The 72,089-nt window shown below is 38.2% G+C and overlaps 1 protein-coding gene and 2 pseudogenes across 3 annotated transcripts; all 3 read right to left on the reverse strand.

The window, feature by feature from the left end:
* Positions 1-6,426: 6,426 nt before the first annotated feature.
* On the reverse strand, positions 6,427-41,636 carry ASIC5 (acid sensing ion channel subunit family member 5). The gene is made up of 10 exons (XM_010358036.2): positions 41,546-41,636; positions 38,807-39,113; positions 29,482-29,719; positions 27,320-27,445; positions 18,833-18,982; positions 17,358-17,505; positions 16,215-16,271; positions 14,133-14,301; positions 8,548-8,639; positions 6,427-6,749 (listed from the first exon to the last, which is right to left on the reverse strand). The coding sequence occupies exons 1-10, from the start codon at positions 41,583-41,585 to the stop codon at positions 6,559-6,561; spliced, it is 1,518 nt and encodes a 505-aa protein (XP_010356338.1). The 5' UTR covers positions 41,586-41,636; the 3' UTR covers positions 6,427-6,558.
* On the reverse strand, positions 9,220-9,906 carry LOC104658103 (annotated as a pseudogene). Its single transcript, XR_747381.2, has one exon. The product of XR_747381.2 is annotated as a 39S ribosomal protein L20, mitochondrial pseudogene (transcript).
* A 4,877-nt stretch (positions 41,637-46,513) lies between the features above and the next one.
* LOC104658105 lies at positions 46,514-47,371 on the reverse strand (annotated as a pseudogene). The gene has a single exon (XR_747382.2). The product of XR_747382.2 is annotated as a 40S ribosomal protein S4, X isoform-like (transcript).
* Between the last annotated feature and the right edge of the window lie 24,718 nt (positions 47,372-72,089).

A 72,089-nucleotide genomic window follows, 5' to 3' on the forward strand; every position in this document is an offset into this window, starting at 1 on the left:
TTTGATGTCACAGTTTCTGTAGGAGGTTTGCTATCTTCTGAATCCAGTCAAAATTACACAGATACCTAGTCATCTTTCAGCTGCAGCTTCTTCCTACTTGTCCATAATTTCTTGTTCTCTAGGACATCTCAAATTCCATCTGCCCTTCAATGCCTACTGAGCTCTTATAGCAAAAAATCAATGCTCACAAATTAGTTTGGAGAAATCTTTATCACAAGATAATGGTGGATTTCTGAATTTTTATGTGCTACTGTTGGTTGTATAAATCGGTACAGTTATGTCAGGGAGCAAGTTGACAACATGTAGTCAAGGTAAAGATGCATATACCAAAAAGTTTTATCAATTTCACTTCCAGGTACATACCAAAAGGAAATGTATACAGAATTTCATTGCAGTATCTTTGTTATAAGTGGAAATTTGGAACTATGTAAATATGCATTCATAGGGGAAAATAAATCAATCAACCATAACATATGTATGGATGTAATTTTGTGCAATAGTTTAATAAATCAGATCTTTACTTGTTAACATGAACATACTTTAAACAGGTAAAATTGAAAAGTATGTTTCAGGCTAATGTACATAGCATGATTTCATACACATAAAATAGGATGGAAATATGCCAAAATATAATGTTGGTTAAATCTGAATAGTGCTAACTATGTCCAAAAATTTCACAGGTTTTTTCTGGTAATTCTTTACCACTTAAACTACATACTTCCTTCCTTTATCCATTATTTGCCTGCCTTTGAGTAGGTTTTGCTAGGGATATTTAACTGCAGATACAGCTTTTCCAAACTTAAATTTATTTTTTCCTTGGCATTCAATCTCCATGGATATGACATCAACACGATTTTCAGGTATTTCCTTCCACAAACACATCTCCATTCTAGGATTATTGTCTACTCCTTTCATTTATATTTAGGTCTATAAGTGAAACCATAAATCTTTTATTATAACATATAACTTCAGTGGAGAGATTAAATTTTTGCTTTATATACCACACCTCAGTTGATGTTATCATGTTATTTCCCAAACCTTCTGGCACAGATTTTCTATATAAGATGCATTTCCTGCTACTATGGTAGTTACCAGAGGCTCATGAAACTTCAGATTCCATCTGCAATAAGGGGAGCTTAACCATAACTCAGCCTTCAAGAATCAAATTTTTTCAACAACATAAGATTCCAGGTGTATTAGTCCATTTTCACGCTGCTGATAAAGACATAGCCAAGACTGGGAAGAAAAAAAGATTTAATTGGACTTACAGTTTCACGTGGCTGCAGAGGGCTCAGAATCATGGCAGGAGGCAAAAGACACTTCTTACATGCTGTCGGCAAGAGAAAAAATGAGGGAGATGCAAAAGCAAAAAGCCCTGATAAAACCATCACATCTCGTGAGACTTATTCACTACCACGAGAACAGTATGGGGAAAATGGCCCCCATGATTCAAATTATCTCCCACTGGACCCCTCCCACAACACATGGGAATTATTGGAGTACAATTCAAGATGAGATATGAGTGGGGACACAGAGTCAAATCATATTACCAGGTATCATTATGAAGGACTGACCATCTACCTCCCAACCAATTAAATGTACAATGGGAAAATTCCTTGTTCATTTGCAGCACTCTGGCCAGGAAATAGTAATGTTACATGAGTGTTCTTACCAGAGAATTATTGACATTGGCTTAGTCTGTACATAATATTCCTACAAATGTACTCCTGTAGCCTCAATCTTTATCATCTTGAGCCACTGCCTCCCCACTTTTAAATACACTTTTTTTTTTTTAATGGAGTCTCACTCTATTGCCCAGGCTGGAAGGCAGCGGTGCAATCTTAGCTCACAGCAACCTCCACCTCCCAGGTTCAAGCAATTCTCCTGCTTCAGCCTACCAAGTAGCTGGGATTACAGGCGCCCACCACCACACCCGACTAATTTTTTCTATTTTTAGTAGAGATGGGGTTTCACAATGTTGGTGAGGCTGGTCTAGAACTCCTGACCTCAGGTGATCCACCCACCTTGGCCTCCCAAACTGCTGGGATTACAGGCATGAGCCACTGCTCCCAGCCTAAATACACTTTTAAAAGCAGTTTTAGGTTTATACACACACACACACACACACACACAAACTGAGTGAAAAATACAGAGCTCCCATATACCCCCTCAACCCACCACCCCCAGTTTCCCCTATTATTAACATCTTGTATGATTGTGGTACTTTTGTTTCAATCGATGAGCCAATATTGATGCCTTATTACTAACTGAAGTCCATAGTTTACGTTGGGATTCACTCTTTGTGTTGTACATTCTGTGGATTTTGACAAATGCATAATGACACATATCTAACATTACAGTATCATACAGACTAGTTTCACTGCCCTAAAAATCCTGTGTGCTCCATCTATTCACTTTTCCCTCCTTCCCTCAAGCTCCTGTCAATCACTGGTATTTCAAAAATTCTTCATGGTTTCCTTAGTTTTATCTTCCCCGGCATGTTGTATCAGTGGGATCCTATGGTATGTAGCCTTTTCAGATTGGTATCTTTCACTTAGCAATATGCCTTTAATGTTCTTTCATGTCTTTTCATGGATTGATAGCTCATTTATTTTTATGTTGCTGCCCTATTATTGCAATCAAGATCTTATCAAATCCTTCCTGACTAAGGATATGTGCTCTTTCCCAGGATGTTTGGGAAGTGGATGCTCCATTAGCGTAGAAATATCTATTGTCCCTTGTATCTCTACATTATCTTTTCAGGCAGCTTCCAGTAATGCCAGCTCCCCTACGTGCTTTATGGATATTCTGTGAGTGAATCACCAGTGATAAATGAATATACAGAAGTATGAACATGATCAACATAACTTGAGGAAAGAAAATCCCAAATTATGATTCCAACTTGCTCTTCTTTTAGGCAGGTCATCAAGGGATACTGATTGATATACTTTTTCAAATAACTCAAACAGAGTTGTTGGGTAAACATCAGAGTTTGCCTTCAGGTCACTTCTCCACTTCCGGGGAAAAGCAAATCCGGGGGTTGTCTCAGCATGGATCCTGACCCATACCCCACCTTGAGAGAACTAAGAGTCTTAATTATCTTGCTCTGAGTCTCTCTGTCAGGAAAAGAATAATAGCATCCTTTCCCATTTGTCATTGACGTGCTCTCTTCCCATCTCTCACAGTTTCTCCCTTTCCATTTTCACCTGTCTCATCTCAGACTTGTCCTCTTCAGGTGAGATTTTTCTCATTCAGTCATTCTACCATCTACAGACAAGTAGCAGAAACTGCCTTCCTTGAACATCCCCTTTTGTCCATTTTCAAGAAGAAGCGCTGCTAGAAAGGTAAGGATTATAGGACTATCCCTACCAGAGGCAGTGGGTCAGCATTTCCAGTCAGCCCTCCATTAGTCACATGATGTGGAGTCCTCACTCGGTCTATCTGTTCCCTTAGGAATATTTATACTTTCTGAAGAATCAGCATAAAGTTTGCATGGTCATTCTTCCCAGGATGCAGGGCACACAAGTGTAATCCCAGATCTGGTACAACTCGATGCAGTAAAATAAGAAAAATGTTTTTGAGGTGAGAAAGTCAGAGAATATCCTTGAACCTTCATCCTCATCCCCATATCCCAGAAACCATTTCAAAGGTGTTCCTCCTCCACTATCCCTCATATTCAGATAACGTAGGAGTCAGCTCAGCTCTTCATGTCTCTAGCACATCCTTCCCACATTTTAGTAAGGTGTTTTGATTCCAGTTTGAGGGTGGTAGGGGATATAATAAGATACAATGTTAAGCTTCTTACCTCATGTAGGTACATACTAATAGCAGTGGCATGTCACCTTGTAAATAAAATGTAGTTGGTAGAAACCAACTGATCAACAATCTGTTTTTCCAAACCTTTAAGGAGGCTTAAATTTTAATAATCTTCGTTCTCAGCTAGTTAGCTCTTCCATGACATCAACCCCATTTTATCTCTTTCAAGCAAAATACAGTTGCCCCTTGAACAACGTGGGTTTGAACTCCACTGGTCCACTTATACATGGATTTTCTTCCACCTCTGCCACCCCTGAGATGACAAGACCAACCCTTGTCCTGTCTCCTCCTCCTCAGCCTACTCAACATGAAGAAGACAGGATGGAGAGCTTCATCATGATCCACTTCCACTTAATGAATAGTAAATGTGTTTTCTCTTCTTCATGATTTTCTTAATAACATTTTCTTTTTTCTAGTTCACTTTATTTTAAGAATACAGTGTATAGGCTGGGTGCAGTGGCTCACGCTTATAATCCCAGCACTTTGGGAGGCCGAGGCTGGAGGATCACCAGGTCAGGAGATTGAGACCATCCTGGCTAACACGGTGAAATCCTGTCTGTACTAAATTAGCCGGATGTTGTGGCGGGCGCCTGTAATCCCAACTACTCGGAAGGCCGAGGCAGGAGAATGGAGTGAACTTGGGAAGCGGAGCTTGCAGTGAGCCAAGATCCCACCACTGCACTCCAGCCTGGGTGACAGAGCGAGACACTGTCTCAAAAAAAAAAAAAAAAAAAAAAAAGAATACAGTGTATAATACATATAGCAAATGAAATATGTATTAATTGGCTGTTGGTGTTATTGGTAAGGCTTCCAGTCAACAGGAGGCTATTAGTAGTTAACTTTTGGATGAGTCCATAATGATATGTGGACTTTTCACTGCACAGGGACTTGGTGCTCCCAACCCTTGTATTGTTCAAGGGTCAACTGCATATGTATTTGTCGTTTTCTTACCACATAGACTTCCTCAAGTTCAAAAAATAGGAGCATTTTCTCAATTGTATTCTGCTACTTGACCCATTTTATGTTAGACACAACAAAATTTGTGGAGTCCTTCTATGAATCACTCAAAATACAAATTGTTTCAATATTTTTCAATATATTGAAAAAAAGGGGAAAGAATAGTCTCTTCTAGCTTAATTTATTAAGAGGTCTCCAACCTCTTGGCTTCCCTGGGCATCACTATGTTCAAGAAAATAGAATTTTCTTGGGCCACACATAAAATACACTAACACTAATAATAGCTGATGAGCCGGAAAAAAAAGATCCATGCATAATTTTCATGATATCCACCACTACAGATAAAGCAAAAAAGTTATTGCATTCAAAGAGTTGCACATGGCTATAATTGAAATCAATATTTGGATAAGTAGGCTGGGTCTGGAGGTTCATGCCTATAATCCCAACATGTTGGGAGGCTGAGATGGGTGAATCACTTGAGGTCAGGAGTTCAGGAACAGCCTAGCCAACATGGTGAAACCCCATCTCTACTAAAAATACAAAAATTAACCAGGTATGGTGGCAGGTACCTGTAATCCCAGCTACTTGGGAGGCTGAGGTAGGAGAATCGCTTGAACCCTGGAGGCAGAGGTTGCAGCGTAGGTTGCAGTGGCTGGGATCACACCACTACACTCTACCCCGGGTGAAAGAGCAAGACTCCATCTCAAAAAAAACAGCGGGTAAGTAGGAGAATTGCAATAAAGTCAGAAGCTGCATGCCACATCGCTGGGAGAATTTCTCCAGAGTATTTACCCAAGATTGGGATTTCTGAGTTATGAGATATTCATATTCCTAATGTTAGTACCATCAAATTGCACTGGCCTCATTCTCACGGAACTAGTGCTTGCTTATCATTAAGCTGGAAAACAATATCAAGACTTTCAGGAGTTATTCTCTTACATCTGGAAGAAATTGCAATACCACCGAGAATAAATTAGGGGATAGATTCTTTGACTTGATTATTATTTCTTAAATATGTTTGAGAATTCATCTAAAAGTCACCTTTAATTGAATATTCTGAGAGACTGAAAGTAGATCTATACCCGAGGGGGAGAGAGAACACTGAAACTCCTGAATTTCCTCTCTGGACTAAATATGTAAATAGAAGTACTTGGGAAAAAAATGAGAAAATGCCGTGTACTTTCAAGATAGTATACATATAACTTTAGTTTCAATTAGATTGATGTTAAGTACCACCTGTATGGGAAACATAGATTTCTGTCCCTCCAAAAGTCACTTACAGTAGAACACTTCACATAAAATGGAAAAAAAAAAGTATGTTGAATCTTAATGAAAATAAAAATTCTTTAAAACTTTATAAAGCATAAATTATACATACCATTTCTTGAATAAAGAAATATTTGTTTCCTCATGTATAGTTTATTGGGTCTAGTTTGCATATTTAGTCATAAAGAATGTCTTTTTTTTCACTACACCAATATTCTTTCATTGAAAAACATTTATGAGATGTCTTTTACATAATCTTTACTGTTCTAGGTGCAGGGAACACAAAGGTGAAAAAGATAGTTCCTATTTCTTTATGTCATATATATATACACACATATATATACACACACACACACATATATGCAAAGACAAATAGAAATATTTATGAAGAGATATATATCTTTAATGGCTTTTATTGAACTCTCGAAACTATAGCAAAGTGACATAACAATGAATTAGTCATGATAAATCTGAAGGTATCATGAAGAGAAAAGCAAATTATTTTATTCTAAATGACCATTAACACTCCTCTATCCTATTTTTATTTCCCAGATGATTCTGAGGTGGAGGAGTCCACTGGGTCATTTCAGGTATCTTCAGCAAAAAGAAAATGCATATCCAGTAGAAATTGGTGAATAGATATTCAATAATTTCTATGATCGTGATCAGACTGGCCCCACAAAATAGACCCAACTGACCACCAAGATCTGCTGTAATAAAACCAGTAAAGATTGAATGTCATTATTTTTCATAAAAAAACAAATATTATCAGAAGTTAAATTAGTTGAAGCAAAATATCATCATAACTGAGACGAAGATTGGTTAATTTTATTTTAACATTTGATATGAATAAGGTAATAGAAATTGGTAATATCGAAGCAATATTCATACAAATCATCATAAAAAGCAGAGAAGAAAAGCAAACATAAAATCTGATTCCAAACATATAACTCTAAGACTTTGGAGGATATAAAATCTAGGTAAATTCATTACAGATTCTAGATAATTACAAACTCATTTTTAGGTGCTAAATGAAGAGCGGAAAAGTGCCATCCAGATGGCACTACTGGATGATGATGTTTTCCAGAAAATTAATTTCCAAGCTAGTTGTGACATCAAGTGTCAAAACTGTATTTCTTTTTATGCATTCATAATATTGGCTTTAAACAAAATATATTAACACAACATTGCCTTTTTTGATATTTTTAAATTGATACTTATATTTACTGTTTGTGCTTTTTTATTGTGGTGAAATATATATAACATTAAAACTACCATGCTAACCACAGTATACAGTACTGTGGCATTAAGTACGTTCACATTGTTATGCAGCCATTCCATTATCTTTATCTATTTCCAGGATGTTTTCATCTTCCCTAACTGAAACTCTGTATGCATTAAACTTTAACTCCTCATTGCTCCTCTTCTCGGCCCACGACAACCACTCTTTTCCTTTTCTGTCTCTGAATCTGACTACTCCAGCACCGCTTTCATAAATAGATTACATTATCAACCATTATCTCATTGCCCTAAGCCATTCTTAGGACCATTCTGTTTTTGTAAAGTGCGATAATGAAGTATAGGCTTCTCCAAGAGCTTTGGCGAATTGACATATTTCCTCCATATTCAGGGTCTCAGCTGCAATGTCTGACTGCTGTCACTTTTGCCTGAGTCTAAGCCCTTCTTCTGTCTCCGACACGGCTTCCTCTAAGATGCAGTGAGATCTAGGAAATCAGCCACTATGTTTATTAGGGACTGTGTGGAGAAGGCAAGTGAGCAGGCAGTGATTGTAAAGAAAATGCCTAATTTTGCTTTCTCAGGTTCTTCTTTTTAAGCCACTCTGGGATAGAGCCCTATGTGGAGGTATGCGGTGGCTGACATTTACCTAGGTGTAGGATAGATGAAACATTCTACAAGAGTCACTTGATGAGGGATCTAACGGTAAAGTTTGATGTGAGTGTGAGTGGAGATGAAACACCACCAGCCTTTTCTTTATAAAAGTCCATGTGAGGTTGTACAGTGTTTTCTAGGGAGCGGAAATATGACAGATTTAAATAGCAGCTGAATGACAAGTTTAATTGAATTCTTGTCCTCCATTGATAAGCTAAACCTTAAATATGAAAGAAAAAAACTGATAAAAATTTTTTAAAAATAAGGAGCAATTAGGTCAGGCGTGGTGGCTCACGCTTGTAATCGCAGCACTTTGGGAAGCCGAGGTGGGTGGACCACGAGGTGGGCAGATCACGAGGTCAGGAGATCGAGACCATCCTGGCTAACATGGTGACACCCCGTCTCCACTAAAAATACAAAAAATTAGCTGGTCGTGGTGGCAGGCGCCTGTAGCCCCAGCTACTCGGGAGGCTGAGGCAGGAGAATGGCGTGAACCCGGGAGGCGGAGCTTGCAGTGAGCCGAGATCGCACCACTACACTCCAGCCTGGGCGACAGAGCGAGACTCCGTATCAATAAATAATAATAATAATGATAAGGAGCAATTAAATAACACTTACCAAGTAACTCAGGCACACTCACTGCCTTTTGCTGCTGGGTTATCTTATAGTTTAGGTCACTATAGTTAATTTCAATTTTTACAAGATTCTCTCTAGGGATAAAAAATAGAGTTAATATAGCTTAAGATTGTCAGCATTACTTTTAATTCCCATCTAATAAAAGTAATATTCATTTTTGTTTTATATGTTATTTAATGTTAAACTGGACACAAGATTGTTTTTATATTAATCACCATTAGCAGGATGTAGAAGGCATTTTGTCATGTTGGTTTTTAAGAAAAAATAATTTTCCCCAATAATTTTTCTGTACCTCATTCCTGAGAAACTAGAAAAAGACATTATATGTAAATATCTACTGAATAAAGTATTTACAAACATTTAAATGTGTGTTTGATTTTCATTCAAATCTTGGTTCTGTCTTTTATTACTTGCATGACCTTCAAGAAATCACATTGTATTTTTTGAGTCATGGTTTCCTCATGAGTAGTCAGGATTTTAGAGTTGCGCTCACAGAGTTGTAGTGAGGTGAAATTAAATTATGTATATGCAAAATTGACATAGAGCCTGACGTATATTGAGTGTTCGATGAATACTAATTATTAACTATTTGTCATTAGTATACTTAGGCAAAGACTCTGTTTTCTTTTATTTATTTATTTATTTTTTTTTTGAAGTGTTTGAGTTTCATTCACACAAAACACGGACGTCATCTGTGACGCTCTGTCCCAGAGAGACAGGGCCTTCCCTCATGCCTGTTACTGGGATGTGGATAAACAAAAGAACAAATCAAACAAACTGCAAATTACTCTGTGTCTTTTCCTAATCAACACAGTAACAGTCCTCAGTGGTACTGCACCACTCTGGAAAAAATGCCTTCAGGTTCCTTCCCATCCCCCAAGGCAGCAGCAAATCCTTCGTGTCGCCTTCTATTGGCCAAGGCAGCCAAAGATTTAGAAGTCTTTGGTTCGTAGATGGCCAGATCCGCTAGGACTTTCCTGTTGAGCTCCACCTGGCACTTAACTAAATTGCCAATGAACGCTGGATACTTCAGGCCGTGTTCCTGGCTAGCAGCTGTAATTCGATTAATCCAGAGGGTCCTCATGTTCTTTTTCTTCAGGTATCGGGCTTTGGTGCATTTCACAAAGGCTCGAATCACGGCTCTGACCGCCAACCTGTAGCAGCGATTTTTCCTCCCCCGGAAGTGCCTGGCGTGCTTCAGCACCTCCTGGATCCAAAAGTAGCGGTCCGTGACGCGATTCCGCAGCCAGAGCTGCGCTGTGAGAAAGACCATGGTGCCTGCAGGCCGGCGTCCTGGATACTCAACAACTCACGCGCCGCACCGCCGCCATCTTGTCCGGGTCGGAAGGACTCTGTTTTCTTAATGCCTGTTTGAAATCTTTACACGTGACCAGAGTGGCTAAACATCTTTTAAAATGATACTTACAGCTCGTTACATGGTCTTGGAAGCCCTCACTTTCTCTCTCCAGCCCAGACCCCTATCTTGAACTTCAATAATATATTCAGTTCACTCTTATATTGCTACTTGGATGTCCAATAGATGTTCCAACTTTAGCATGTTCCAAGTCAAATCCTTCACATTTCCCTTATTTATGGTGTAAATTTTCACACTCCATAGCCAGTTCATCAGGAAATCCCATTTTTTGTGTTACCTTCAAAATATATCTGGACTCCTACGACCTCTCACCCCATTCAAAGCTACCACCTTTGCCCAAGCCTTCATGACCTCTCACCTGGATTTTTGCAATAGCTTGCTAACTGGTCTTTCTGTTTCCAATTTTAATGCACCCCCACTTCAACAGGAAGGAAAGTCCTTCCTGACAATAATCCACAGAACTGAGAACAACCCTCCCTGACCCTGGCTTCCCCAGACTGCTTTTCTGCTGCCACTCCCTCACACTGCTTTATGCCACCTGACAAGACTATATACAGTGATCACCTATTTCCATCCCAGTGGACAGAAGCGCAGCAAGGCAGGATTTTTGTCTTTTGTACACTGAGGTATCCCTAATGCCTAGACTACTCCTGAATCTTAACAAATAATAGGTTGTTCCTTACCGATATGTAAAATGGACAAATAAGGGAGCAAATTAAAGATGAAAATCAATAAATGAATGGATCAATATTACCCTCTCAGTGTTATAAGCTGAATCTGAAACCAAGCACCTTCTGATTTTAAAATGGCAATAACAATAATAGTATCCATTAAGAATGGATATTATTAGCAGAGTTTCCTAAATTATGTGGTGATCTTTAACACACCTAAGGAACATGGCTGTAAATCACTCTCCTTAATGTTTACAATTTTTGAAATCAATAATTACAAATACACTTAATTCAAAATATATCATTAATATGTTTACTTAATTTCCATTGGTTTAGCCCTGAGTAACAGGAGAATGTACTATGTTTAAGTAGATAATCAGGGACTGCAGTAATATTTACAAATGATAAACCAGTTCCCAAAGTAATGGAAATAATAAAGTTGTCATGGAAGTCCAGAAATTTTAGTAATATTCTAATCTCTTTGGCCTCCATTGTGCTCCTAATTTGCATGTGCACTGATAATGTTGTTTAATTTCCAAAGCACAACATTCATAATCATTTCCAAGCATTATCCACCTGCGATTTTGAGAGAAGATAAATTATTCCCCTGCAAAAATATTGTGATATTTGCTCAACTTCTCTCAGGCAGTTGTTTTGTCCAATCATTTGTGTCTCACTGAATCTGTGCCTCATGGCAATAGTGAAATTGTTCAGGATTTAGCAGGATTTAAGTCCAAAAATATTTATTTGTGTCAGGAGAGGCACAATTATAAAATAAAAACTAAATTTTTTGTTCTATCACAAGATAGTTTTTAAAGAGCTTCCAGATGCTTGAGCAGGAGTGCTGCATTAGAGGAATTAATTAATTTGGCACAAAGGAAATAATTTTGTACAATTTTTATTTCAAAATTTGTTAAGTTAAAAAAGATCAATTTTAAAAATTCACTTGTTTTACTGATGAGGTTGGCCTAACTTCAGACACAATTTACCCTTATTTTCAAGGGTAAACTCCACACTGCCTGCTACGGTCAAGCTAAGCCTCTCAACACGTTGAGGTCCAGCAGCAGCCTCATGAGGCCCTGGATTGACCATGAAGTAGCATTTATTTCTGTCCCAGGAAGACACACATGCAACTTCATGATTAAGTTAGGGGCTGCTTCTTTTAAAATGACTGCTGTTAACATTTCACATTTGCCGTCCTGACAAACTGCATTTCTGTTTTCTGATTTACCATTCTCTGATTTCCAGTACCTTTGCACCAACCAGTTATTTAATTATATGTGTGACTTCTAACTGTCTCTGTGTAGGAGCTGAACAATCCCTGAATCCAGCCACCTTTGTTCAGCTGCTCACCTTAGTCTTCCTGGTAATGACCTCCACTATTTAAAACCATGTAAGGTCCCTACATGTACATTATGTGATAAGATTAATTGGAGAACTATTCGTAATTATATGGACAGGAAACAGAAAAATATTGGGTAGAAGAGGGCGGTTCCCTAGCAAAGGCCCACCCTCAGGCCTGGATACCATAGCTCTAAATGAGAACAGGCATTTCTGGTTTTGCACCCAAAAAGTTGCCTTTTGGCCTACTACACCCCTTATCCTGCCTCCATATGAAACCCAAACCCCAAGCTCCAGAAGATACCAGCAGACCAGAAGATCAACCAACCAGTGATGGCAAAATGATGCAGGCAGAGAAAGAGAGAAGAGGAGGCACATCTGAACACCAAGGGGAGTTCAGCCCGGGGTGTTCAGAGAAGAGTCTAACCATAGGCTGCCCGCTTCCACGCGAAGATCGCAATCCCACTCCATCACTCCTTCTGGCTCCCGATCCATGTCAATGAGAGCCACCTCCACCACACAATTAAATCTCGCACTCATCCTTCGAGCCCGTGTGTAATCCGATTCTTCTGGGTCACTGGGCAAGAGCTTGGGATACAGAAGCTGTCACACTGGCCCTCTGCCCTTGCGATAAGGCAGAGGGTCCATTGAGCTGATTAACCCTCCAGCCATCTATAGACAGCAAAGCTGAAAGAGCTTTGCAACCCTAGGGTTGCAGACACCCACCCCTAGACACTACCATGGGGCAGGAGCCCAAAGTGCTCCCCCGGCCTCTGCACCTGCCCCTCTGCATGCTCTCCATAGGAGTTTGAGCTGCTGGGACACCGAACAGGCAAGCCACACCCCTTTTGCACATTCTGCAAGGGGAAATCAGAGAACTCTCCCGTTTCAAGAATAACCTGAGTTTTGCGAGAAAAAAAAGAAAAAAACAGCATTCCCTAAGATCCTTTTGTTTCATACATGGCTTTCTTTTCTGATTCACCAGTATGTCTCCAAAATCATGCCTACTTTCTCTGCTTATTAAATAATTATGAAACTCAGGAGATTTCTATCAACCAAAAGACACAGGAAATGCTCTTCTAAGTCATATTTAAATATATCAGGAACAATATTAAAAGCAAATCAGTTTCCCACATTAAAACAAAATATATAAATAGATGTCTGTGCTGGAGTTGGAAGTGTAAACAAATATAATTGTACATTTTACAGCTGTTTATCATTTTATCTGCTGTTTGGAATCACTCCATTAGCCCTGTTTTGATGAAAATACTTTTTCTTTCTGATCTGTAAAGACCCCTTTATTATCTCGGTGTTTACATGGGAATATCTTTTTTTATTTTATTAAAGTAAGTACAGGGCTAACATTGGAATCAAAGCATGCTTTCCAAATTATGTACGCATCTGTGAAAATGTACATCAACCTTAAGTTAGTTAACATATTTTTATTTTAATAGATATAACTACAAACACCAGTATACTATATATATTACTGCTTCATGCCCTAGTACTAAAAATACAAAGAAACACAGAGAAATGCTAAAGTTGTTTCCCTGTTAAAAAATAGTTATTTATAAAGCTTGATTTGTAATTTTTAAGAGGCAGTATGGTATAGCAGAAAGAGGACTAATTTAATTTTCAGTTAATCAGGAAACATGGAATCATGTATCTGGGTTGCAAAGATATGGGGACCAGCGTCAAAGTTCTTGGGCATAACTTCTTTCTGGGCCCCTGACTACCTTCACAGAACCATTTCTTAAAATACGATGGCCTTCAGTTTCCTCTTCCATAAAAATAGAATATTAATTTCTGTTTCATCTACCTTATACAGTTATTAGAAGACTCAAAGTGTATAATGTACAGGTAGGAAATTTTCATATTTTAAGGCGTCCGTTGTTATCAGTCAACATTATTATTTTCCCCAGTTTGGGCAATAAAGGTTTGATCATGAGAAAATTACTCACACAAGCATCATTTTCCTCTTCACACAATTAAAGTAAGGAGTTGAACGATATGATCTTATCTACTTTTAAAATTCTATGGTTTCATTGTTAGTTCAGTGAAAAAAGCTATTGCCTCCCTTGATTGATCAGAATTTCACTTCCTAAGTCTTTGAGGGTTTTCAATAAAGAAAAAAAAAATCTATGTTAATTATCAGTAGTTTAAAAAGCTAGTAAGATTACCTGATGTATTTCCGGCTTTGATTCAACTTCTTGGAAAGATATTTCAAAGCTTTTTGACTTGGAAAAGAGGAATAAGAAATAGTGGCAGGGTATTCTGTTTCTTCACAAGAAACAGGGCAGCTAGAGTTATGTGTGCCCACTGTACATAACTCCTTAAGTTCAATGTGGTCTGAAATGAAAATCAGGACAGGGAATTCAGAGAAGAGAAATATTTCATCACGGGTAGGATAGTTTTATAAAGTTTATCATTTCACTTTCAATGTTAAAAAAAAGTGGTTACCAACAACAAATGGTGTTTATATGTTACTCTGAATGTAGCAGAGGAGATACAATATAAGGCCTGGAAGTTTTTATCTTTGAATTCATTGAGTCACTGGATTGGGATCTTTATTGGATTTAAGAAGTTATTTTCAGGAAGTATCTGGGTCTATTTCTGTAAAATATCAGATATTTGGACAGAAGAAAGATGGAAAGTGTGTGATTTCATGTCACTTTGAGAGGGACAGTCAAACAATCCTGCAAACCAATGTCTCAGGTTTACACTAAACATCTTCAGATTTCTCTCAACATACAGTGGTATGAAATGTGCTCCTGGGTATTTGCAGTCTCTTATTTCTGTTGGCCCGGTCACTTCCAAATCAACCCCTGAAGTTCTCTGTTCAATGTTCCCTCTTGGCTCCTACAGAGCAACCAGGCTATCCATGCAAATGCATACTGGAAAAAAGTCTCTGCAGCAGGCAGTGTTTGTCTCCAGCTTCCCTTTGGACCACCTCCCAGTGCCCATTCTCACTGCTCCTCACCCATGCTAGATACTCAGGTTCTTGTTTTTCCTTTGGTTTTGATACCGAAACCCTTTGTTCTCATGAAACAGTTGTTTACCAAGACCTCCTGGTTACCAACAAACTTTGGGTTTGTTTTTCAGACTCTAACTTTGACTTCTCTGGGAGATAACTTTTGCATGCATCTGCTAGTTCTTTAGCACTGCTGGTAAAGACCACCACTCTTCCTCTACACTCATATGCACTCACACACTCCCATATACACATAAGCTCACACACACACACACAGTTACATACATATACTCTCATGTACATAATACTCTCTCACACACACAAACACACACACTCTTCTGACCCCCTTATCCCACAACAGTCCCTGCTGAACTGCATCCATGGTTTTTTTCTCCAAGCTCTCCCTCCAGCCTCCAACAGGGATAAGGAATCAGAGAAATATGGCAACATCATTTCAAGTCTATCGGTTAGTAATATGACTTTCGCATGTTCAGTCTGTGATCTACATAAAAAAAAGATTCCTTCTACCTATAGCCAAACCTTGAAATATTTTATAACCATTGAAAAGAACCTTTTCAATCTATTCCTGCTATCCTGGAGATATTTCCACAATGGGTTAGAAAAGCAAGTTGTATAGAAGAGTATATACTGGGATTCTGTTTTAATAAAACAACCAATGACTTCAAGTGATAAATATGGAGATGTGTATGTGGAGAAAGTGATGGTAGGATATACTAAAGTGTTAGCGATTGTTCCAGGTTAAGGTAAAAGGTGTGAAAGCAAAAAAAAAGAGTGGGCTCTTTAATAACAACTTGTCCCCAATAAATATGGCATGTACAGTTATAATTACATTTATGAAAAAATTTTATATGCCATGTACATACAATGAAATGAATGAATGAAAGATTACTCCCAAATAGTGAGAGGAATTCTCAGTAATAAAACTTCCACTTATTTTTACATGATTTCCTTTCTATTCTGTAGTATTTTAACTATTCACAATAAACATGTTTTATTTGTGGAACAGTAAAAAAACAACTAGGATATTTTGATTATAAAAAAGAACAAAATTTGAAAATTCAGATGTGGCTTAGTATCAGAGGGTTTTTGTTTGTTTGTGTGTACTGCCTGTGTTTGTTAGCTACTATTTAAGAACACTTACAAAAAGATCTTCTCGTATATACTGTATTCTGTTTAATTTCTGGGCTATCCATAGTTTGACTTAATGTCTTGTATTACTTTGAGCAACTTTAATATAAATCCTGAAAATAAAAGTAAATTAGGCACTTACCAAGTATAGGAGAAACACAGCTGAGGTACTTTTGTAGGTCACATTCTATCCCATTTCCTTAAAAATAATAAGTGTAACATATAGAGACTTTACATTTTGTAAAATAAGTGATCTAATGACAAAAATACCTTTCTTACCTACATCTGTCCATCCATTCATCCACCCACCCATTCATCTATATGAGCATTACAATATATCTTTCTAGATATGCTGTGGGAGGGGGATGTAAAAGACCTGAATAAAAATATCTGACATTTATATAGACTGTATTCTGTGCCAGGCACTATTTGAACCACTTACATACCCCTTTCATTCTTACAGCAACCCTATAAGATGGAATTATTATCCTCTCCTCCATTTGACAGCAGAGTAGAGAGGCTAGGTCACTTGTTCAAGATCACCTAGGGGAGACATTGTGGAGCTGGCATGAGCGGCCTGGTTGAGATCTGGCTCTTATTCACCCTGCTCGATTGCTTCCTTGAATGTTTGGTTCTCACCCATGGTTCGGGAAAAGTTGCAAATTGTATGAAAAGGAGGCCCCGGAAGGTAAGTTTACAGTCACAAAGAAAACAACTTTGCAACAGTGAAATCTTCAGGCTTGGTAAGACATATATCCATGATCTAATTTTTCTTTCAAAATTAAGAAAAACTTGGTGTGCTGTTTTAGACATTTGAGACCATCAAATTTTAGCCTTTGGGAGTAAGTATTGGGGCCCCACCCTGATAACACAATTTTCTTTTCCAGAAATCTCTGCTATGATTTTATAATGTAAAACTTGTCAGTCGAAGTTGTACTTGGCAAGTGGATAATTTTCCAGTGTAGAATTTCATAAGAGTGGAAAACAATTTAGTGACACGTTGATTTGCTATGTTTCAAATTAAGTAAATATAAACATAAAATTCAAAGAAATTTAGGACTGAACTTCTGGTGACTTTGTCATTAGTTGTCATTTTAGGCTGCAAAGAGAAGGAACAGGTTTAAGAATATAATAATTTTCTGTGAATGGGTTAGCAGCGTCTGTAATTAATAATACTTAATATTTCATTTGTATTTCAATACTCTATTCCTCCCAGACCTTTTGTAATCCTGTAAGAAACACTTAACTGTCTAGTTAAGTAAGGGGGCATTTAGTCTTTACTTACCAGGAAGAAGAAAAGGCACACATCCACATTGCTTTTTTATTTGCTGGGCTTTGCATTCCTTCAAGCAACCGGAAGTGCTGTAGTTGCTAAAATTCTGCAGCTTGATGTTAGGATTGCATTCTCCCCAAGGGTATTCTTGATGAACTGTCTTAAGATAAGATAAATACTTGGTTCAGGAGATTTATTTACATCAATTTTTCATCAAGAAGCTGATACACATTTTTATTTTACTCTCAGAGCTCTTTGATTTCCTAAACCAAAATTGGTTACATTTGTCTATTTTGCCTACTCTATTGACCTGAAATTCCCTGAAGCTAAGTATAACAGTGATCCTTAAACATATATTCCAAATGTGAATGAATAAAGTCAGACACACTGAGTATTCTAAAAATCAACTCATATAAGGAAAAAATGATCACTTACATAAATGTTATATTAGTGTAGTAATCAGCTCACCTACAAAACAGCAACCAAAATCACATTTTAAAAAGATCCTTTAACAAGCATCTATTATGTGCCCGGCAACATGGTGTTGCAGAACTTTCTCCTTAGTTCAGCTAAAACTGAGCTGTCACATGACCAGGAAAGATGAGGCTCGTGGACACATAGAAGGGTAAGGAAATGGAATTTATTGAGTAAAAAGGAAAAAAAAATGACTCTCAGCTAAGTGAGAGAGAGTCTTGCTGGTAGGTTTCCCACCTCACAGATTGAATCTCAGGCCACCACACAGATACGGGAGAGGCCAGGCTCCTCCCCACTGCAAACAGTGTAAACTTTCCAAGGCTCCACCCCTTCTTCCCAATGTGCAGGTGGGCATTTTTCAGAAAGAATCAGGTGGGAAAGGGCACACTTCATCTGAGACAAGCAGTCTAGTTTTTCAGCCTTCAGGCTGTTTTAGACTTGAAGGTGGAGTTTCACCAGGGGCTGTTGGCTGTCTCTTGTGTCTATCAATGGTAAGTGCTTTCTTTGTAGTACTTCACTTAAACTTCCTTACCATGAAAGGAAAATATTACCCCTGTCCCATTTGTGCAGAGAGGAGATGCAAATTCAGGAAGCTAATTACAGAAAGTTACTGAGCAAGTAAGTAGCTGGCAAACAGAAACCTACCAGACAAGCCTGACTCCAAGGTTCCTGCTTTTCCCACTAATTTTCTCCTTCCCGGATAGTCTCATTGAAGAATCATGGCTCAGCAACTTAGGTACCTTTTTATACTTAATGACCCTTTCCATTTCTAATGAAAGGTAAAGTTACTTTGGATTTGATAAGCTTCCCAGCTTTCACTTATATAGTTTCTGTTTCCACTAATCATGTACCTTCAGATAAAGGAAAAGAATCTGAAATGAAATTTTGGAATTTCTAATGGTGTTTTATAGGCATGGGAGAAAGGAATTTCTAGTGAAAAGCATTACTTATGTGTTTGATGCATTCACTACCCCACCTAATTTCCTCAGACTCGACTTCTCTGCAGTATTTACCTTCACTTGGCGGATGGTTACCCTTGCGTGCATTCCCACAGGTGACAACAAGCCTAATCCATCAAACTGTGGCACCATCTTTGGTGAATGGATAGCAAAGATGATCCCAGCATCAACGAAACCAAGGGCTGGGTTATCAGTGAATGCCTCCTGAAATAAAAATATGTTTTTGCCTAAATTGCAAATTGACTATATCAGTTCTATACAAGTTTAGGATTTCGTTTTATCATCTCATGATAGCATTTGACTAATCCTAAATATTTTATGTCATATTTCAATCTCTTTTTGCCTAAAGTGTGTGAAAATTAAACATCTAAGATATACTTTAGTGGTTGAATCTGTGAAAGGAAAATATCTTGGGTCCCTTCAAGCCGGGGTCTACTCAGGGCAGTCCTGAAATAATTGAGGCTTGTCTCATTATTTTTCTTGATTGACGTCTGGTAACCACAAAAGGATCCTGAGTGAAGGCGACCTGGCCTGCAGCAGCTAGCCTATTGGTGCTTGGTACCAGCTTGGGCACCTTATAGCCCAAACCAATAAGATGATTGCTGAAGTCCAGGAATTCTTTCCTCCAGGGATCCCTGATCAACCACTGTTTTTCATTTGGGGGTCTGAGGCTCATTTGCTGTTCAAAAAAAAAAAAAAAATTCCTTTTGTTGTGGAAGTTTCCACTCGCTTCCATCAAGGAAGGTGAACCTGCCTGCTTCTGCATTGGCAGAGAGCAGTTTTCAGCTTGGTCCCCATCACTAGGTGAGAAAACTGGTTTGGGATTCTTTCTTACAAATTCTTTTTAAAGAACTAAAGTTAGCATTAACAACCAGCTGGTATTAATTTCTGCTTAAACTTAGAGCTCTCAGAAATCATATAATTTGTGTGATCATTGTTAGTTTTGCTTAACTGTTTTGTTGTTTGTTTCTGTCTTGTTGGGTTTGTGTGTGTGTTTTGGCTCTTTCTCTCATTGAATTTGACCAACTCAGAATCCTCTAGCTCATGAGTATGGAATTTTACACTCCAAAGAAATAGAGCACCTTGCTCCCCTAAGCTTTTTGGGGCATTCTGAGGTGACTGAGAATCACATGGGGGTGTCTGGGAGGAATGCTCCCTAAAATGTGTAGTGGCTCTAAATAAGTATCCCCCTTAGAAGAATATACTTAGGGTTTAATCTCAGCTGGCAGGTGCTTAGTAGGAGCCGACCCCTCTTGCATCTTGAGCCCCTGACACACTGTGCCAGGGAGCTGCAACACAAGAGGACCAATCTGGTTCAGGGAGTAACAACCCTGAAAAGCTAGGTCTGTTAGCAGCACATTTTGGTCAAACACACGTCCAAACTTGGTTAAATCCAAAGGGGAACTCTAAATTATGGGGAACAAAGCCTCTGAAGTGGAAAGAAAATAGCAATCAAAAGGGAAAAAAAAAGGAAAGATTTTTTATTTTGACTACTAAAGGGGCTTTATTTACATAACAAAACCACCTTTTTATCAGCCAGACCAAACTGAAAGAGCAATGGCTGTACTTGTGAAATAGCAGAATTTTGTCCTAGCTGAAATATGGTAATGAGATCTAAAAAGAATTTTTTTAAAGGAGCTCAATGGTTCAAAGTCAACTTAATTAAAAGGTTAACATCCAAGATGTGTGTGCGTGTGTGTGTGTGTGTGTGTGTGTGTGTGTGCGCGCGCATGGGTGCATGTTTGTATTTAAAAGGCCTTCAGGTTTTTGGGTTTTTTTGTTTTTCTCTCCTAAGACTTGTCTTTTTTTCTGAGCAAAAGTTTTTTTTTTTTTTTTTCCTTCAGTTGACTGAATTCTGTTTTCATCTGACCTTTTGACTAAAATAGTTATTGCAACAGAGGCTACTCTTGGGTTTTTAAGGAAGAGTGTAATTTAGACACTCAGAAATGTCTTTGTTAAAAAAAAATAAGTGCACTGTAAAAGCATCACATGGTCTAACCTCAAAATAATTCTACTTTTTTTTGGAGACCCAGGATTCAATGTGAGCTCTGCTCAGAGCTTAGAGATCCAGTTAAAATATAGGTAGTCTCTATCTAAATAAAACTGGTCTCCTTATATAATACTGTGGTAGAGTTCTATAATTTTAGGTTAGATTTGGCTTAAAGAAAATTAAAAGTATCTCCCTCTAGCACCAACAGACTTTTTCTCTCTGTACCTTATGATATAAAGTTTTCTATTTTATTTTCACCTGAGTTGTTTCATTTAATAAGCAAATTTAAGGCTATTTAGCTAACAACTGCCTAGGGTTGCAAAACAGGTTATCAAGAATCTGAAAGTCTAAGATAGGAAAAAAGATAATAAAAGGGTCTTTATGAATCTGTAAAATGTACCTTTATTGGCATACCTAACATGTCTATGTATTTATATGTCATGTACACGGTGTTTCACTACAGAAAATATATAAAAGAGCTCTAATTAATTGGCTTAAAGAAAAATAAAAGTGTTTAAATCAAATATTTTATCAGGAAAAAAGAAAAGACTAGTCAAATTCTTTTTCAAGTTTATGTAACTTAAGTAAAATCTTTAATAAAAAAAAAAACCTAGCTTTAAAATTACTGGTAAAGTAATATCAGAAATGTCTTAAGAATTGCCAGCATACTTTTTTTGTTTATATTTATTAATCAGGCAATTTCAACTTATCCCTGCCAAACACTATAAAATGTCAAAATTTGGCAGAGAGGTTACAAAACTATAAACCTAGCCCCAAACAGAATGATTGTTGCTTATGCAGTTTTTAATAAATAAGATATTGATATTGGTTTAATGAAAATAGCTGCAGCTTAAATTTTCTAAGATTACCATAACTTCCAATCTTGTGACATTAGGCAGCCTATTCCACAGGCAGGAAGGAAGTTTGTTTTGGAAAGGACTGCTATTGTCTTTGTTCAAAGCTAAACAATAAATTAAGCAAGATGGAGTCAGTTAGGTCATATCCTTTTTACTGCCTCAGTTATATTTTCGCAATGGCAGTTTCATAACTTTAAATCATGAGCATTGCAGTTTTCATAACTAATCTAGGTGAACAATTAAAATAGTTAGGTAAGGGATAAATACTTGTATAAAAGTTATCATAATTTAGAATAGAAAGTTATGTTAATTTAATAATAGATATTTCATTATGTGGGTATTTTCCAATAAATATATATTAGAGAAAAACAGTCTTGCTAAAAAAAAGTGTGTCCTTTTTAAATAAAGATAAACAAATCTTGTCTAATTCAAAGCTTATCTAAAGGTTATGTATAACACAATTTAAAAAGAACAAGGAAACAAAAAAAGGATGTAAAGAAAGTTATAAAAATAAAGAGGTTTTTTTTGTGGTAAGACAGCTTAAAGAGAAATAATATGGTAAATTTCGTCCTAAAATAAAATGACTGGTTGTTTAAGAAAGGAGAGGTGTTCAGGACAAGCCAGAAAGTCCAAGCATGTCATTAATAGTCAGTGGAAGTCACAATAAAGATTTAATTTTTAAAAACCAAAAACTTTAATATGATCAAGTTGTCACATTATTATTAAGTTTTGGTTTGCTTAGGAAAAACACTGAGAGAAATTTTTTAAAATAAAGTCATTATATCCATGGATCTTCCTGTATGTGCTTTTAGAGTCCTTGTGACGTTAAATTACAGGGCTTTGACTCCAGGGTCTAAAAAGGACACCAAGTCCTACTAAATCGTAAACACTAACAGCAATTAAAGCCTCATCTTCAGGCCCCACAGCAGACTCCAATCAAAATGAAATGCATTCCTGGCCAGCACAGGAACTCACACCTGTAATCCTAGTACCTTGGGAGGCTGAGCAGGTGGTTCACCTGAAGTCAGGAGTTCCAGACCAGCCTGACCAACATGGTGAAGCCCCATCTCTACTAAAAATACAAAAAATTAGCTGGGCATGGTGGCACATGCCTGTAGTCCCAGCTACTTGGGAGGCTGAGGCATGAGAATCACTTGAACCCATTCAGCAGAAGCTGCAGTGAGCCAAGATCATGTCACTGCACTCCAGCACCCCAGTTTGGGTGACAGAGTGAAACTCTGTCTCAATAAAAAATAAATAAATAAATAAATAAATAAAATGCATTTTTGAGACATAGGGCCAGAAATTAAAGTCATTCAACTCCTCAAGGCCACGTGACTATTGAGGAAGAGGTGGGCATGTGAGATTGCAAGTGACATTAAGAGACAAAATAAGTTCAGTTTCTCTATAAATTAATCATGAACATCAAAGGCACAATGATTCAAGACCAGCATATGGACTCCTGTGTCAGATTAACAAGGTTTTCTTGAAGCATTAACTAACTCCTTAATAAAGATCATAAAGGTTATAAAAGGCTTATGGAAGTTATATTTTATGGTCAAGATTAAATTTTATAGATTGTTTACAAAATTTTGAAAACAAATTTAATTGGCTTCATGCTGTTTTTATTAAGGCTTCTTATTTGGAAAATTAAGTCTCCTCTCTTAAAGAATGAAACATTTTTCTTTTTTTAAAAAAAATTCTTGAGTTATCACTTTGGTTAAATGAATGCTTTTACAATGACCTGTAATCCTATTTCATAATATCAGATGTTTTAAACTTTTGATATTTGATGATCTTTCTAAAATCAAATAATAAATTATGTCTTTTTCTGACCTAATTAATCCTTTAAGATATTAGTTTCCCTAAAGTCCAAAAATGACATAATTTGGCTTACTTGGTATAAAAATTATACAGGAAGCATTGTCAAATATGAAATTGTGTTTAGTTTTCATTGGGCTGTATATAAATGTTATTGGTATGTGTTCCAGAATTAATGGAAAGGCCTGTAATTCTGATATGACTTAGTGTACATTATAAATAATAATCATAATCGTTATGTTAAAATGATTGTGTACCATCAAGGTAACAAATTTCCTTGTCAATTGTGTCTTTGACTATGTCTGCTCTAGAAACTTTTTTCATCCAAGGACAATTGTTCTCATGTATTGGTCCTTGTTAGAAGGTGTTTTTATAATCAGCTATAAAACTCTAACAGGTGCCCTTAAATGCAGGTTTCTGATAACTTTGGAGATTGTAACATCAGAAAAGAGGAAAAACTTTCAGGACTCATGGAGAGCTAAAATGTTCACGAGTATTAAGCAGAACAAGAATTAACTGCATGGACTCAAATAATCTTTTTGACTTTTTACTTAAAATGTTTGCTGATCCTTTGTTTTGTTTTTCAGAGTCTTAAAAGTTTTATTTTGAGCTACTGACAGCTTTTAACAATTTAGTATACTCCTATGAACAAAATGTGGAGCTTACTCAATTCTCTCTGCCTGATTTCTTCAGAATTTGGAAACTATTTGTGAGTATTCTTAACTTGTGGTGATACAGTTATTTGCATAAGTGCAATAATAATCTGTTTTCATTTGTAACAGGACACAATTGGAGAAACTGGTTATTTTACCAAGGCTTTTACTGGAATGGTGTGCTTTCCTTTAAGGACTCAAACTTGGCTTATGAAACCAATAATGTCCTTGGAAAAACTGACCTCATATTTTGTGTACAGAGTCTCTGTAAAGGGTTTCTGACCTGTGGTAAGTAAAGAATGTCACTTTCTGACAGGCCCAGAAGCTCCAGGTTTACCTTGGAACCTCAAGTGGAGAGGAAATTCACCCAACTCATAGATACTTGATGGCACAAATCCATGGCTGGACTCGGCTTTTAAAAAGTCTTATCTGAGATTCCTTCTATGGAACAAAGTTCCACCAAAGGCAATTTAAAAGCCTATGTAAAAAATAACTATTCTTGCTGCACTGTATACAAATAATTTGACAAAATAAAATAAACTAGTCCTAATATGTTTTGTCTTTAGCAAAAATGTGAAGTTTTATGTCCTAATTAATCCTATAATTAGGATTAGAGAAGTGAGAAAAATTATGTTTCCAAAACTATAGTACACCTGTTGTTAGATTCTAGTCTTGTCCAGTGTTTTTCAGTTTTTATTGTTTTCTACAGTTTGGACCAAATTCTGATTTTTCTTGGCTACAAGCCTTCAAAATAGTGTTTTCAATTTTTTCTTTTTTTTCCCCATTTTTCCTAATTTGGAGTCCCTGAAAACTAAGCTGTGCTTTCTCAAAGTCCTGCAAACTGAAGCCTGTCAACTTAAACTTTAGAAGAAAGTAACAGTAACCTATTTGCATACATAGCCACTTTTCATACCTATCTGCTGATGTACAGACTTCAAAGTAATGTGGACAATATGAATTTTTGCCAGGATTATTCTTTTGTTTGTTGTTGTTTTTCTCCCTTCCTCCCCCTATTTTCTCTTCATAGAACATGAGACTTTGCAATCTTCTAAAAATAAACTTTTGGGACTTACCCATCTAGTAACCATGAGAAAATCAGATGAAAACTGAGACCAGAGACTCATGTTCTCCTAAAATGCTTTCTCCTAAAGACTTTTTTAAAAGGGAGTGGGGGAATGGGAAAGGAGATTATCTCCGGCCCCTTAAAACTGGGAGCTGCCTCCCGTTCTATTCAAAGTTATTCCTTTGCTCACTGAGACAGATGCTTATTCTGCTTGCCTCCTTTGGAAAAGCCAATCAGAAATTCAAAAAAAATGCAACCATTTGTCTCTCACCTACCTATGATCTTGAAGCCTCTTCCCTGCTTCGAGTTATCCCCACCTTTCTGGATGGAACCAATGTACATCTTAGGTATAATTGATGTCTCATGTCTTCCTAAAATGTATAAAATCAAGCTGTGCCTTCACTACCTTGGACTACCTCAGGACTTCCTGAGGCTATGTCACTGGTGCCTGTTCTTAGCTTTGGCAAATAAACCTCCTAAAATGGTTGAGACTTGTCTCATCATTTTTCTCGATTGACAATCATTGCTCAAGACCTCTATAGGTTTCCATGGATCACATTTCATTTTAGATAGGTGCAGGTAAGTATTTACAATTACTGTTAATGATCTTGTTTCCTCTGGCCTTAGCTTCACCTAGATGCCTTTTAGTTGCTTCCTTCTTAGCTGCTTTCTTTGACTCATTTGCTTAAAAAATCATTTGGCCCTCTTCATTTTGCAATTAAAATCCCTGCCTTTATGTAAAATTCAAATTCATTTTCCCATAAGAGTGAAGATTTACACTATTTCTTTAACACTAATGTTCTTTTTAATAAATCTTAGGTCAGATGAAGAAATTTAAGACTAAACTTCTGGTGACTTTGTCATTAGTTGTAATTTTAGGCTATAAGGAGAAGGAACAGGCTTAAGAGTATAAAGAATATAGTCTATGAATGAGTCAACTGCATATGTAATTACATATAATAAACATACTAAATATTCTATTTGTAATTCAAAACTCTATTTCTCCTGGCCCTTTTGTAACCCTCTAAGAAACACTTAACTATCTAGTCTGGAGAAATATCTCAATGTTATTTACTTATGGAACATTGCATTGAATTTGTAGATTTTCATTGCATTCTAAAAATATTTGGAAAATTCTAGTTTGTAAAAATTGATAATATAATGTTCGAACTGACCTTATGGCTAATATTTGAATGACTCAAAAGTATTAATCAAATACATTACAAGTATAGGTAGGTACATGCATTAAGGTTTGCAGTGTTATGTTTGGACATAAAGAAAAATATTTTGAATGGGATACAAAAGGAAGTTATGAAGAGAATATTACTGGAAATTCTTTAAAAGTAGCCAATGGCATGATTCACTTGGATTGGGAGGTGAATGCAGGAACACCAAGTTTGTTTTTCATCTTGGTCATTAATTGTATAATTTTTGGATACTTAATCTATCAGCATTTTAGAATCCTCTTTTATAAAACCATAATAATGAAGTACAATGCCTTTAAATGTGTAATACTAGAAGTGGTTATGTAAGACAAAAGGTCAGAATTAACTAATCTTGGGTGGGAGCTATACCCCGAAACCTTGAAGAAAACACCACTGCATTTCTTAGGTGTTTGAACATCTGCCTCCCAGAGCTAAACACTTAGAACTTATTAGGTCAATTACAACTTTCCAAAAGCTGGGCTTGTACAAAATCTATTCACATAATATTCCTTATATAACCAGGATGTTTTCCATCACTTTTCCAGATGTACATTCTATAGTTTGTTAAATGTGTATGTAGAGTTTCTTTCTAAAACATGTTGTCATATTTACAATAACATATTTCTAAAATTATTGTTAAATGCAAAGAGTTCTCTTAAAATAGCTACATACATTGCAACTTAGAATCTCTGGGTTTCATTATTTTGTGGCATGAACATTCCCTGGAGTCAATAATTTAAGTCAATAAAAATCTCCAGTTTATGCCTCAAAATTTTGCCTGTTTAATTTCTAAGCCAATAGTTATATAAAATCCATAGGAGTCTAGATTAAATTAACAAAAACTGAAATAATATCCAATGTGTGGGAGCTCTGATATGGACCAATAGTCTGATCAAATTTTTGGAACCCCCACCCATTCTTGTTTGTCTTGAACCTGGAGAAAATTCAGTACCTGATTCACACTGAAGAGCAAGCTCAAGCCTCTTCCAGAGACACTCACTTTTCTCTTTGCTTGGATAGTTTCACCATGATTAAAAGTAAAACAATTTCCATATTCAGTGAAGACATGTCCAAAATCCTCCAATATGTAAATGAACCAAAAAAAAAAACTCATCAATTTGATATTTTTGTCACTTCTGAAGTTTGCTATAACTTTTTTTTAAAAAAAGCACAAATATCTAACAAGACTGCAGAAGTATCAGAGAGAATAGTCTGATTTATATGTGTTTTCAATGATAGTTTTTTTTTGGCAATATACATTTATCAACTTGCATGTGATTATTTAAAGGACACATTTTTATATAAAATTAAGCATGTGTTTAAAACGTTTTTAAAAATTACTTTTTTTATATTTTCCTGAAGATGTATGGAAATGTGTTTTTACCTGTGGAGCACTACTACAGCATCCTTTCTTGGAGGAGCTACGCCTTCTGTAACCTGTATGGTCACAGTGTGGCAGTCAATCACATGACCCTGCTCCTTTGGCCCTCTTTTTCCAGCCACTACAGAGTTGTGCATGGGACACAAGCTGGGCCAAGCTTAAACCTCACCTTCTTGCCTCAGTGATTGGTTCAAGAATTGATATGTGGGCCGGGCGCGGTGGCTCAAGCCTGTAATCCTAGCACTTTGGGAGGCCGAGACGGTCGGATCACGAGGTCAGGAGATCAAGACCATCCTGGCTAACACGGTGAAACCCCGTCTCTACTAAAAAAAAAATACAAAAATCTAGCTGGGCGAGGTCGCGGGTGCCTGTAGTCCCAGCTACTCGGGAGGCTGAGGCAGGAGAATGGCGTAAACGCGGGAGGAGGAGCTTGCAGTGAGCTGAGATCCGGCCACTGCACTCCAGCCTGGGCGACAGAGCGAGACTCCATCTCAAAAAAAAAAAAAAAAAAAAGAATTTATATGTGTCCCAAGTAGAGCTAATCAGAGTGTTCGGTGAGATTAAGTGGATACTGGAGTGCTAAACTCTGATAATGAAAGTCTAGGGGCAGTCAGCAGCCATTTTGGTGAGAGGGGAGAACTCATACAGAAAGAAGCCAATCAGAATTATGAGAAGGAAACAAAGGCAGAATCTTAAAGACAGTCTTGGAGACCATTGGTTCAGCATTTTTCTGAAGCCAGACCTACTGTTGGAGTTCCCTCTTAGTTAAGCCAACTCATTACTTTTAGTCTTCAATCTACTAGAATAGAAATGGGTTTCTGTAATATGCAACTGAAAAATTTCTCTAACACGAAATTTCTTGGTGGCGAGTTAAACATGTTGGTGAATAAAAACAGCATAAGAGAGCTTACTTTCCAAGTTAAGAGTTTAGGTCAGAAACTCATCTCTGTGAAATGTCTCTCAGGCATTTTTTCTGCTTACTGTGTGCTAAGGTGGCCTACCAAAAACATAAGAAATTGTATCCAAGAACCAAGAATTTGTGTTTACTTAGACTCCCCTAACAACACAGGCTACGGAATACTGATACAGGAAATATGGCATCAAATTTCCTATGTAGTTGTTTATTAATAGATTGTAGATATATCTAGTACTTTATCTAAAATGTAGATTAACTTTATAAACAATAACAGGATTTTGTATTTGTTATGTATTTGTTTTCTATTTGTTATGAGTGTATATTATATAATATACAATATATGATAGTTATTGTTATATATAATATATAATAATAATGCATAAATTTTTTATAGTTAAACTCTGGGATCCTCTTATTTTCTATAGTCTCTAATGCAATACCATAAGCATATAAGCAGAGTGATGGATATTTGGTGATTATAAAAATGCTATGTTGGAATAGGTTGTTTGCTGGTGAACGGAAAAAATTAAAATATCCTCTTGTGTTAAATTGTTTTTCTTTTGGAAGGACTATACTACAAGAAAGACAATCAAGTTTTCTCTTTTCTATCTTTCCTTATCTAACTGCTTGAAAGAGGAAATTTGTCTCATGTGTATTCCATACCCCCGATATCATAAGGCTGAGCTAATGAAATAGAATCTGTAAGGAAATTTGGATTGATTCACCATGGGAGTAAATGCCGTGGAAGCTCAATGTGAAACAGTGCAGTAAAGGAACTTATCACTTTGATTATATTTAAAGAATAGAAAATCGTTACCTTTGGGCTACATGGCTTTCCAAAAAAATCACAGTCCAACAAAGTGCTGTTGTCGAGATAAAAACCTTTGTTCCTGATAAATTCTGCAATGCTGAAGTTTTGGTGACTTGCAGCAAAATCAGTAGCCTCTGCAGAACCAGTGGAATTGGCAGTAATTTCTCGAAGATGGAGGACTTTGGATACAATGTGCCATAAGAAAAAAATAACACCAAATTTGGCTACAGCATCAGTTTGGAACCTATTAGCAGGAATGAAGGCCATAGTTAGAATAATGAAAACGTATAATTATCTAGAAGAGAGATACCAAAATCTGGATTCTATTAGTTTCTTCTTACCTCCTACACTCTCCCTTATTTGCAAAACATTTAAGCAAAATTTGATTCCTAAGAAGTCTTTGACCCATTGTGCAATTAATCTTTTATTTGCACATGTAGTTTCGTTTACCTAGAATATACCCCAGACCTTGATCTGGATTACACCTAATGGATCTTTAAGATTCAATTTAAAGGAAGAGGTGGGAATGTATAGTTGTTAAAAATGCATTTAGGAGCCAGATTTCCTGTGTGTGGCCTTGTCCTGTGTCAGCTTAGCTAAATTAGAACTGCATTTCCCAGCATTCCCATCCTTGTATATATACGAATTTCACTGTCGTGCAGGAGCTGTGGTAGCTCACCCACACTGCAATCCATCTGCTGACTCAACTTGCTGGTGTTGGGCAGCAGCCGGGACCACAGCTCCTCCAGCTCCTTTGTGACCTCTTCCTTCAGCTTCTTCAAATACTGGGTTAGGTAAGAGTGCAACCTGGTAAAGATGACAGCTATCCTGCAGGTCATTCACACCATCAAGATTGAAGGTAGTGAAAAAGAGACCTACATTTTGAGCTTGTATTTGTTTCCCCAACTTCATATCCATTTTCCCTTCCTGCTGGCCCTGCTTACTTCAGCCCCAGCACTAGTTACAGGCGAAAGACTGTACAAAGACTGCTTAACCAGCTCCTGCAACGAAGTGGGACTTAATCCCTAGAAGAAAGCCCTTTATTCTGTCATTCATGGTGATCTTGTTTCTCCAGTTAGGTTCTAATTGTTACAGTCGTTTAATGGTATGACTTAGCTAATTTTTTTCATTTCCCTGTGACTTAAGTTTACTCTCTTGTAAAATCTGTATATATTAATATAATCTACCTCAAAGTGTTGTTTTAATGATTACATTAATTGTTCTTAAAATTTTTAGATAGCTGCCTGGAATATAGTGAGTGTTAGGTATGCACTTATTAAATAAATGATTCATTCTGGCCACCAAAGCAGAAGTAATCTATTTAACTTAACAACTGTATCACTTTCCAATTCTCTTATCTTGTGGGGCAATTTTGTTTTGCATTCCATATGGTTCTTTATTTGCATGCCTTCCATTCCTTTACACACATGATCAGGACTTTCATATTTTGGATATTATAAATTTTGAAACTGAACAAATGTTCTCTCTTTAAATTGACTGCTAAAAGCATAGAACAGAATGTATATTCCACTCTTGGTAAGTATATGGGGTATGTGGTTTGTATGTTATACCTGAACCTCTCTTGTATCCCAGATTTTATTTCTATTTTCCTTTATATTATATATCTTATTTAATATATAAATATATATATGTGTGTATATAAGTACATATAAAGAGAGAAGAAAATAAAAATATTTACTCTAAAATATATTTTTTGACATATTTTGAAATGGCTGCTACAGGGTCAGCTAACGGAAGTGACCTTGCAAAGCTGTCTTTTATGTGGAAAGTTTGCATCTGTAGAAAACGTCCATTAATGCAGCCAGGCCTCCTCTTGCTAGGCATTTGCTAGGTATAGGAGATATTGAGATTCTGACACCTTTAAAAGTCTAAAAAGAAACATTTGCCATCTTGTCTCTCTGAAGAAGTCATCATCTATACAACAAGGTCACCTTTGCTAGGCAAGCCTCTTCCTTTCTCCCTACTATAACCTGTATAACCTGTCTTGCTGTTAAAACCCGCTTTCAGTAATGTTCTGAGCCCACATCCTTTCTGTAATGTCATGATGATAAATAAGCCTCTGTATCTGGTTGGGATGTTGGGCTTTATTCTGAAGGCTCATGTGTATACACATTAAATATCATTGTAAGCCTTTTCTTCTGTTAATCAATCTGCCTCATGTCACTGATTTTTCAGCATATCTTTAGGGGACCAACACCCATGACCCCCACAATATATACATATAATTTTTCTTTCAAATTCAGGCTATATTGAATCCTTTCTCAGTCAAGGTAGGGCATACACAAAACACAAAAATGGAGAAACAACCTCAAGCCAACATTACATACTCTTTAAGTGATGAAAAACTGTTTCCATAGTCAATATCTAATATTGTAGCTTACTAAACTGGCTCTGATCCTTGCAAAGCTACCCCAGGTCCTAAAACTCTGTAAATATCCTCCTCAGACTTCCTGATTCCAAGGTCGTCTGTCATGGTGGTGGTCTGTCTAACTACAGTACATCTAATAACCTTGCTTTTCTTGGTCAAAAGTATTTCTTGGATCATTAAGGAATTAAGAGTTTACATCAGCAACAGATTTTGGCAGAAGGATGGTGTAAACCCTGTATTGAGAGATAGACCTCCAAGCTACTACATGTTTCCAACTCCCAGTGATGGACAGGTTCCCAGCAATCTGCTCCAAAGCCCTACAACTGTGAAATCCTGCACAGTCAGAGCCAGCACTCCCTGCCACATATTCATTGGATTATATTCAAAATCATTATGCAGAGAAGTAAAGAAATTACTATACGTATAGGAGGAATGAATACAATCAACCAAAAGGTTAAATAGGAGGACATCTTAAAATATTTTTAAGGTTTTTTATTATACTAATATTTGAGACCATGAGAGTAATTTATATAGATTAATTAAATTTAATAAATAAAGCCTAACCATATTAAGCCAAGGAAGAAAATTTTTTTGTGAGAAATATTGTTTTGCATAAAACAAAAATGTTTTGCACTGAGTTTATTTTCAATTTTGTTTTATTTCTTGAGACAAGGTCTCAATTTGTTGCCCAGGCTGTAGTGCAGAGGCATGAACATGGTTCATTGTAGCCTCGACCTTCTGGGCTCAAACAATCCTCCCACTTCAGCCCCCCATGTAGTTGGGACTACAGGTGTGCACCACCATGCCCAGCTAATTTTTGTATTTTTTTTTTAGAGACAGAGTTTTATCATGTTGCCCAGTCTGGTCTCAAACTCCTGAGCTCAAGCAATCCGCCTACCTTGGCCTCCCAAAGTGCTGGGATTATAGGCATTAGTCACTGCATCTGGCTTATTTTCAATTTTAATTTGAACTTTAAAACTCTTCCAAGCTTTCCTTTCAAAAACCTTGCTTAGCTAGAATTTGCTTTACTCTTTAGTTTAACACAACTGGTAAAGAGCCTAGTAGAAGAAAATAACACTAAAAGTATCTTAATTTGTTTGAACAATTTAACATCTGGTAACCAGTTATTAAATCTGTCCTTCTCATGTATATCAATGGTTCTAAATGTACTTCCCCAAATTATGTGACCCAAATGATTAAGTTTCATCTAAAATCCAAGTTGATGCCTGACTCAGGTCTTATTTGAGTCCTGCCAAAACAGACCCATTTCTGTACATTTTACAGTTAATTTTATGGAGAAGGAAAATGAGGAACAATGTCTGCCTTTTGTATTCTTCTTTGAGCAAATTTTAACATCTTACCTTTCTCTGATTAACTAATGAAACCTTTGATATATCTTTATATTTGTATGAGAAGCAATGATTTTACTTTTGGTTAAAAATCCTTGAGCAATTTTTTCACAAAGAATCACAGTGATTATAAACATGAAGACCCAGTACATGAGTTCTCATAAACAATGGATCAAATAGCATCAGTAGTCACTACATCCAATTATTATTTCTGATTTTAGTGGAAGAAAATAAAATTCTGAAGTTTTTACCAAAGGAATAGAAATTTTTGATGAATTTTGTGATAAACATATTTTAGTGAAAATTTCAGACACAAAGACATTTGAAAAGCACTAGAACTGATACCAAAGAACCAAGTCACAAATATTATTAAAATTTCTGGAATTTTTTGTGAAATGTGACTTTTTATTAATTTCTGCCAATTTTGTTCTTAGGAGTTTGCCTTTCTGTATAACCATTGCTTCGTGTGAAAGAAACTTTTCAAAATTAAAATTAATAAGTATTCTTTAATCAACTACAAGTAAAACTAGATTAATATGGCTGTGCTATGGAACATGAATACATGGATAAAATTAATTTTGATGAAATCATTGACAAATATTTATAAAGAAAGGCTAAAAAATGGAAATGCAATGCTATTATTCATTTCTGTGTAAAACTAAAGAAAATATCTGAGGGGAGCCCCAATCATTTTAGAGGTTTATTTTGCCAAGTTTGAGGATGAGCCTGGGGAAAAGAAAAAATCACAGAAATATCTGTGATCCATGATTTTTCCAAACAGGATTTGGGGACACAATATTTAAAGTGGAAAGAGTGGGCAGTAGGGGAAAAAGGTAAGAACAAAAAGGGGAAAGTAGATAATGGAGGCAAGCAGTTGCATTCTTTTGAAGCTTTGATCAATTTCACTGAATTTACATTTTACCTGTGAAAGGAGTGGGTAGTGGAATAGTCAACTATATATTTGTCTGGTGCTCAGTGAATCTTCATTTTTATATAGGATAAAATAAACATAGAGTAGAGGAAGAAGTCAAATATGCATTTGCCTCAGGTGAGTAGAGGGATGACTTCTAGTTCTATCTTTGTCTTGTACCTGTGAAGATAAGCTGTTGATTTATATTCTCAGGGTGAAATTCAGTACAATTTCATTTTATGATAAGGATCTTGGGACCCACAGGATATTTCCTGTGAGAAAATTGTAATAGAGGGCCCCTGAGAAGGTATGGGCCTTCTATCTTTGTGGTTATCTGTTTAGGAATAAAATGGAAAGCGGTTGTGTGTGACGCAGTTCCCAAGCTTAACTTTTCCCTTTGACATAGTGAGTTGGGGGTCCTGAGATTTTATTTTACTTTCATAACTGGAACAGATTTTAAAACCTATTTTTTAAAATATATATATATATATGTCAGTGTCCAAAAAGTATTAATGCATTACTTTTTCTTATTTTTGTATTATTGTATTTTTTAACATTTTTATTGACTTGAATATACATAGGTCACTTTCATTATTTGTTTGATTTCATGACTATTACCAAAAATGATTTTGTCACATAGAGGAGGGAAGTGTATTATAAAGTGATCTCTGACACACACTTGGTACAGGCTCCTGGTACCCATTGTGAAAAGTAAATCCTTTCTGATAATCCAAAGTCATTTGTCAATTTCCTCATCTCAGGTGTCCATTTTCTACTCACAAGGTGGTTTAACAAAAAAAGCATAGAAATTGGGCTCTATCAGCAGACTTTTCCAGTTTCTAACTTGGTAAACTCTAAGTAAATTGCAGTGTTAAGCTTTACTTTTTTTTCAATAGAATTAGAGACTATGCAACTTAGAACAATGGCCTTCAAACTAGAATGTGCATATGTCTGAGTGTTCTCCTGCACAGAGAATTTTAAGGAAATAAAAGTTCCCATCCTCTTTTTACAGTGGTTCTTCTCCCATGTATAAAATGTGTTAACCTGTCACTCATCAGAAATCTTAACATAGAATGCGCATACTGGTGTGTAACAATCTCAGGGTTCCTAATGTGGACATACAAATTGTATTTTTGCTTCAGGGAAAGACTCCTTTAAGAATTAATCGAAGCTCCTAAAATCTGGTCTTGGCCTGTCATACACATATTTGCAGCCAGGGTGAAGCTCTGCATTAGACACAGGGTATTTGACCCTTGCTTAAGACTAAATTGACAGAGTCTTAAGTAGAATAATGAAAGTTGTTATTTTTAATGTAACTAGACTATTTGTTAAGACTTCCAGATTTGGGGTTATTTTAATATAATCCACAGATAAAAATTGTAAATAATTTCTACTGGTGTATTTTAGTCAATAAAGTAGTTAAAATCTTATGAAAATACATGAAATGTTTATTCCTATTACAGTAAATCCTTATCCTATTTTATCTCATAAATATAATGATATATAATACTTATATTTCTGATAATATAATTTGATACAAAATACAATATTTTTCATCTCCTAAAAATAATGAATAAATTATTTAGGGTTATGGCTAAAAATGTAGACATATGCAAGTGCATATGCAAGTTAAATACACAGTTTTTCAAATTTTTTAATATAGCACATTAACTAAAATGTTTGAAGACCATTGCCTCTGAGAACTGAAATTATAGATTTCAGCATTGCTGAGCAATGCTGAGTATAATGTTTAAAGTGGGAATCTGAATTATCTTTCTGTAAAATTGTACTTTGGGAGTTGGAGATATCTTTAATGCCTGTAAACTGATGTTGTTTTAGTTTTTTGTTCCCTAAGGAAGAATAATTTTCCTATAATTAAGAATTTTCCTGTTCTATCATTATAACCTCTAAAATATTAGATCTTTTTTTGTTGGTCTGGATACTTATATCTAACTGAGCTAGGAACAATAATTTTTTCCATTGTCGTCTAACACAAAAGCTATAATCATTGATTTGAGATTTGAGCTATGCAAAATGGATTAGGTTTTCATACTAAAAATTATGAAAGTACTTAGATCATAGGCTATTAAATATTTTTAGACATCTTTTTATTTTAATTTAGCTGTTTTCAGTTACAACTTTCCCTATAAGCACTGTTTTAGCTGCATCCCATTAGTTTGGTATGTTGTGTCTTCATTTTCATTCATCTCAAAGTATTTTCTAATTTTCTTTGTGATTTCTTCTTTGATTTCTTTGTTATTTAGGTGTGTATTCTTTAATATTTACATATTTGTGAATATCCCAAATTTATTTTGATTCTTGACCTCTAATTGTATTATATTGTGATTGATAAACATATTTGAATACTTTAAAATCTTTTCAACCTATTTTACCCTGTACATGGCCTTGTATATGGTCTGGTCTATTCTAAGAGAATGTGCCACGTGCACATGGGAAGAATGCATATTTTGCTATTGTTGAGTAAATTGTTCTAAGGATGTTTGCAAAGTCTAGTAGATTTATAAGGATGTTCAAGTCTTCTATGTCTTCTGTTTCCTTGTTTATTCTCTGTCAAATTGTTCTATTGATTACTAAAAGTGGGGTATTGAAAAATCTAACTATATAGGTTAACTTATGTCTCCTGATAGATTGATCATGTATTCAACATAAAATGACAATTTTTTATATCAAGTAACATATATTACTTTAAAGTCTATTTTGTCTGAGATAAGGATATCTACTCTAGCTTTCTCATGGTTGACATACTTTTTCCATTATTATACTTTTAACCCATTTTCATCTTCAAATCTGAATTGTCTCTCCTGTACACAGCATATAGCGGGATCTTTCTAAAAAAAGTCCATTCTGATAACCTCTGCCTTTCTGTTGGATTGTCTAATCCATTCTAATTTAATTTCATTAGTAATATAGTTAGATTTGCATCTGCCATTTTACTTTTTGTTTTCTCTGTCTTATGCCTTTTTTCCTAAATATACCTTGACTTGTGGCAAAACTATATCAATCTCTGCTTCTATTTCACATGACTTTTCCCTGCTGTATCTCTGTGTGTTCTCTCCTCTGCCTGTAAGAACTTCAGTCATTGGATTTAGAGCTCACCCTAATGCGGTATAACCTCAACTTATCTAATCATATTTGTAATGACCCAATTTTTAAATATGATTATTCTGAGGTTCCAGTAGACTTGAATTTGAGGAGATACTATTGAAATGTTTCTTTTTTAAAAGAAAAGTTTGCCTTTTAAGATAAATATTTTTTCACCAGTTGTGGTTGGTTTTGTAGGGCATAGAATTTATGGACTTCCTTACTTTGTCATTCTGGAAGTAATATCTACATTTTCATTCAGTCAAGAATAACAGCAACCAATCTTTGTTTTTTTTTAGAACACATGCTACTTAAAATAGTATGAGGCAATAGTATTGAAAATCATTTTTGGGGGGAAGAGATTGATTTGTTTTGACTTGTTAGGACCTGGACATGTATCTTGAGTTCTTGAAACATTGACAATCATACAAACAAGCTGTAACATCTACTGTATATTGAGCACCAGTTCTAGAAGTCCCCAGGAATGAAACACAATGGAGTACTTATTGCCTTATCTAATGTAACAACAAATATGTGAAGTAGATGATATTATCTTGTTTTATAAATATAAAAATTGACACTAAGAAGGCTGAGTGACTTCCCTAATAACTAAGTGGTGGGTCTTAAGAAGCCCTCCTTTCTCAGGCAAAAATCCTATGTGTGATATTTCAGGCTTCACCACAGGCAATTACAAAGCATTGCCTGGAAGCCTAGTGGTGGAAAGTTGCCCTCCTCTCAGCAGATTTGGTGTACAGTCAATAGACTGCAGTTTTCTGGAATAGGTTGCAGTCAAGGACTCAAGACAGTGACAGTAGAGCATTGAATCAAGTGTAACCCTCTTCTAAGCTCAGGGCTCTTTGCAGCTGCACTGATCACAGACCCATGGAGTTGGCCTTGCTTCTACTACATTAAATAGCTCATCATATGTACATCAGAACATCTTATATCTTTATGTGTTTGCAAAGTAGTTCCCTCTTCCAGTTCTTCTTCATCTCCACTTAGAAAGCTCTAGTCACCTTTTAAAACCCAGATTTCCATAACACCCACGATGGAGACTATTAATCTGTTCTGTGGGATTTCAGAGCCCTTGCACATTGTTTTATTTTATTGCGCAGTTACCATATTGCACTGTGATTGTTGATATTTCTCTTTTCTGCCAATGAATTAACTTCTAACATGCAGAGATCAAGACTTTTACATTGGGCTGGACGCAGTGGCTCACATCTATAAGTTCAGCACTTTGGGAGGCTGAGGCAGGTGGATCACTTCAGCCTAGGAGTTTGAGAATAGTCTGGGCAATATAGTGAAACTCCCATCTCTTTTACATCTATTTAATGATAGGATTTGGGATGTTACCTAGAATATGATTGTGGAGGGAAGGAAGAAAATAAGGAAAATAAGTGAAAGAAGAAATTAGTGAATTCTTTGCTCCCTTGAATTTGTGCTTTTAAGTGCAATTTAAGAACTTCAGTGGTTTTACATATGATAATTTCCACATGAGAAAACTCTTTGTCAGTCATCCAAGAAAGATTACACTAGCAAGTTTATAGGAACTAATTATTTTTTAAAAACTAAGTTTACCTGTTCAAATTACAAAATGTCACAGCTGGGAACTCCATCTTTTCCACATACTGAACCTCAATGGACGTTGTGGTTGGCCATGTGAAGTAGTTGAGCAAGCGACTGTAGATCTGCCATGTCACGAGTGAGACTGAGCCCAGAACCACCACCAACCAGAGCACCTTGCGAATTTTGCTCTGGTTCTGAACAATATTGTGTATCCCATGAAAGGAAGTGGAGATGGCAAAGTCATGGTGAAACTTCTTTCGTTCAGTGGGAGATAGCAGTGGTTTCTTTGAAAGGCAAAGCTTTATCTTTTCTAAGAGTCCTTAAGGTTTTGCCCATAAAATGATTAAACAAAAAAAAAAGTAATTAGTTAGGAAACCTTAATGCTATCTGTAAAAAAAACACAACTCACATAAATTAAAGAGGTGACTCTTTTATGTGTAATTCATAGAAACTAAAAATTCATCTTTTGTCGTATGATTTATTCAGGAATCAAGAAGTATAAGTGTTGACTACATGAGTTTATTGAGAAGATGCTAATGCTATTCATAGAATGGCTATTATTAATGCAAATGTATTAGTGGTATGGTATTAATAGGTGACTTCTAGCTTTAAAACCAATCCATCTTCAAGGGGTTGGTTACAACAACTCATAAACTTTAAATATTAATTCTTATTTTTTAAATGTTCTTTCTCTTTGAAAGTCCTTTGGAAGTCATGAACAAAATCAGGCTTATTCCTCTGAGAGTCATAAGTATGGCTAAAAGTAGTCTGTTCTTAACTAATGTTTGTCCTATGATGGTATAATTTATGGTAAATGTAGCTTTCATTCTTGTATTCTTTAATGTACAACTATTTTATTTTTTGTTGGTTGTTTAGTCAGAATGTTCAGTGTTCAGTTGTAGTGTTAGTTTAGTAATCTATTTTCTACCTCTTCAGGGAATGAATTCATCCTTTCAAGTCTATCAGGAATCAATCAATAATATTTATTGATATTCATTGGTAAGAACCAGGGAAGGTAACACTACATTTTTTTGGCAATATATGATATGTTGAAAATTTTCTTTTGGTTAAATTTCTTTCCATTTTTTCATAGGAGAAGAGGCAAAGAATCCCTCTGTTGAGGGAAAGGTGCAATACAGGTAAGAGCATGAGATGGGCTTCGCAGTGGAAGATCAGGCTTCCAGCCCATTCCTCGCCTCTTATAACCTGCACAACTTTGGCCAAGTTTCTTAGTCTTATACCTTTTCTGTCAAATGGCAGCAATGGTATCTGCCTTATGAGTTTGTTGTATTAAATATGATAATACCTGGAGAGAGCTAAGCACATTATCTAGATCATAATAAGTACTCAAGGGTATTAGCTATTTTTATCATTCTGCTAATTTAGTGGTGATGTAGTAAATAGCAAAATATTCAAGTATTTTAAAAAACTTTAAAAGTGTCTTAAAAAATTAGTTCTTAATGGCTTTATATATGTTCATAGTTAGGTGAATTAACTTTTATATGCTTTGCCCAAAATAATACTTTTGGAATATAGGTATTCAACCATCCAGCATTAATTTACTTACAAGAAGTTTAAAGCTCCATTTATTATTAAATCATTATTTAATACAACATAAATAACCAATCAAGTAGCTAAACTTTTTATTCAGTTATAGGACATATGCTATAAAAAGGTGTCTATTAACATTTTCTAAGGGAGCTCATTTCATTCACTTACAAATTATATCATTATTTTACAAATTATGATTATTAGTCACTAAGCAGGAGAGCTTGTATTAATATAATTAGCTTGAAGTTGGACTAAAATCTTAGAATAGCACCCTCATTAATGTTGTTTTTAGTATAAAATTAATGAACATGTATCAACTAGCCGGCATAATCCCAGAGAAAAATCAGAAACAAGAAAAAAGTTATTGTTACTAATTAGCAAAATATATTTAAATATGCTCTTTTGTGTATTCTTTAGTCATGACTTGCAAACATATGTGAAGTATTTACTCTGATAAAAGAACAACAGTCTCTGGATAACTTGTACCCTTCCTACAATAGGGATCAAAGCTACTAGAAGGGGAAGACTAATCTAGTAACTAGCTACTGACAAAGTATGACTAGTTGCAAGCATTACTCAAAAACATTTAACTTTCAAGTCCTATCAAAAATCAGCCCATTTAATATAGATCTAATCCTTGACAATTGGTTTGGCCTTTCTAGAGAAATACCAGCTATTTTCTAGTGTTTTAATAGAGTTTTATTATTAGTATTGTTTTAGGTGAATGTATGACTGTCAGGAAGATTAAAATTGGTTTAATAAATGGTCCACTAGTTTGCAAAGCAGAAACTTCTTACTTTCCTGACTGAAGTATATACAGTGTAATTATGACAAGTAGAGCTTGCATTGAGTGCTGATCAACATAGGAGCATTCTGAGGAATATCAAATAAGTTTTGTTACATTTTAAAAATAAAACCTGCAGGCCCACGATAAATAGAAACCAAAAGAAACAAAACAAAACAAATAAAATCAGATTCTAGCATATAGTAATATTTTAAAACTATTTTTGAGTCCCTCATACAAATAACTTTTTTTCTAAGTAACAAACTATTCATTTTTTTTATTTATATTAGTTGTATTGTGTTCAAGTAACATTGGAAATAAAATTTCCCAATGGAGAAAAAAAATCCCTCTTTTCTTACTTCTGGCCTCTGGAAATGAAAATTATTACTGCTCTGAGGAGTTCACTCCTTACTCACCGTTCTCAGCATACACTTTTGATTTTTCTGTCTGCTCCATTTGTGATTTCAGTTAAGCAAGAGTCCTCAGGGTAACCCAATTTTCATCAATAGCAGTATTCATTTTGTGGCCTTTATATAAAATACAGCAGTTGAGGTTGTAAAACATGGAAGCAATTTAAATGTTTGTGTTGCTATGTTTGGCCTCATAAAGCACATAATATGAACCAAAAATGTTGACAGAACCAGGTATGGGCATTTACGAACTGATGAGAAGCTAACCCAGAGTAAAAGGCAAAAAGTATCATTAGGAAACCATTTTCTCACAGTTAAAGGGACAATTCCTATCAAATATCTGTAGTTTAACAGTGGCCCCTGACCAGACTAGTTGAAACTCCAATGCCTCACCTGGGAACGTCTTCTTAGCTTTTCTTTTTACCTTTGTCTATATTCAACTTCAAATCAAAATACAGCTGGAACAAATTTTTTTATGGGAAAGATGTCTTCTCTTGTTGATGTTTCTTTCTTAGTATCAGAGGCTCTTTCTAACAGGAATAATAGCCAATAAATATGACAAAATAAAACACCAAAAAATACCTCTCAGGAAGCAATGATGACTGAAAACAACAACTTACTAAAACATAAAGGCTAATTATTTTTTATATGAGCACTTCTGGAAAATTGTTAGAATTTATTATATTGAATAATAAACTGAAAAATGTGCCTTATTGTGCATAAATGACACCATCTCTTGACAGAAGTCAGTGATTGCATGTATCTCTACCTAATAGAGCTTGTTAGAGTCACCATTTTATAAGCATGTCACAATTAATCATTAATATGGTTATGTATATTTTGCATATATTTGAAAACTTGTAAACTCAGCACTATCAGTTCAAACTAGTCTTATATGGAGGCCAACTAATTCCAAGTGATGTAAGTAAGGAATCTGGCTAGAGGTCCTCAGTCATCACAGTAAAGATTTCAGGAATAGGATCAATTTCACGATATATGAATTTCTCCATTAAAGAACTCTTCTTTGGGGTTAAATTATGTATTAGTCTGTTCTCACACTGCTGATAAAGACATACTCAAAACTGGGTAATTTAGAAAGAGGTTTAATTGACTCACAGTTTCACATAGCCGGGAAGACTGCACAGTCATGGTGGAAGGTGAAAGAGGAGCCAAGTTAGGTCTAACATGGTGGCAGGCAAGAGAGCTTGTGTAGGGGAACCTCCCCTCATAAAACTATCAGATCTCGTGAGACTTTTTCACTATCATGAGAACAGCATGGGAAAGATCTGCCCCCATGATTCAATTAACATCCACAGGGTCCCTCCCACAGAACATGGGCATTATGGAAGCTATAACTAAAGATGGAATTTGGGTGGGGACACAACCAAAACATTTCATTCTGCCCCTAGCCCCTGCCAAAACTCATGTCCTCACATTGTTCAAAACAAATCATGCCTTCCCAAAAGTGCCCTGTCTTAACTCATTTCAGCATTAACTCAAAATTTCACAGTCCAAAGGCTTACCTGAGACAAGGCAAGTCCCTTCTGTCTATGAGTGGGTAAAATCAAAAGCAAGTTAGTTACTTCCTAGATACAAGGGGGTACACGTATTAGGTAAATACACCCATTTCCAAATGAGAGAAATTAGCAAAAACAAAGGGCTACAAAGCCCATTCAAGTCCAAAATCCAATAGGGCAGTCATTAAACCTTAAAGTTGCAAAATGATCTCTTTTGACTCCATGTCTCATATCCAGGTCATGCTGATGCAAGAGGTGGACTCCCATGGCCTTGGGCAGCTCCACCCCTGTGGTTTTACAGGGTACAGTCCCCTCTTGGCTGCTTTCATGGGCTGACATTGAGTGTCTGCTGCTTTTCCCGGTGCATGGTGCAAGGTGTTAATGGAGCTAACATTCTGGGGTCTAGAGAACAGTGGCCCACTTCTCACAGCTCCACTAGTGAGTGCCCCCATGGCAACTCTATGTGGGGGCTCCAACCCCACATTTCCCTCCTGCACTGTCCTAGCAGAGGTTCTCCATGAGGGCCCTGCCCCTGCAGCAAACTTCTGCCTGAACATCTAGATGTTTCCATGTATCATCTGAAATCTAGATGAAGGATCCCAAATCTCAATTCTTGACTTCTGTGCACCTACAGGCTCAACACCACATGGAAGCTGCCAAGGCTTTGGGCTTACACCCCCTGAAGCCAGGTTCTGAGTTGTACCTTGGCCCCTTTTAGCCATGGCTGGAACAACTGGGAAACAGGGCACCAAGATCCTAGGCTGCACATAGAAGGGGGACCCTGGTCCTGGTCCAGAAAACCATTTTTTTCTCCTAGGCCTCTGGGCCTGTGATGAGAGGGGCTGCCATAAAGGTCTCTGACATGTCCTAAAGACATTTTCCCCACTGTCTTGGTGATTAACAAATAATAAAAGGAAAGAAAGCTTCTTCTTAAACTTATTTGCTCAAATTTATTCCTCTCTTCTATGATATTTAAAAACAATAAATGTATCTGCTCTTTTTCACACAAATCTGGTAACTCCTCATCTCTCCTTTACTTTAAAATGAGCTTCTAAACACTTTTCTCCTTCTCTATTTAGCTTTGAAAGTACTTTATTCTCACTTCTACCTTATTACTGATTTTGGTAAATTTAAATTCCATCTTCTCTGTTGAGTTAGGAAATCTCCTTCCATTTTCCCTCATTTCCCTTATTTGAAATCAAGCCCAGTGTCCTCTTCAGAGTTATGCCTTGCTTCTCCTTTGTGACCTCAAGTTTCTTAACTTTCTAAGATATTTCATTGAAAACAAATATGGAAGTGCCCACTTTCCTTCCTTCTATTTCATCTGCTCACTAAAGTTGTTTTGAATAGCAAATGTGTTTGACAGATGTAGATTTTCATTGAGAGGGACTTGTAAAAAAGTAATAAGAAAAAAAATTTGAAAAGAGAGATTTCAAATTTTCTTCCTCTCTCCCATACCGCCCAAATACTTACACACATAAAGGTAGGTAATTAAATGAAAAAAACAAACCAAGTGAAAATCTAGAGAGTTCTGAAAAACTGTTTTCCAGTACCTCTGAACAGGTAGCATCAACAACAACAACAACAACAAAACTACCTATTAGTGTTAATAAATGCAAAGGATGAACGTAAAAAGCATGCATAGAAAAACAATGCAACCAACCTTTTATCTGACCTTGCAATTGAAATTAGAGCCTATGCAACATTAAAAACAATATGCAGTGTCTAGAGAAGTATATTCTTTCTGACCCGTTACCAGTTATATAGATACATAAATGTGTGTTAGTCAAATATTTCCTGTTAATTCTATTTTAAAAAAATTCTTATGCATTTTAATATAAATTTTGATTCTGTTAAACTGGCATATATCTAAAGGTATAAATAAAACTTTGACTACTATTTTTAAATTTAGCTTTAAATTAAAATTTTATATTTTATTTTCTGTTGGGGGTGATACATGACCATTAATAATGCTACAATTAATCTTAGATTTAGACAAACAAGATACAGCCTACAAGGCCTGTAAACAAAGATAATTTAAGGAATGCTTTTTTAAACATCTGAAATACATATTTTATTCTTAATCTCAGAAGGAAAAACAAAAGCAACCTCACAGCTTAGAATGTTTTTAAAGTAATAAATGGTTCAGTGGTGTCCTGCTTTGGGTCTATAATAATACAAAAGACAGAACTAATAGGGTCATTTTCTGTTATGACTATGCATAAGTGTTGTTGGTTAGCATTTATATTACAATATTTTTATAGAGCTATAGGTGGAAGAAATTAGCCAAGGTATATATATTCAAAGCAAACAAATTCATGCATCTGAAATAATTCCATGTAGTGAAGAGAGAGACTACAAAATATCAAATCCAATGCTTCTTACCATTCCCCACCCTCATCCATTTAACAAAGGAAGCTCATAAATAAGGAGAAAGAATGTAAGTTCTACAGAGGAAGGGCTTTTTGCCTGTTTTGTTTGTTTATCTATCCAACTGCAAAGAAATATGCTGCTCATTGAATGAGTAAGTTCGTCCCTGGACTGGGTGTGGTAACTCACACTTGTAATCCGAGCACTTTGGGAGGCCAAAGTGGGCAGATAACATGAGGTCAGGAGTTTGAGACCAGCCTGGCCAACATGGGGAAACCCTGTCTCTACCAAAAATACAAAAATTAGCTGGGCCTTGTGGTGCACACCTGTAATCCCAGCTATTCGGGAGGCTGAGGCATGAGAATCACTTGAACCCAGGAGGCAGAGGTTATAGTGAGCTGGAATCAGACCACTGCACTCCAGTCTAAGTGACAGAGCAAGATCTTGCCTCAAAAAAAAAAAAAAAAAAAAAAAAATTCAAAAAAAGAAGTTTGCCCTTTTTTATTACGCATTATGATGAAAATTATTGTAATTTTAAAAACATTTTATTTTAAAAAGTGCAAACTTAGCCTGGCTCAGTGGCTCATGCCTGTAATCCCAGCACTTTGGGAGACTGAGGTGGTTGGATCACAAGGTCAGGAGTTCCAGACCAGCCTGACCAACATGGTGAAACCCCATCTCTACTAAAAATACAAAAATTAGCCAGGCGTGGTGATGCATACCTGTAATCCCAGCTACTCGGGAGGCTGAGGCAGGAGAATTGCTTGAACCCAGGAGGCGGAGGTTGCAGTGAGCCAAGATTGTGCCACTGCACTCCATCCTGGGTGACAGAGCAAAACTCCGTCTCAAAAAAAAAAAAAAAAAAAAAAAAAGTGCAAACTTATGGCAAAGTTACAAAAACTATACAAGGAATACCCACATATACTTTACTTTAATTCAATGATTTTTAACATTTTCCCACACTTGCTGTATCTTCATTATTAAACGTATGAACCTCCTATCTCTTAAGCAGGATATCCTACTGCATAAATACAATACAGTGATCTCACTTAGAAAATTTAACTTTTTTTTTTTTTCCTGCCACAATATTTTTAATTATGTACAAAGGTCTGACATGGCACCCAGGGACCCATTTCACCCACTGCTCTGTTTGGCCGCCAGTCTTTTGTCTCTCTCTTCAACAATGGTGAGGCGGATACCCTTTCCTCGGGGAAGAGAAATCCATGGTTTGTTGCCCCTGCCAATAACAAAAATGTTGGAAAGTCGAGTGGCAAAGCTGTTGCCATTGGCATCTTTCACGTGAACCACGTCAACCAAGAACCAGGATGCCTCTCTCTGTTGGTGATCACACCAATTCTTCCCAGGTTAGCACCTCCAGTCACCATACACAGGTTACCAGTGTCGAACTTGATGAAATCAGTAATCTTGCCAGTCTCCAAATCAATCTGATTGGTATCATTCACCTTGATGAGGGGATCAGGGTAGCGGATGGTGCGGGCATCATGAGTCACCAGATGAGGGATTCCTTTTGTGCCCACAAAGATCTTTCTCACTTTGCATAACTTGCACTTGGCCTCCTCAGGTGTAATACGATGTACAGCAAAGCGACCCTTGGTGTCATAGATCAGACGGAAACTCTCTCCTGTCTTGTCAATGCTGATGACATCCATGAATCCAGCAGGGTAGGTTATATCAGTTCGGACCTTGCCATTGATCTTAATGAACCACTGCATGCAAATCTTCTTTACTTCATCTCCCGTCAGGGCATACTTAAGTCTGTTCCTTAGGAAAATGATGAGGTGGAGACACTCTCTCAACTTGTGGGGACCGGTGGATGGACAAGGAGCAAACACACCGGTCAATTTATCCAGCATCCAACGCTTTGGAGCTGCTACCCGCTTCAGATGCTTCTTAGGACCACGAGCCATGGCTGCGTTAGGCAAGGAAAGAGGACCTCCATTTTCTGGTGCGTGTAGAAATTGCGAAAATTTAACTTTTATACAGCATTTTATTTAATGTGCAGCTCATATTCAAATTTTCCAAATTCCTCCTCAAATTAAATTTATGATGTTTAATTTTCCTAATCCAGAACCCAATCAAGAATCATAGCTGACATTTAGTTTACATGTCTATTTAGGCTCCTTTAATCCAGAAAAGTTCCCTAGACATTAATTAATTTTTTTATTTTTTTGTCTTGTCATTACATTGCTATTTTCAAAGAATCCATCTCAGAGGCTTTGCAAAATGCCTGAGATAAGAGTTGTTTTCTTCTTCATGATTAAGTTCAGGTCAAATGTTTCCAGTAGGAGTAATACATAGGCGATATTGTATCCTTCACAGTGCACATACATATCAGGAAGCATGTGATCTCAGGTTCTCCTATATTTGGTGACAGTAACTTTGATCTCTTGATTAGGGAGGTGTCTGCAAAATTTCTACTTTGTAAATGAAACTTTTCCTTTTTGTAACTAACAAGTAATCTACAGAGGCAATTATTTCAGGTTAGAGTATTTTGTTCCCAATCTTTCACACATGTTATTAGAGTAAATCAATGAATCCTGTCTGAAATAATTACTTTTATGGCATTTCAAAATGATGATTTTTCAAATTCTAGCATTCTATATTTATTTGTTGGCACTCATCTGTACAAAAGAACTTCATCTTCTGATGTTCCTAATTTTTAAACGTTTTCAAATGTATTTGTGGACTCATGGATTATTTCAATATTTTATGCATTATAACCAATTTTGTGGTTACTCATTTAAGAAATTCTTCAAATTGGCACCTTTTTTAGAAGGACTAATTAAAATAAGTTTACTCATTGTATTAGTCTGTTCTCACACTGCTAATACAGACATACCTGAGACTAGGTAATTTAAGAGGTTTAATTGACACACAGTTCCACATGCCTAGGGAGGCCTCATAATCATGGCAGAAGGTGAATGAGGAGCAAAGTACCATCTTACATGACAGCAGGCAAGAAGACATGTGCAGGGGAACTCTCCTTTATAAAATCATCAGGTCTTGTGAGACGTATTCACTATCATGAGAACAGCATGGGAAAGACTCACTCCCATGATTCAATTACCTCCCATCAGGTTCCACCCACTGTTTTAGAAAACAAAAAGTAAAAAACAAAAACGCGTTCTTGTCACAGGACCAGAAAAAGTTAAGCACACAGACACTGTGAATAGTGAGGGGGAATGGAATTTCTTGGATGAAAAGGAAAAATAAATCTCACCAAAGCAGGATAGAGTCCTGTTAGCAGGTTTCCCACCTCACAGATTGAATCCCAACTCCCCACCCAGGAACAGGAGAAGCCAGTCTCCTCTCCCCTGCAAACAGCATGCACTTCCAAGACTCCATCCCATCCTCCCAGTGCACAGGTGGACATCATTTAGAAATAATCAGTCAGGAAAGGATAGGCTTCATCCGTGAACAGCAGTATGGTTCTTCAGCCTTCAGGCTATCTTAGGCTTGAAGGTAGAGTTTTCACCGGAGGATCCTTGGCTGCCTCCTGTCTCTATCATTTCCCCCTCTAAAGAAGTATACCTAACTGCCATTGGAATAAGGATAAGGACAAAGACTCATCTTAACTGCTTTCTGCTGACAGGGGGCGCTGTTTGGGGAAAACAGCAGTCAGAGCTCCCTCAGAAGCCTATCAAAGGGTCCCTGGCACCTGGACTGATTATTTGCATAAAGTGCAGAAGGAATAACTATTTCTATGTAGGCCTTTTACATTGTCTTTGATGGAAATCTGTTCCACAGGGAATCTCAGATAAGACTTTTTAAAGCCAAGCCCAGCCATCAGTTTGCATGCTCAAATACCTGTGAGTTGGGTAATTCTCTCCTCTTAAGGTCCCAAGATAAACTTGGAGCTTCTGAGTCTGTAAGAAAGTGACATTCTTTACTAACCACAGGTCAGAAACCCTGTAGAGGGACTGTGTAGACAAGGGTATGAGGCCAGTTTTTTCAAGAAGCTCTTATTGGCTCTGCAAGATAAGCTTGACTCCTTAAAAGGAAGCATACCCTTCCAGTCAATGCCTTAGTGAAACAACCAGTTTATCTAATTGCACCCTCTTTCAAAAGAGAATGGATTCCTATGCAAACATCTATATTGCCACAAGTTAAGAATATTGACAACTAGTTTCCAAATTCTGGAGAAGCCAGCCAGCCAGACAAACATGCTCTGTATTTTTTCACAGGAGTATACCTTACTCAGTTATTATTAAAGGTCATAAATAGTTCAAAACAAGTTTTCTTGACTCTGAAAAAAAAACAAGGATTAGCAGTATTCCAAGCATAAGTCAAAAAAATTGCCTCAGTTTTTATGGATTCATGAATACTTTTATTCTTCATGAGTTCTGTATGTTTTGTCTTTATTCCAAAGTTACCAGAAACCTGTATTTGAGAGCACTTGTCAGAGTTCTACAGCTTATTATAAGCCATCTTTTGAAAAGGATTAAAACAAGAAAATTGTCTGTGAATAACAAAATGTCCAGGTTAGTTACAGTTAGAAACACAGTTGACAAAGAAGCATGGTTATCTCTGTCATTTATAATTATTTAACATAAAAACCTTAATTATGATAGCATATACTGAGACAATAGAATTGTTAAAATCCCATACAAATTTGAAACATATGTTAGTATTATTTACCAAAATATAACCTAAAGAATATTGAACACCATTTTGGCAATCTCATATACGTAAATATGTCAACTACTCCTGTTTTCCTCTCTTTTGGATACTCCAGGGGCTCTCTGAAGCATCCAAAAGCCAGGCATCAGGAAAGACAATTTTGAAACTGAAGTTTGATTTTGAGAAGCCTGTTAAATGTGTTAGAGGTTTAAAACACTTGATATTATCAAATAGAACTCCAGATTACCTTGTTATTTATTTTGCCAAAATGATGAATCAGAAATTTATAAAACATAAAACCTTTTATAACCCCTCACAAATTTTGCTTAAGAGCAGATTAGTGCCTTAAAAGAACCTTGTTTTGCTTTTATTTTAATGCTCAATTCACAAGAAAACCATATAATATCCTTTTGAATTTAGTCAATATGTTCAAATATTGAATTTTTGCAAGATTAATTTGTACAATCCCTTTACAACTTTTTGGACTTTTAGCTTTATCTTATCAAATTCAAAACAATCTTTTAAACCTAAGGAAGAACTTACATTTCCATTCTTTCTTATACTCTTTTACTAAAAACACATCCTACTGTTCTTATACAGCTTGCATGTAAATCTATTTCCAGTAGTTTCAATTACATGTTATGATGGTTACTCCTAGCAATTTTTAACTGTAAAACTTGGTAAGTTGTTTTGATTTTGTGCTAGGTGTAAACAAGATTTGACTCCTTCCAGCATAATTAAGGGCATGGTTAGTTCTATATGTCCCCAGGCCTTACCAATTGTGGAGCAGGCAAGACAAATAGTTCTCAAAACCCAAAAAGCAACACTTGACCTGCATAATTTAGTCCACCTATTTATATTTTGATGACATCTGCACTTTACCAATAATCTTTTAGGCTGTTTAAATTTTTTGAAGATTAAAGTCATGTGAACTGAAAGGTACCACAGCTTTTATTTCCCCTTTTTAAAAATATTTGATCCAAGCACTTATCTTCTTTTAGGCCAATTAATTAGACCTTTTTTAAAAATAGACATTACACACACAACACATATATAACTACACAGACAGGAAGAAGAAAATCCAGTAGCCATACAATGTTTCATTTGCCAACCTCCTATTTGGATTATTGGTCCCTTTAAGAGGCAGGGCTAGGAAAACATGCAGCTTTTAGAGCCTAATAGGCAGGCATTACTGGGAGGCAAAAAGAGATTTTGAGAGGGATCTATCCACTTTTAATTCCTGGGGTTCCATGAGGAAGACAGAGGTCTCTCCCCTCTCATGTGTGCATTAAAATTGGTAAAGCAAAATGGAGAAAAATAATACAGCTGACTGAGAAAAAGCCATTTTCCAGCTCAGAAGAGAGAAAAAAAAAAAAACATAAAGGCTTTTTAAATATACCTATAACTTAGATATTCATCTTTAATTAAGCTAAACACTCCTTAAGAAAATCCTTTTAAATCCCCTATTACTCGACTTTAGCCATAACAAGAAGCCAATATTTCCGCCTTTCAAACTTTACCAAAGCCTCAGAGAAAGAAAAATCCAAGGCAGTTCATGGAGGAGAAGAGAATCAACAAATAGCAAAGTTACGCAGATATCAAACCTGAAAGGACTCAGTTGCTAAGCTAGGATTGAACTCAGGTTCTGCGAAGGCTAAATAAAGCATTGCTGTGGGGTTACAGGTCATGCCCCCAAGTCCATAAACCAAGATGGAGGCCTGCAGCAAAGTTCACTGCTGAACATACAGAAAGTCATGCAAAGGCCTGGAGTGGTGACTCACACCTATAATCCCAGCACTTTGTGAGGCCCAGGCTGGTGGACCACCTGAGATAAGGAGTTAGCAACCAGCCTGGCCAACGTGGTGAAATCTCATCTCTACTAAAAATACAAAAATTAGCTGGCTGTGGTGGTGCATGCGTGCCTGTAATCACAGCTATTTGAGAGGCTAAGGCAGGATGATCACCTGAGACAGGGAGGTGGAAGTTGCAGTGAGCCGAGATTGTGCCACTGTACTCCAACCTGGGTGACAGAGTGAGACTCCATCTTTAAAAAAAAAAAAAAAAAAAAAAAGGAAGTCATGCAAAGCATGCCAGATTGGCTACAGCTTAAAGCCAACCTCATAAAGAATTTGTCACAATTAAAACTCTGCAGAAAATATAAACAATGATCCTGTCACTCCTGGCCTAGCAAAACATCTTCCAAAAGGAAAAAAAAAAAACTTGCTTAAGTCAGCTCCTGACCCAGTGGAGAAAAGGAAAAGACTGTTTAAATGCAGGGCTGTGTTAACTGCTGACAGGGTCGAGAAAAGAAAAGATGCCTGTGGAAGAACCTCTTATTCTTACGCAAATAGTTTCCTCCACAAGGGAGATAAACTTAATTGCAGTCAATCAGAGTCCAATTCCTTGGCCAGGGGAGGGAAAGGCTCCATGGTTGCATGGCAGGGAACACTGACCAGCCTGCTGTTGGGCACCCTTGAGCCATGCAGCCCAGCCCTGGCAGGCAGGAGAGCGAGGAACCCACCATTTATTTGCCCATCCTGTGCATGCCTGTAGTCATCGGGGTGGGGTGGTGCACAGCTTCCTCTCCCCTCAGAAGAGGTCCAAGGAGAAAAAGGCTTAGAAGCAAAAAGAAAAAAAGATTTGTTGGTTTGCAGGGTACTCACCCTCCTTCCTCAAGCCCAATGTTGGCCACCAAAAATGTTGTAGAATAAACTGGGTTCTTGTCACACAACCAGGAAAAGTTGGGCACACAGACACTTTAAAAGGGGAAGGTGAACAAAATTTATTTTATTAAGCAAAAAGGAAAACTAACTCTAAGCAAAGCAGTTAAGAGTCCTGTGAGCAGGTTTCCCACCTGACAAATTGAATCCCAGGTCCCCACCCAGAAACAGGAGAAGCCAGGCTCCGCCCCCCCACAAATGACATGCAGTTCCTGAGACTATACCCCATCCTCCCAGTGCACAGCTGGGCATTATTCAGAGTCAGTTGGGAAAGGGTGTGCTTCGCTCAGATTGGCAGTCTGGTTTTTCAACCTTCAGGCTGTTTTAGGCTTGAAGGTGGGGTTTCACAGGGGCGGAGGGGTTAGAGGTGGGTGGGTTGCGAAGGGTAATGGGACCCTTGGCTGCCTCCTGTCTCTATCACCATGACATTTGGGAGCTACAATTCAAGATGACATTTGGGTGGAGACACAGCCAAACCATATTAATCTGCCCCTCACCCCTCCTAAATCTCATGTCCTCATATTTCAAAATAAATCACACTTTCCCAACAGTCCCACAAAGTCTTAACTCATTTCAGGATTAACTCAAAAATCCACAGTCCAAAGTCTCAGTCTGAGACAAGGCAAGTCCCTTTCACCTATGAGCCTGTAAGATCAAAAGCAAACTAGTTACTTCCTAGATACAATGGGGGCACAGGCATTAGGTTAATACAACTATTCCAAATGGGAGAAATCAGTCAAAATGAAGGGGCTACAGGCCCCATGCAAGTCCAAAATCCAGCAGGGCAGTCAAATTGTAAAGCTCCAAAATACTGTCCTTTGACTCATGTCTCACAGTCAGGTTGTACTGATGCAAGAGGTTGGTTACCATGGTCTTGGGGCACTTCTGCCCCTGTGACTTGGCAGGGTACATTCCCCTTCCTGGCTGCTTTCACAGGCTAGCATTGAGTGTCTGCAGCTTTTTCAGGTACACAGTGCAAGCTGTCAGTGGATCTAGCATTCAGGGGTCTGGAGAATGTTGGCCCTCTTCTCATAGCTCCAATAGGCAATGCTCCAGCGGGGACTCTGTGGGAGCTGGAACCCCTCATTTCTCTTCTGCACTGCCCTAACAGAGGTTCTCCATGAGGGCTCTGCCCCTGCAGCACACCTCTGCCTGGATATCCAGGCATTTCCATACATCCTCTGAAATCTAGGGAGACATTCCCAAATCTCAATTCCTGATTTCTCTGCACCCACTGACTTGACACAATGTGTAAGCTGGCAAGGCTTGGGAATTGCACACTGAGAAGCAACAGCCTGAGCTCCCAGTTATCCCCTTTTAGCCACAGTTGGGATGCAGGGCACCAAGTCCCAAGACAGCACAAAGCAGCAAGGCCCTGGGCCTGGCCCATGAAATGATTTATTCCTCCTAGGCCTCCCTGCTTGTGATGGGAGGGGCTGCCATGAAGATCTGTGACATGCCATGGAGACGTTTTTCCCATTGTCTTGGCAATTAAAATTTGACTCCTCATTACTTATGCAAATTTCTACAGCCCACTTGAATTTCTCCTCAGAAAATGAGTTTTCCTTCTCTATGGCATCATCAGGCTGCAAATTTTCTGAACTTTTATGCTCTGCTTCCCTTTCAAAGTTCCAATTCCAAACCATATAGTTGTGAATACATAAAACTCAATACTTTTAACAGTACCCAAGTCATCTCTTGAACACTTTGCTCCTTAGAAATATTTCTTCCACCAGACGCCCTAATTCAACTCTCTCAGGTTCAAAGTTCCACAGATCTCTAGGGCAGGGGCAAAATGCCACCAGTCTCTACTAAAACGTAACAAGAGTCACCTTTGCTCTAGTTTCCCACAAGATTCTTACACCCATCTGAGACCACCTCAGCTTGGACTTTATTGTTCATATCACTATCAGCATTTTATTCAACAATTCTCTAGAATGTTCCAAACTTTCCCACATCTCCCTGTCTTCTTCTGAGCCTTCCAAACTGTTCCAAGCTCTGCCTGTTACCTAGTTCCAAAGTCACTTCCACATTTTTGGGTATCTTTACCGCAGCACCCCACTCTACCAGTACCAATTTACTGTATTAGTCTGTTCCCATGCTGCTAATAATGGCATACCTGAGACTAGGTCATTTATAAAGGACAGAGATTTAATGGACTCAGTTCCACATGGCTGGGGAGGTCTTACAATCATGGCAAAAGGCAAATGAGGAACAAAGTCCCATCTTACATGGCAGCAGGCAAGAGGACATGTGCAAGGGAACTCCCCTTTATAAAACCATCAGATCTCGTGATATTTATTCACTATCATGAGAACAGCATGGGAAAGACCTGCTCCCATGATTCAGTTACCTGGTACCAGGTCCCTCCCACAACATGTGGAAATCACAGGAGCTACAGTTCAAGATGAGATTTGGGTAGGAACTAAGCAAACCATATCACTCATTTTCCACAATTATCTATTAAAAGTAAGTAATGTAAAATATGTTTTGGAAGAAAAAACATTGATAATTTAATAATTCAAACTTGTAGTGCTTTAGAATTGGGTTTCCCAATTTAAAGCACCAACATATTTAGCTAAAGGAGATAGAGTTCCTGATCATTATAGCTCTCAATAATTTGAGTGGTTATGAAGAGAAACTTAAGGCAACATATAGAAATACTAACTTCTGGATGGTCTTTTTAAATAACAATTTACTTATATTATATTTATTTTATAATTTTCTATCATATATACTACAAATCAAAACCCTAAACTTCTTGAGTCAAAACAGAAGTGAATCACATACTTCCTATTTCATTATTCCATTTTTTGTACATGACTGTAGCTAGCAAGATGTTGAACTTGTCCAATTCTTCTGATTTTTACTTTCATGTACTGATTGCACCAAATGTTCTTCCTTAGATCTTTAAATGTAGGAAGCAACTGTTTTTAAAAATAATATGCACAGGAGTAATATACATAGGAAAATATTACATGCCTATGATATCATTATCAACAAACATTTACTAAATGTGTCATGGATATATCCTAATCATTTGTACCTTTTTTTTTTTTTGAAATGGAATCTCACTCTGTTGCCCAGGCTGGAGTGCAGTAGCACCATCTCAGCTCACTGCAACCTCTGCCTCCCGGGTTCAAGCCATTCTCCTGTCTCAGCCTCCTAAGTTGCTGGGATTATAGGTGTGTGCCACCATGCCCAAGCTAATTTTTGTATTTTTAGTAGACATGGGGTTTCACCATGTTGGTCAGGCTGATCTCGAACTCTTGACCTCATGATCCACCTGCCTTAGCCTCCAAAAGTGCTAGGATTACAGGTATGAGCCACTGCGCTCCACCTCATTTGTACTTTTTTAAAAGCCCATACCTAGCTGGTGTGTTCAGTCTTTTGAAAACGAAAGGCTTTTGAGAACTTGTTGATGAATTTCTTATTCCAGTTCTCCAGTTTCTTCGTCAGTTATTGGTTCAGTTTGTGGGAGATTTCTGTTTGTCACTCAGCTGCAGCCACACCATGAGTGGGACAGCTTCAATTTAAAACAACTCCATGGTTTGCCATAAATATTGAAAGTATTCCTATTATTGGTAAAGAGAGGGGAAAGGACTCCATTAATGCTTAACTTGTAGGCCCATTAGCTTGCCAAATTATGTGTCCACACAGTACATGATATCATGGGTCAAGGTGACTTAGACCATGTTTCTCCAAGTATTCTCCCTGCAGTTTTATGTTTCTGTTTTCTCAACTCTGATCTCTTATCTCTGTGTACTAGAACATCAGGGAGACATTTACCTGATTGTCAATCATTTAGAACAAAAATATTGATTTGTCATCATTTCCATAACTTTGGGCACTATTCTAGTAGAGGGTTTTTAGTTGTGTGGTAAATGCCTTTTCTAAAAAACAGAGCAAAATAAAAAAAAAATAATTCAAAGATCACAAAATAAACAATAGAGCATTGAAAAGGCATAGTTCCTGGGTGATAATATAACATAAATGGTTGACAATTTTTTCTCATGTAGATTTTACACACTATAGTAAAATAGTATTTCCCAAGATTCATGTCCATCCAGAACTTTAAATTATGAACTTATCTGGAAATAGGATCTTTATAGTTACAATTATTTAAGGATATTCAGGTCCTGCAAAGAGTAAAATAGTATTTCCCAAAATCCATGTCCATCTGGAATCTTAGAATGTGACTTTATTTGGAAATAATTTTTTGTTTGTTTGTTTTGTTTTGTTTTGAGACAGAGTCTCACTCTACTGCCAGGCTGGAGTGCAGCGGCACGATCTTGGCTCACTGCAACCTCCACCTCCTGGGTTCAAGCAATTCTCCTACCTCAGCCTCCTGAGTGCACGCCACCACACCCAGCTAATTTTTTGCATTTTTAGGAGAGACGGGGTTTCACCATGTTGGCCAGGACGGTCTTGATCTCTTGACCTCGTGATCCGCCCACCTCGGCCTCCCAAAGTGCTGGGATTCAAGCGTGAGCCACTGTGCCCGGCCAAGATTTTTATAAATATAAGTATTTAAGGATCTCAAGACCCTGGACTTAAGGTGGTTCCTAAATCCAAATAACTGGTGTCTCCATAAAAGACCAAAAAAGAGAAGAAGATTTGGACACAGAAACGTACAGAAAGGAAAGCTGTGTGAAGATGGAGGTGAAGCAGAGGTGAAGTTAATGCTGCCGCATGCTTAGGAAGGCTAAAAGCTACCAAAAGCTGCAAAGGGCAATGAATATATTGATCAGCTGTGTCAAATGCTGCTGAGGTGTCAAGCACAATGAGGCCTGAATATTGACCATTGATTTCAGCAATGTGGCAGTATGAAATGTTCATTAGATCTTTAAATGTAGGAAGCAACTGTTTTTAAAAATAATATGCACAGGAGTAATATACATAGGAAAATATTACATGCCTGTGACATCATTATCAACAAACATTTATTAAATGTGTCATGGATATATCTTAATCATTTGTACTTTTTTTTGTTTTGTTTTTGAGATGGAGTCTCACTCTGTTGCCCAGGCTGGAGTGCAGTGGCACCATCTCAGCTCACTGGTTCAAGCCATTCTCCTGTCTCAGCCTCCTAAGTAGCTGGGATTATAGGCATGTGCCACCACACCCCGCTAATTTTTGTATTTTTAGTAGACATGGGGTTTCACCATGTTGGTCAGGCTGGTCTTGAACTCCTGACCTCGTGATCCACCTGCCTCGGCCTCCCAAAGTGCTAGGATTATAGGCGTGAACCACTGCGCTCCGCCTTAGAAAAGTGGTAGAAGCAAATAACAGATGACTGTCTTGAGGAGTTTTACTACTAAGCAAAACAATAAAATGGTGCTAACATGGAAAATGTAACCAATAAAAGTTTTTTCATGAATTAGAGACATAATACCATACTTATAAATTTATAAATTCATAAGTATAAATGCCCTAAAAAGTAAATATGTGGGAGGAAGACGGCCTATTTATCAGAGCACAATTCTTGAGGAGTTTGATGAATCATGATTTAATGCCCAAATAGAGAGTTTGGCATAGATAGTTCACTTGTGATATGAACATAGGAATTCACATTATTTGGGAATACATACTAGGAGGCTATTGATATCAAAATGATAATATTCCTCTTATTATTTGAAATTTCTTAGTGAAAAAGATATCAAAGTAATCAACTGAAAGTAGAAATAGAGGTTTGAGAGAGAGGTTAGGGTGTGAAAATTGATAAAATCAATGATCTGGTAGGTCAGGCACAGCAGTTCATGCCTGTAATCCCAACAGTTTGGGAGACCAAGGCAGGCGGATCACTTGAGGCCAGGAGTTTCAGATTAGTCTGGCCAACATGGCAAAACCCCACCTCTAATAAAAATGCACATGTGGTGGCGTGCACCTGTAGTTCCAGCTACTCAGGATGCTGAGGCACAAAAATCGCTTGAACTTGGGAAGCAGAGATTAGAGTGACCTGTGATTGTGCCACTGTAGTCCAGACTGTGTGACAGAGAGAGACGTGATGCTGTCTCAAAACACAAAAACAAAAATAAAAGAATGGTCTCGAAATGTAACACGTGATGTCCTAGCAATGTGAAGAGTCCACTTGACATTCATGGTTATGATTTTAAAGTGAACCTAGTAAGTTTGGTTTTGAGTTTTTGTTCATTTGTTTTTTCTCCAGCCACATTCAGTTGCCAGAGAGCAGACACTGAGTCACTGGAGAATACAATTTAGCCAGGATAGAATTTTGGCTCTAGAAGTGTGACCAAGTGAGACAGAACAAGGGAGCTGAGAGTAAATGGCAAGAAGTGACTGAAATCACTAATCATTAATCACCAAGTGCAACAAGGTGAGAGTGGGGCAAGCACACTCAAGGGGTGAAGGACAGAGAAACGGTAGTTAGTTCAGTGCATCAGAGATCCCAGAAAGATTGCTGAGGTCAGGATGGTAAAACAAATAAGCTGTAAACAGAAAGGTGGTGGGCAGAAAATGGTATGCATGAAGTTAAAATTACGAAGCGTGACAGTTATTTGTTGTAGAAAACTCCAGGCTAGAGCCATCCAATAGAAATATAGTTCGAGGCACATATAAAATTTTGGATTTTCCTGTAGATGTAAAAATGTAGAAAGAAATAAGTAAAATTTAATTTTTTTTTGAGACAGAGTCTTACTCTGTAGCCAAGGCTGGGGTACAGTGGTGCGATCTCGGCTCACTGCAACCTCCACCTCTCGGGTTCAAGAGATTCTCTTGCCTCAGCCTCCCCAGTAGCTGGGACTACAGATGTGCACTACCATGCCCGGCTAATTTTTGTATTTTTAGTAAAGATGGGGTGTCACCATGTTGGCCAGGTTGATCTCACAATCCTGACTTCAGGTGATCCACCTGCCTCTGCCTCCGGAAGTGCTAGGATTACAGGCATGAGCCTGGCGACAGAGCGAGGCTCTGTCTCAAAAAAAGAAAATATAAATAAATAAAAATAAATAAAGAAATAAAGAATGGCTACTCCATAGGCAGAGCAGTGGCATGGGCTGCTCAACTGAGTATTCTTATAGTTATTTATTGATTATATGCTAAACAAGGAGTGGATTATTCATGTATTTTCTGGCAAAAGGGTGAACAATTCCCAGCGTTAAGGGTTCCTCTCCTTTTTAGACCATTTAGGGTAACTTCCTGATGTTGCCACAGCATTTGTAAACTGTCATGGTGCTGGTGGGAGTGTCTTTTAGCATGCTAATGCATCACAGTTAGCGTACAGTGAGCAGTGAGGACCACCAGAAGTTGCTTTTGATGCCATCTTGGATTTGGAGGGTTTGGGCCGGTTCCTTTACTGCAACCAGTTTTATCAATGAGGTCTTTATAACCTGTATCTTGTGCCTCCTATCTCATCCTGTTACTAAGAATGCCTAACCTATTGACAATGCAGCCCAGCAGATCTCAGCCTTATTTTACCTAGCCCCTGTTCAAGATGAGGTCACTGTGGTTCAAACACCTCTGACATTTCCAGTGAAAACTCTCGCCCCACTTTTTCCTTCTGCCTCCTGGACGAAAATTACGATACCCAACCACCAGTTACTATCTGTTGCATATCATCATGCTTCTTCTTGTATTTTCTTTTATTTTACCAAGTTTGCACAGTAAAGGTAATTTCCAGATGAGACATCAAGATTCTAATGTGAGTTAGGCAGTGTTTCAGATATCTAGCAGAGGACTTCTCAGATTGTGTTCTATATAATACCAGTTCAATGATAAATTTCTTTGATTTTTTAAACGTCACCTAAATTTGAGATTCACCATGCATTTGGGCAACTTTAAAGGTTTTAAGAAGGTTTGAAAGATCTAAATTGGCTTGTGTACAGCCAGCCTTTGATTACAGAAACTTTCCTTTATTACCCCTAATAAATCAATGGCAGAAATTCTGTTTTAGAACGCTTCCTAAAGTGCTGAGTTAAAACTGAAGCATATTAACAAAACTTCATAGGCAATTTAGGCGCATCATAATTCTCAATCTATTGATGAGAATAGATATTAAGGCACAATCTATTGATGGAGAATTTTGATGTGCCTAAATATCAATTGAGATTAGTGCTCAACTCACTGACATTCTAGGTAGTCTTATATTAGAATGAAGGGATTTTCTCTTTTCCAGGGCTGCTTGTGATATTCCTGAAAACTAGTTTATTTTTATTTTAGTGGGACTGTAGATTATGTACTTATGTAATTTCCTTCTTTGTGTTGGCTGCTAGAAAACTTGGGGCCAAATTTTGACCCATGTCTAACAACTCTCTTGATTCTTACAGATCATGTTGTAATAATCTCATTCCTGGCTTAATAATATTTTACTACATGTATTTTTCTTTTGCCCTATTCTCCCTATCTTCCTGTTTCTAGCTGCATTTTCTCATGTCCATCGAAGGTATATTTGAAATTTTTTAAGTATTTTTTTCTTTTGGAACAGGAAGGTTATAAACAAATAATAATATTTTAACAAACTATCTTGTATGCATTTTGTTTAATGAGCCCACTCTTCTTTTAAAGCAGTTTTGAAACATAAGGGAATGATCGTTGCATTTTTGGAGCCATGAGACTTTTAAATGGCTTTGTCCCAATTTCACCTCTAATTAGCTGATGCACTTAGGCAATATTTTGAAATTCTCTGGACTTCCGTTTCCCATCTGTGAAGTGAGTCAGTTAGAAATAGACAGCCTTGGTTAAAGATTACAGACCAAGTCGTTTTGGCAGGAGACATAAAGCAACTTCTGCCAGCTATAGAAAGAGTAGAAAAAGATGGGGCTAGCTTCAGTCAGACATAAGGAAGAAACAGGGCTGGGCTAAGATATGTGGGCAATTAGAGTTAGCTAACAATTTGGCTGTCATTTAAATATATATTATCTTATAGATTGTTTGGCAGAAGAAGAAAAAAATTTTATTTAATCAGAATTGTTTTTAAAAACAGACTCATTCCCAATATCTGAAGTGAAATGGATAGAAAAAATTCAAAAATGGCATCTATATTATTCTTCTGTTTTAAACATTTTTTTCTGAAACTAGCATAAAAAAGGGTTGAAAAATTACATGTTGAAAATAATTTGTTCCCATTAAATGGAAATATTTTGCAGGTTTCGTTTCAGAATTTTAGCCAACTGCATTGCACATGCTTATGACCAGAATGTTCTACTGCAGTAGGTCAGAGCTAATGAGGAGTTTTCCTCCCTCCTCCCAGCCTTGAGAGTGCTTCCATGTTGGCAAAAGAAAGCTCCATTACATTTCACCAGTTATACAAGAAGATATGCATTTGTTTATATGCCTGTCATCACCCAGTACTTCTCTTAACTTCTGTTCTAGGCAAATGAGAAAAGAACACAGGTGAGTTTCATAGGTATATGACTGTTCACACCAAGCAAATGCTGGATGTTATCACTGTGTTCTATTGGAACAGATGTTTTAGGATTGTATGAATAAACAAAAGAGTTCAAGAAATTGAGGCATCACACGGCTCCGTCATTGTAGACCAGCAAGACTCAGAAAACCTGTGTTAAAACAGTTGTAAATAGTCACACTGTGGCTGATACTTCAGTTTCAATAGAACATTAAATTAGATTTGTAAATTTAAGCATATTGAACATATTATTTTATTTGTATGTTTTTATAAATTTGCTTTGGAATTAAAATTCTATAAAAGGTACAAAGCATCTTTATATTTGATCTTATATTCACCCAGATCTGTGCCTGGCTAATTCCTCACCATTTGGATTCCACTGGTGTCTCCCTCTCAGAGGAGCTTTCCCTTCACCTTCCTTCTCCACTATTCCCTGTTCCATAATCCTGCTTTTTTTTTCGTAGCCCTAATTGTGATCTAAAAATCATCTTATTTTCTAATTTTGTTCAAATATATTTTTTAAAATTATTATACTTTATGTTCTGGGATACATGTGCAGAACGTGCACGTTTGTTACATAAGTGTGTGCATGCTATGGTGGTTTGCTGCACCCATTCAACCCATCATCTACATTAGGTATTTCTCCTAATGCTATCCCTCCTCTAGTCCCCAACCCACTGACAAGCCCCAATGTGTGATGTTTCCCTCCCTGTGTCCATGTGTTCTCATTGTTCAACTCCCATTTATGAGTGGGAACATGCGGTGTTTGGTTTTCTGTTCCTGTGTTAGTTTGCTGAGAATGATGTTTTCCAGCTTCATCTATGTTCCAGCAAAGGACATGAATTCATCTCTTTCTATGATTGCATAGTATTCTGTGATGTATATGTGCCACATTTTCTTTATCCAGTCTATCATTGATAGACATTTGGGTTGGTTCTAAGTCTTTGCTATTGTGAACATTACTGCAATAAACAAAGGTGTGCATGTGTTTATAGTAGAATGATTTATAATCCTTTGGGTATATATCCAGTAATGGGATTGCTGGGTCAAATGGTATTTCTGGTTCTAGGTCCTTGAGGAGTAAATAATATGTAGGAAACACTAAGCCCTTCCTTGTTATTATATGAGTCTTCAGTTGTCCTATTGATTTTATCCTATTAACTTTAGGTGCATTTCTTCCAATTTGGCTGCTTAAGCCCCAGGCATAAAGCAAATCTGGAGCTAGCAAGACTCATTCTTTTACAAATACCTTACTTCCTATAGACACTAATAAAATTGTCATATGGGTCAGATTCTGAATATTGCAATTTTGTCTGTGTAACAAGATAAAATTTGAAATCAAAGTCAAATTAACACGTAATTTCTGTAAAAATTTAATTTCCTTATTATGCAAGGGATAATTAAAAGTATTTCTAGAGTTACAGCAGTGTAAAACATAGGGTTTTATCTTTGATAAAGAAGATAATCAGGAAAGATATGTTGTCTAACAGTTGGGAATGATAAGGTAGCCTGTGTAGGAGAAAGAGTAAAGACTTCGGAGTGAAAGAGTTCTTAGCTTGTACCCTCACTCTGTCAATTACCAGCCTTTCTCAGAAAGGCTAAATGCATGACCATGTGCAACACCCTAGCAAAATGTCTGACACGTGGTAGGCATTTTGAAAACATAGTTCGTTCTTCTTCTTCTTCTTCTTCTTCTTCTTCTTCTTCTTCTTCTTCTTCTTCTTCTTCTTCTTCTTCTTTTCTCCTCCTCCTCCTCCTCCTCTTCCTCCTCCTCCTCTTCCTCCTCCTCCTTCTCCTCCTCCTCCTCCTCCTCCTCCTCCTTCTTCTTCTTCTTCTTCTTCTTCTTCTTCTTCTTCTTCTTCTTCTTCTTCTTCTTCTTCTTCTTCTTCTTCCTCTTCTTCTTCTTCTTCTTTCTTCTTCTTCCTCTTCCTCTTCTTCTTCTTCTTCCTTTTTCTGAGATAGAGTCTCGCTCTGTCATCCAGGCTGGAGTGGAGCAACCTTGGCTCACTGCAAGTTCTGCCTCCCTAGTTCAAGCTATTCTCCTGCCTCAGCCTCCTGAGTAGCTGAAACTACAGGCACAAGCCACCACGCCCAGCTAATTTTTGTATTTTTAGTAGGGATGGGGTTTCACCATGTTGGCCAGGCTAGTCTTGTACTCCTGACCTCAAGATTTGCCCACCTCAGTCTTCCAAAGTGCTGGGATTACAAGAATGAGCCACTGTGCCTGGCCCTTTATTCTTCTTTATTATTTTTTTCATTTGGGCAAGTAATTTCATAAATACTGGTCAATTGTTTGGGAGTGGTCAATTTAATCTTGGATTCATGAAAATTCTAAATGTGTCAGACAAAATTTACTGCACTTGAACGTTTTTTGAGAGTGCTTAACAAAAATTCTTGATTTACTGACATGCATGTGTGCAAATATTTGGATATAAATATAGTACAATTCATGACATTTGATGATTCATGACTTTGAAACAAAACTCATTGACTTTCTTCATTGGCTATCCATATTTATTCTTTCCCATATTTCAAAATACCATTAATATGCTACTTCTCTGCTAGATACCTAAGCATTTAGATTCATCTTTTTTTTTTTTTTTTTTTTTTTTTTTTTTTTTGAGAAGGAGTTTCACTCTTGTTGCCCAGGCTAGAGTGCAATGGTGAGATCTTGGCTCATCACAACCTCTGTCTCCCAGATTCAAGCAATTCTCCTGTCTCAACCTCCCCTAGTAGCTAGGATTACAGGCATGTGCCACCACACCTGGCTAATTTTGTATTTTTAGTAGAGACAGGGTTTCTCCATATCATCAGGTTGGTCTCGAACTCCCGACCTCAGGTGATCCACCCGCCTCAGCCTCCCAAAGTGCTGGGATGACAGGCGTGAGCCACTGTGCCCTGCATGGATTCATCTTTGACTCTGGTTGTACAATGGGCATTGGAAAGATTAAATTTAATTTTGTTGAGAAATGTTTATCATTTTCTTATTTACCTTATCTATGTTGGGTGCAGAAGATTTAAAGAGAAGAAACACTCGGCATTACCCATAAGAAATTATAGCTGTTGTGCCCGAAGTCGCGAGACCCCAGTAAGTGACCACCAGAGTCCAGAGTCAAAGCCAAATAGCCGGGGTCGCTTTATTAAGAGTTCGAACCCGGACCTCTCCGCTTTATACAATGGCAGGTAAAGAGAGAGGCCCCAGCTGCTGTTTTAGGGTTTCTTTTATAGCGAGGTACAAACAAGTCACAGAGAAACAGTAGTTACAAGCTTATTATTGGTTAACATTTAAAGTTGAACATTCGGCAGTTTCTGGCTGGTTCCCGCCTTTTTCGCAACCTCAAACGGCTGGGGATTCTCCAGATAAGTTGTTTGTGTAAGCCTGGGGGGTGGTCACATGCATGTATGTTGCAACCTCAAACGTCTAGGGGTTTTCTAGGTAAGTTGTTTGTGTAAGCCCGGGGGGTGGTCACATGCATGTATGTTTAGAATTTTTCCCTTAGGGGCTTTCTATCTCATTACCCCCTTTTAGTTGTGTCTTCAAGAGCCAATCTTGGGTCTTATATGTCTGTTTCAATTGTTTTATTGATGATGGGTTGATATTGTGTTCTAAGGACCATTAACTGGACAGTGTTGATTCTATCTTTGACAAAGTTTATTATTCTGTTTAGTATGCATGGCCCTATGGTGAGGAGGAGGAGTAGTAGGCTTAGCAATGGTCCTGCTAGGGGCATTAAGAGGGAGTACATGGAGGAGCTCCACCAACTATCAGCTGCGGAATGGAATTTTTGTTTTTGTAGTTCTAGGCTGAGTTTGTGTAGCTGTTGGACCCGCGTCTCTACTAACCCAGATTCATTTATGTAAAAACAGTAGTCTTCTTTGAGAAAAAGGCAAGTTCCCCCTTTTTCGGCAGTAAGCAGGTCTAGGGCACGCCGATTTTGCAAAGTAACTTGGGCGAGGGAGATCAGTTGCCTTTGTAATGAGGCTAGGGATTCGGCTGAAGCTTCCATTGCTATGGAGAATTGTTGGGAGAGCTTAGCGGTAGTAACGAGAGCATGGCCTAGGGCTCCTCCTGCTAACCCTGCCGCTATTACGGATGTGGTGAGTGAGACACCGGCTGCTAAGGGAAGAAATACAGCCCTTTTTGTCCTGAAGGAAGGCACGTAGTCTCCTTCTAGATATTCAGCAGGGGTTCGCAGGGTTAGTTGGGGAACTATTGTAACAGGGAGACATAGGAGGCTCTTAGTGGCCTGAACAGTGAGATTTTTACATAGAGTTCCATTACACCAGAAGAATGAGCCATGAGGGGGGTACAGAGTGGAGTTGGGAGGAGAGGTTATGTTGCAAAGGGAGGTGCTAGCGTTTGAATAGCAAAATAAAACCTGTGTTTGTTCGGGGTTTAAGAACAAAGGAACATCTGAGATGGGGGAGGATCCTTGGCTGGAAGTTGTTAGGGAATTATTGAAGGGGGCTGGGAGCGGGACGGCCGTCAGGGGTGGCTGTCCTAGGGTGGCGCAAAAGAAACATGCAGAGAGGTTTCCCAGACCGGTGGTGTTCGCGAGAAGTAACCCCTCCCTCAGCAGAGATAACCAGGAGAAAGGGTGGGAGGAGGTTAAAGTGGAGAGTTGTTTGTTTAGTTCTGTTTCCTGTTTCTGAATGTTAGCGTGGAGGGTGGTTTGGATCTGAACAAGTGAGCACCATAGATAGAGGCGGCTGCTAGGCCACTTTGTCCCAGATGTCATGTACATGGCCCCCTTCTGTTGGGAGGTCCAACGGGAGTCCCAGGGATCCCAGATAACCCATGTGTAGCCTGTGGCAGTTTTTAAAAAAATTATGGGAATTCCACACTTGGCTCGAGAGGGTTTCTGAGGCCGTGAGAGTCTTGACAGTGTGGATTTTACATGAGCTATAGGGGCAACCGACGCTTTGTTCAACCCATGTGTTTTTACAATAGGGGATTTGTTGGTCAAAGAGAAAGCAAATAGCTGGGGTGACTTTTCCCGGTTGTGCCTGGAAATCAGTAAAATTAACATAGATAGGAGAGCTACAACCTTGAGAGGGGCATTCAGCTGTGGCCGGAAGATGGCCTTGTACCTGTGTCTGAGCGTAGTTGGTCCAATTCTCTGTCAGGAAAAAACGCCAGGCAAACGGGGATGAAACCTGCTGTGCTTGGATTTTCCAGCTGAAGGCCCGCAAAAGCAAGAGCGTCACAAAGGAGACGGACACCATAATTACGGTTGTTGATGGCGCAGGGTGAGTTTTAAAGGATTGTCTTTAGTCGGGTCAATTGTCCAGGCTGCGGTTTTCTCTGTGGAGGGCCCGACGAAGTCTGAGAGGGGGTCCACTGGCTTGGCGTGGGTGTAGTGGATCCAGGCAGCAATTCCTCCTACCTTGAGTGCTGTTGGCGTGGTTAGGATCACCTGGAACGGCCCTTTCCACCTTGGTTCTAAGGTTTCTTGTCGGTGTCGCTTGACGAGAACCCAGTCTCCTGGCCGGATCTGGTGTGGAACGGGTGGAGATCCTGTTTTGTACAGTTCTCTTAGTCTAGGCCAGATTTCTTCATGAATTTTCTGTAAGGCTTGTAGGGAAAATAAGAGTTCAACACCATCATCTACATCAGATTTGATGAGATTGTCTTTTAGGTTAGGGACAATAGGGGGAGGTCTGCCATACATTATTTCATAAGGGGTGAGACCTAATCTGTAAGGGGAGTTTCTTGCCCTGAACAGGGAGTAGGGGAGAAGGACTACCCAGTTAGCGCCAGTCTCCATGGTCAATTTAGTTAGGGTCTCCTTTAATGTTCTGTTCATTCTTTCTACCTGTCCTGAGCTTTGGGGGCGATATGCACAATGTAATTTCCAATTTGCCCCGAGAATGGAAGCCAGACCCTGACTTACCTTGGCGATGAAGGCCGGCCCATTGTCCGACCCTGTCATAGCTGGGAAGCCATACCTGGGCAAGATTTCTTCTAGGATTTTCTTGGCTATGACTTGGGCAGTTTCCTTTTTGGTTGGGAAGGCTTCTGTCCATCCTGAAAAAGTATCTACAAAAACTAGTAGGTATTTGTATCCATATTTTCCTGGTTTTATTTCAGTGAAGTCAATTTCCCAATAAGCTCCAGGTCTATTTCCTCTTTGTCTTTTTCCAGTGGTTTGGGGTTGGTTTCCTGCATTATTGAGTTGGCACACTACACAATTTTTAGTCACTTGTTCAACTTTTTTAGAAGCATCTCTGATTTTTAGTTTTGAGTGTCTTATTAAGTCCAATATTCGCCTTGAGCCTAAATGGGTACTATGATGGATTCGTTCTAGTACCCGTTGTCCTAATTTGTCTGGGAGAATAATGTTGTTTTTACAGTCTTTCCACCACTTGTCGTGGATCTGAGCCATAGGGAGCTCGTTTATCCACTGGAGGTCGCTCTCTGAGTACTCTGGGTTAGAGGGTAGCTCTGGGGGCCCCGGGTCAGGCAGCTGAAGGGCTAGGAGCTGTGAAGGGGTTTGAGCCCCATTTTTAGCAGTCTGATCAGCCAGGTTATTTCCCCGGGAGACCATGTCAGTTTTTCTTTGGTGTCCTGGACAGTGGACAATCGCCAGTTTTCTGGGTTCCCAGAGGGCAGCTAATAAGGCCGGGATTTCGTTTTTGTTTGTAATGTCTTTTGTTTATGCCGTGAGGAGCCCCCTTTCCCTATATATTGCTCCATGTATGTGAGCGGTAGCAAAGGCATATCGGCTGTCAGTATATACTGTTAGTTTTTGGTCTTTCCCCAATTTTAAGGCCTGAGTCAATGCCACCAGTTCAGCCTTTTGGGCCGACGTTCCCGGGGGCAAGGGTTCTGCCCAAATGACTTTGGTTTCTGAGGTTACCGCCGCTCCCGCGTACCTTTGTCCTTGGTGGACGAAACTGCTTCCATCGGTGAAGCAGCTCCACGACTGCTCCGAGATATTGGCCCAGGTACACGGAGTCAGAGAAGACCTACAGGACCGGCCACTGCCAGACGCTGACCTCGTCTGGTTCACCGATGGACTGTCCAGTTTCTTCGACAAATATGCAACCGGTCTCCGCCAAGGACCTAAATATTGAGTCAATACTGCTTTGGCTACACCCCGGCTTTCGTCCACGTATAGGTGGAATGGCTTGGAGACATCAGGGAGTCCCAAAGCAGGGGCTGATAGCAGAGCAGTTTTGATTTGTTGGAAAGCCAGCTCAGCCTCTTCTGTCCAATTAAAGGGCTGCTGCTCTTTTGTTGCCTGGTATAGTGGTTTAGCCAATTCAGCAAAGCCCGGTATCCAGAGTCTACAGAACCCTGTCGACCCCAAGAACTCTCTTACTTGTCGTGTTGATTGGGGTCTAGGGATACGTAGAACAGTCTCTTTTCGGGCATCCCTCAACCAGCGTTGCCCCCCTTTTAACAGGTATCCTAGGTAGGTTACCTCTGATTTGCAGATCTGAGCCTTCTTTGCCGAGGCTCGGTAGCCTAGATCTCCCAAAGCCTTTAGGAGGCTTTCGGTTCCTTGTAGGCAGGCCTCTGGGGATTCAGCTGCTATTAAAAGATCATCAACATACTGTAAAAGAGTGATCTCAGGGTGTTGTCGCCAGTACTCACCCAGATCTTCGTGGAAGGCCTCGTCGAACAGAGTTGGGGAGTTTTTGAATCCCTGTGGTAGCCTGGTCCACGTTAGCTGGCCATTTATGCCCCTCTCGGGATCTGTCCATTCGAATGTAAAAAGTTCCTGACTCTTAGGGGCTAAAGGCAGGCTGAAAAAGGCATCTTTTAAATCCAGGACGGTGTACCACTGTTTTTCAGGGCTTAAGGTGCTTAAGAGGGTGTATGGGTTTGGCACAGTGGGGTGAATGTCCATGACTCTTTTGTTGACTTCTCTTAGGTCTTGTACTGGCCTATAATCTTTACTGTTAGGTTTGTGTACCGGCAGCAACGGGCTGTTCCATGCTGAGTGGCAGGCGCGTAGAACTCCCTGATCTAGGAGCCGGCAGATGTGTGGTGTAATACCTTCTCTGGCTTCTAGGGGCATCGGGTACTGCCGTACCCGAACAGGATCCGTCCCAGGTTTAACTTCAACAAATATGGCAGGACGGTGTTTTGCCAGTCCCAAACCTCCTGTTTCTGCCCAGGCCTCTGGGAAGCGCTGTAGCCAGGGGCCGATATTCTGGTCAGGAGGTGCCGGTTCCTGATGGAGTCTATACTCATTTTCTAGGGCAATTGTGAGGACAGATATTGGCTTGTCTTGAGAATCGGTTACTTTGGGGCCCCCCGGTTGGAAATGGATTTGGGCTCCCATTTTTGTCAGCAGATCTCTCCCTAATAGAGGACAAGGGCTCTTGGGAATAACCAGGAAGGAGTGGGTTACCCCTCCCATTCCCAGATTTACAGTTCTTTGAGTTGTCCAAGGGTATCTTTTAACTCTGTGGCCCCTTGTACCCAGGATAAGTTATTAGATAATTTCCCGTAAGGCTTGACCAAGACTGAATGCTGTGCCCCGGTATCGACCAGAAACTGAACCGGGGACCCCTCCACTTGTAGAGTTACCCTAGGTTCGGGGAGGGGGTCCAAACCCAGTCTTCCCTAGTCATCTTGGGTTACTAATATTGATGAGGCCTTTGGCTGCCATTGTTCTTGCCCCAGTTGGCGCTGTTTTTCTTGGGGCAATCTTTTACCCAGTGACCCGTTTCCTTGCAGTATGCACATTGATCTTTCTTTAAGTTGTGTCTAGGAGCACGCTTGGGTTGGGCACCCTCTGACTGTAACTGTTCTTTCTGAACTACTGTGGCTAAGACTTTGGTCATTTTTTCAGTGGCCCTAATCTGTCTCTCTTCTGGGAGATCTCTATTATTGTATACTTTTTGGGCGATTCGGAGGAGGTCCTGGACTTGTTTTCCCTCTAGATCTTCTAATTTTTGGAGTTTCTTTTTAATGTCTGGAGCTGCCTGATTTACAAAAGACATGACAACAGCTGCCTGGTTTTTGGGTGCCTCCAGGTCTAAAGGCTTCCATCAATCTTTCTAGATAGGTAGCTGGGCTTTCTGTTTTTCCCTGTAACATGGAATATACCTTGGCCAAATTGGTGGGCTTGCGAGCGGCAGCCCAGAGACCTGCCATTAGAGTCTGGCGATAAATGAGTAGCCTTCCCCTACCTTCTGCCGTGTTGTAGTCCCATGCAGGTCTGGTCAAGGGAAAGGCAGCATTAATGAGGTCAGAGTTGGCGGTAGGTTGGCCGTCATCTCCCGGAACCAGTTTTCTGGCCTCTACCTGTATTCTTTCTCGTTCCTCTGTTGTGAACAAAATTCTAAGGAGTTGTTTACAATCATCCCAGGTTGGTTGATGGGTAAACATAACACTGTCTAAAAGAGCTGTTAAATCTTTAGGGTTATCAGAAAACCGAGCATTCTGGGTTTTCCAGTTGTACAGGTCACTAGTGGAGAATGGCCAGTACTGGAGTCTAGGGTTGCCCGTGTCATCGGGGGGTCCTATTTCCCTCAGGTGGAGAGCCACAGTGGAATCAGGGGGGCGCAAGCTTATTTCCCGTTGAGCGCGTCTGCGCGTCCGCCCCACCGGCCCCCCAGAGTTACTTTCACTTTTGACAGCCCGGGCTGCAGCAGCAGCTGCTGCTTCCTGCTCTTCGAGGTCCCCTGGGGGGGCTGAGGGCCAGGAGGGGGATCATAAGGCGGGAGTTCTAAAAGCAGGGGATCCTGACTGTCTTCTAACACAGGGGGTGGGGGAGCGGATGGTGTTTTTGGCCTATGGGGGTGTTCTGTCGACTGTACGACCAGAGCCCTACATGGCTCTGGCGTCAGCACAAAAGGAGTTAGCCAAGGGGGTGGGTTTTCCACAAGGTCTTGCCACACCAGGATGTAAGGGATCTGAACAGGATGTCCTGACCGCCCCAGCAGGAAAATTTTTGATTTTACCTTAATGATAATGGGGA

This window comes from Rhinopithecus roxellana, chromosome 2, assembly GCF_007565055.1.
Source record: "Rhinopithecus roxellana isolate Shanxi Qingling chromosome 2, ASM756505v1, whole genome shotgun sequence".
Classification (NCBI taxonomy): domain Eukaryota; kingdom Metazoa; phylum Chordata; class Mammalia; order Primates; family Cercopithecidae; genus Rhinopithecus; species Rhinopithecus roxellana.

Excerpts from the sequence above, each read along its gene's own strand:
- ASIC5 (XM_010358036.2), bottom strand. The coding sequence starts at position 41,585 with ATGGAGCAGACAGAAAAATCAAAAGTGTATGCTGAGAACG. Across the intron at positions 27,446-29,481 it reads GAAAGCCATGTAGCCCAAAG|GATTTTGGACATGTCTTCAC; the intron begins GTAACGATTTTC and ends TACATATTGGAG. Across the intron at positions 17,506-18,832 it reads TAACCATCCGCCAAGTGAAG|ACAGTTCATCAAGAATACCC; the intron begins GTAAATACTGCA and ends TCTTATCTTAAG.